This window comes from Pan troglodytes, chromosome 17 (genome assembly GCF_028858775.2).
Source record: "Pan troglodytes isolate AG18354 chromosome 17, NHGRI_mPanTro3-v2.0_pri, whole genome shotgun sequence".
NCBI classification, from domain to species: Eukaryota; Metazoa; Chordata; class Mammalia; order Primates; family Hominidae; genus Pan; species Pan troglodytes.
In genome coordinates, this window is record NC_072415.2 from 69,170,101 (window position 1) to 69,242,189 (window position 72,089).

At 41.5% G+C, this 72,089-nt stretch overlaps 1 protein-coding gene across 1 annotated transcript; it reads left to right on the plus strand.

Moving 5' to 3' along the window:
• The first annotated feature begins 36,799 nt into the window (after window positions 1-36,799).
• Window positions 36,800-56,173, plus strand: SEC11C (SEC11 homolog C, signal peptidase complex subunit). Its single transcript, XM_016933813.4, has 6 exons — window positions 36,800-37,395; window positions 46,899-47,008; window positions 49,927-50,076; window positions 53,025-53,144; window positions 54,945-55,002; window positions 55,973-56,173. Exons 1-6 carry the CDS (start codon window positions 37,309-37,311, stop codon window positions 56,024-56,026), a joined length of 579 nt encoding a protein of 192 aa, XP_016789302.1. The 5' UTR covers window positions 36,800-37,308; the 3' UTR covers window positions 56,027-56,173.
• The last annotated feature ends 15,916 nt before the right edge of the window (window positions 56,174-72,089 follow it).

Below are 72,089 nucleotides of genomic sequence, written 5' to 3' on the forward strand. Positions count from 1 at the left end.
TCATTATGGGTTTTGGTTGTATTCCCTCCCTGGTTACTAATGAGGTTAAAAAATGTTTTATATGTTTATTATGCATCCATGTTATTTATGTGAAATGCCTTTTGTTAAAGCCTTTTTTTTAGAGAATTATAGGATTTCTTTTATATTCTGGAAACTAGTTCTTGATTTACGTATTCTAAGTATCTTCTCTCAATTCATGGTGTTTTATCTCTCTCTTTTAATGGTATCTTTTGATTTTAAAAAGTTCTTAATATTAATGTAATTAAAATTTTCAATATTCTGTTTATTTATTTATTTATTTTCTTAGAAAGGGTCTCACTCTGTCACCCAGGCTGAGTGCAGTGGTACAATCACAGCTCACTGCAGTCTTGATCACCTATGCTCAGAAAATCCTTCTGCCTCAGCCTCCCCAGTAGCTGGCACTACAGGCACACACCACCACGCCCAGCTAATTTTTTAGTTTTTGAAGAGACAGGTGTCTTGCTCTTTTCCCCAGGCTAGTCTCGAACTCCTGGACTCAAGCGATCTTCCCACCTTGGCCTCCCAATGTGCTGACATTACAGGCATAAGCCTGTATTTTCTTATAAAGGCTTTTCTTAAAGTTTTCCCTTTACACATTTAAGTCTTTGATCTGTTAGGAATTAATTTGATATGTATGATATCAGTTAAGTACCCTTTTTCTTTTTCTTTCTTTCTTTCTTTCTTTTTTTTTTTTTTTTTTTTGAGATGGAGTCTCACTCTGTCACCCAGGCTGGAGTGCAGTGGTGTGATCTCGGCTCACTGCAACCTCTGCCTCCTGGGTTCAAGTGATTCTCATGCCTCAGCCTCCCCAGTAGCTAGGATTACAGACGTGCACCACCATGCCCAGCTAATTTTTGTATTTTTAGTAGAGACAAGGTTTCACCATGTTGGCCAGGCTGGTCTCGAACTCCTGACCTCAAGTGAGCCTCCTGCCTCAGCCTCCCAAAGTGCTGGGATTACAGGCGTGAGCCACCACGCCTGGCCTCCTTTTTTTTTTTTTTTTTTTCACTTTTCATATGAAAAATAAACTAGCACAGCTTTAATCATTTGTTAAGCAATCCATTGATTTCCGCTGAGAGTGGGTACCAGCTATGTTTGGTTCCCATATTTGTGTGAGTCTTTTTTGCACCTTTATTCTATTCTGTTTGTCTACTTGTTTTCCCCACTGGTACTACCACACTATCTTAATTTCTACTGCATTGTAGATTATTTCACCTGATTCTTCTTCAGAAGTGTCTTAGCTATTCTTGATCTTTTATTCTTCCATATAAATTTTAGAAGTCAAACCTGTTGGAATTTTGACTTGAATTCCATACAGCAAACAGACAAATTTAAAGAGAACAGATATCTTTTCAAGAGGGAGTGTTCTATCCATAACTTTGGCATATATTTCCATTTATTTAGGTCTTCTTTAAAGTGTTTAAAGAAAAGTTTCTAATTTATGGCATAAAGATAATAAATATTATGTATTAGATTTATTTTTAGATATACGTTATTGTAACAATTTTAAAATTATTTTCTATTTTTGTTGTTTTCTATTTTAACTTATTTTCTATTTTAAATTAAAACATAGCTTTAATTTTCCATGTACCTGTCTCAGAATTGTGTTTTTATTAGTTATCTATAACCCCATAATATTATAGCCAAAGAATGTGATCTGTATGATATTACTATGTTGAAAACTTTTGACACTTATTTTATAACCATGGATACAACCAGTTTTTCTAAAAGTTTCACATATGCTTGAAAATGTGCATGTTCTTCACTCATTAGGTATACTATTCCACATATCTCCATTAGATTAAGATTGTAGATTTTATTTTTCTAGTCATATTGATAGTGCTGGCTGCTTGATTGATGATTTTTTTGTTTCGTTTTGTTTTTTACGACAGGCTCTCGCTCTGTTGCCCAGGCTTGAATGCAGTAGCGTAGTCATGGCTCGCTGCAGCCTCGACCTCCCAGGCTCAAGTGATTCTCTCACGCTGACCTTCCAAAGTACTGGGATTACAGGTGGGAGCCACCACGCCAGGCCAATTGATCCGTTTTTTGAAAGAGTGTTAAAATCTCCCAGTACGATGATGAATTTTTTTATTTTTCCTTTTAGTTCTGTCATTTTGCATTGTTTGAATGTGAAACTTTTTTATTAGGTGCCCACATATTTAGATCTATTATTTCTTCATGGTGAATTGAGTCTTTCAGTTATATGTAGTGACTTTCTTTATCTCTAATGATGCCTTTTAGCTTAAAGTCTATTTTGTCTGAAGTTAATACGGTGACTCAAATCTTCCTTTGATTAGTACTTGTCTGAAATATCTTTTCTTTTACTTTCAACATTTTCATGACCTTATGTTTTGGTGTGACCATTAAAAATAGCTTATAGCTGAAATTTTAAAAGTCAAACCTGACAATATTTATCTTTCAGTTGGAGGCTTCATTTTGTTTACATTTATTTTAGTTACACATTTAGATTCATGTCTATCATCTTATTTTGTAGGTTCTATTGGCTCTGTTTTCTTGTTTCTTCTCTTTTCTTACCTTCTTACGGACTTTTTTCCAGCAGTATTTCATTTCTCATTCTCTCTATTATTTGAAAGTTAAATCTTTCATAAATATTTTTTAGTGGAAACTCTAGAAATTTTGGGGACTAATTTATCATAAGTCTAAAACTGATCAATTTTCTCTTTGAAGCAATTGTGAATGGGAGTTCACTCATGATTTGGCTCTCTGTTTGTCTGTTGTTGGTGTATAGGAATGCTTGTGATTTTTGTACATTGATTTTGTATCCTGAGACTTTGCTGAAGTTGCTTATCAGCTTAAGGAGATTTTGGGCTGAGACGATGGGGTTTTCTAGATAAACAATAATGTCGTCTGCAAACAGGGACAATTTGACTTCCTCTTTTCCTAATTGAATACCCTTTATTTCCTTCTCCTGCCTGATTGCCCTGGCCAGAACTTCCAACACTATGTTGAATAGGAGCGGTGAGAGAGGGCATCCCTGTCTTGTGCCAGTTTTCAAAGGGAATGCTTCCAGTTTTTGCCCATTCAGTATGATATTGGCTGTGGGTTTGTCATAGATAGCTCTTATTATTTTGAAATACGTCCCATCAATACCTAATTTATTGAGAGTTTTTAGCATGAAGGGTTGTTGAATTTTGTCAAAGGCTTTTTCTGCATCTATTGAGATAATCATGTGGTTTTTGTCTTTGGCTCTGTTTATATGCTGGATTACATTTATTGATTTGCGTATATTGAACCAGCCTTGCATCCCAGGGATGAAGCCCACTTGCTCATGGTGGATAAGCTTTTTGATGTGCTGCTGGATTCGGTTTGCCAGTATTTTATTGAGGATTTTTGCATCAATGTTCATCAAGGATATTGGTCTAAAATTCTCTTTTTTGGTTGTGTCTCTGCCCAGCTTTGGTATCAGAATGATGCTGGCCTCATAAAATGAGTTAGGGAGGATTCCCTCTTTTTCTATTGATTGGAATAGTTTCAGAAGGAATGGTACCAGTTCCTCCTTGTACCTCTGGTAGAATTCGGCTGTGAATCCATCTGGTCCTGGACTCTTTTTGGTTGGTAAACTATTGGATCAATTTTCACTCTCTTGAATAATATGAGGATCCTAGAACATTTTAACATCAATCACTTCTCATTTACAAACTATTATTGTAATGGATTTTAGATCTATTTTGATATTTTAAAACTATATATATTAAGTGTTATTTACATTGCTTTATATTAGTGTTTATCGAGATTTTACAATTTATCATTTAACCATTTTCTTTGCTCACCATTCATTCTTCAATCTAATTTCTTCTTTCCAGGATCAATAATTTTCCTCCCATCCAAAGAACATTTTTAAGAAGTTCCTGGAAGGAATTGTTGGTAATATTCTGTTTCTTATTTGTTCAAATATATCGTTTTTCTTTATTTTTCTTAAAAGATAGTTTTGTTACTTATATATTTCTAGATTCTTAGTTATTTTCTCTCAGTACATTGAAATAATTGTTTCACTATTTCTGGTTTCTGTTGCTAGTGTTGAGAATCTCTTGTCAACCTAATTGTCACCCGTTAGTATATAATTTGTCTCTTTTTTCTAATTGCTTATAAGATCTCCTTTGCCTTGGTGCTCTGGAGCCTTGTTAATATTTGTCTAGACAAGGATTTGATGTTATTCATTCTGCTTAGGATTCACTGGAAATTCTGAAACGGAGGCTCTTCAGGCTGCTATAACAAAATATAGCAGTCTCTTCAGGTGGCTATAACAAAATAACATAAACTGAGTGGCTTACAAACAACAGAAATTGATGTCTCACAGTTCTGGAGGCTGTGAAGTCCAAGATTGAGGTGCTGGCAGATTTGGTGTCTGGTAAGAACTGGGTTTCTGGAAGAAAGCTGTCTTCTCACTGTAACCTTACATGTCCAGCCAGAGGGGAGAGTGATCTCTCTGGGGGTCTCTTTTATAAGGGACTAATCCCCATTAATGAGAACTCTGCCCCTATAATCTGAACACTTCCCAAATGCCCTACCTCCTAACACCATCGCCTTGGGGGTTAGGATTTCAACATGTGAATTTGAGGGGACATAAACAGTCAGTCCATTGCAGTGTCTTAGGCTAATTCTAGAAAACACTGTGTCAAGTGATACTATCAATTGTTTCCACAAGGAGTAAACTCATGGAGACCCACAGCCACAAGTAGACAATTGAAAGACGACATTGGGACTGCATCAGACTTCCCAGGAAGCTCTTTAGTCCAGATGCATGTGAACTCCCGAAAGCAGACTGCTGATTCAAGATCTGGCAAATAAAGACTTGATGAAGTATGTCTGAATTAACCAATGAAAGAAATAAAATGTGGTTATTTGTTTTAAATATTGTTGGCATTGTTTTGATATTCTGTTTTCTGATGGGCATATAAAGAGCCACTTTTGTTTCTTGATGTATTCCTAGTTCTTGATTTACTAGACTCTATTCTCACTAACTGAAACACTTTAAAAATAATATCCACCAGGTGCGGTGGCTCACACCTGTAATCCCAGAACTTTGGGAGGCCTAGGAAGGTGGATCACTTGAGGTGAGGAGTTCAAGACAAGCCTGGCCAATAAGATGAAACCCCATCTCTACTAAAAATACAAAAATTAGCCAGTCGTAATGACACACACCTGTAGTCCCAGCTACTCGGGAGACTGGGCAGGAGAATCTCTTGAACCTGGGAAGCATAAGTTGCAGTGAGCCAAGATGGCACCACTGCATTCCAGCCTGGGTGACAGAGCGAGTCTTCATCTAAAAAATAAAAAAAGATATCTTTTTCCCTTTGACATATCAAAATTCAGAATCAACTATTTTCCTGAGTCTTTTTTACATTGCATGGCAATGTAATTATTTGCATAAGCTCAACAAAAAGCTGTCTCCTCATTTTTATTTTTAAACTAGAATATAATTAGACAAATTGATTGTATAACCAAGGGCAAACCTGCAATATGTTATTTGAAAATCAATCTCATTTTTTCTGATATGATAAGCATATCAGTAAATAGGCCTAACTTCGTAGGTAGAACAAATGTCTGCAAAATGCTCCCAGGAAACTGATCTGGTAAAAGGACAGTCCCTTCTTGGCAGGCCAGGAATTTAGGAAATGTGGGAACCACCAAGGAGAAAAGTATTAACTTATAGCTGCTACAAATGAAATCTGGTGGAGATGAATTTTGGTTTTGTAGCCTTGGAATAACTGAAAAAAATAAGAGTGATTTTTAAAATCTCTGGAATGATGGAGGCTATTGAGAAAGCAAACTTGGATTCCTTAAGAACTTGCTGGAAAGAAGCGAATTGTCTGGCTTTAGTAGATGCTCAGCTCTTGATGATCACACAATAGAGAGGCTTATGTGTCCTAAGACCACTTGCTGCTCTTTCTATGTATGTGGACCAGGCCAAATAACAAACACATAATGACTCCTGCTTTTTTTTTTTTTTTTTTTTTTCGCATGCATGTGATTTTAAATAATCTTTGGAGAATACCTAGAAACACAATGGGGAGTATTAAGAAAAGTTACCTGAAATTTGGAAGTAAGGCAAAAAGATGATCACCTGCCCTATGTTGTCATTTTAGGGTATCGTTTAACAAGCTGCTTCAAAGTCATCTGCCTCTCTAGATAAGGGAAAGAAACTTTTCTTCTTTTGCGATTTCTATTGATTAGAGCCCAGAAAGCTTATGACTCTAGAAAGTTAGATGTTAGTTTATAGAAAATAATTGCTGATGAGATGCAAACAATTTTTGTCTGGTAAAGGAGATAATTCCAAAAGCTATGGCTTTTTTTTTTTTTTGCCCTGTATGACATTAAGCCATTAAAACTATTCAGAAATCATAATCCAACATTTCATATATATTTATACACACAAACAGTACACACACACATTTAGTGTCTCTTCCCTTGAAATGGCAACTGGCTTTGTCATTCTCTGGTTCTCTTATTAATGAGTCAAACAAACACTGCCAAACATTGCTATGTATTTGTATGAGAAATAGTGGTTTTCTTTAACATTTTGAAAAGTATACTTGGCTATTCTTGTCCCCTGTGCATGTAGCCCATTAAAATCCAGGGTGTAGGCCAACAGAGGTCAACAAATACCAGCAATAGTATTGCTTGCACTCTGGGTTCAGGCTTTACTGAGGAATTCCTTTACTTTCCTGACAGTTCAACTGTGCATTAAATTTTTTTAAAAAGTTCAGTGTGCTGTACTGAAAGGAATCTCTCTGAATATCTAGTCTGCCATATTGATTAAAATGGAAGCCCTTCCAATTGACTTTTTAGGAGTTAGCTGTGCTTTATATTTTGTGAACCAGGGCATTCCTGGACAAGGAAAATGCCTCTGTGGGTTTCATATCACCCCTACTTCCAATTTATCTCAGGACCCTAAAGGGTGGGAGGATGGCTAGGGCAGGAAAGGGCAAGATGAGTTCATTCTGAGCCTGGGCCTAGTACAAAGGGAGGATTTGTGCAGCCGCAGGGCAACATAAAGGCTCTGGATGTCTAAGGCATTGGAGGGAGGGAGGATTGAAAGGAAGGAGGGCAGAGGTGTAGTGGGGTAAGGCGTTTCATATCCACATCCAAAGTCTTCCTTTGGAACTGCAGTGTGCCTGGCACCATTCCAGGGTGAAAAGGAAGATCATGCAGAATGGCATCTGCAACACATCTCTTGCCTCCGGAGTAATCAGGCTGGCAGTGAACTCGGCTGCTGTGCCTGAGTTGGAAGGCACCTCCCCTGGTTGCTTTCTCCACGAAAGCTGGGTTTGCACTGCATTCACTCACACTTTCTGAGTCTTGCTCCTAGGGCTTGGGGAGCTGACTGCAACAGGCAGACTGAGAAAAGGTTACACGGTTTAGGAGCAAGTTGCTATCCTTGGTTATACACACATGACGTGCCAAATCTTTAATTTCCCCCTTGGATGGTACCCTAAACTCTAGCAAGGAGAGGAAGAGAGATTAAGAATAAAGAAAAAATAATAAAACACTGTCAAGTTGTGAAATTCAGCGTGTTTGTGCATCTACTGTATGTGAAGCACTTTTTTAGGAGTATATGGTTCTTAAGAAAAAACTCCAGATTTTCTAAGACTGTCCTGATTTCGTATATTCTGCCCCAATTTCAGACTCATTCTCAGAATTTTGTCTTTGCTTTTAGATTGAAAACTATGTAACTATTCCCAGATGTTCTTAGTTTTTTTTTTTGCAGTCTGGGATCTGCTATTTAGTAGTTGAATAGGCACAGACAAGTTGCCACTCTCTCATTCTCTGCCTCCTCTTCTGTAAAACACAAAGACACCTACAGAGTGGATATCTGTTGTTTGGTTCTGCCTAGAACCTCTTCTGTCTTTTGAGAACAATATATTTATTTGGGGAACAGCCACTTTCACACCGTAGCCTCCCGATCATGGGGGTCTAGAGAGGGCTCCAGTTGTAGTTCCCATTATCCCTGGACACAGAGGTGACATATTTCCCAAACCAGTTATAATTCTCCAGAGTTTTCCTTCTGGAATTAAGTGATTCCTCTCCTCTCTGGAGGTAAAGTTGGGAAGGTAATGGCCCCCTGAACTTCTGGATGCTAGATTTTGGCCCCATGGAAAAAGCTAGTCTGAGAGAATAAACTACCATGTTTGGAAAATGAAGAGAGAGAGAGAGAGAGAAATCTTGAGTCCTGGGGCTCAACTACTCTGCCTTCCCTGAGATAGATTGTAGAAACAAGTAGAAATACCCCTTTGTGCCTAATCAGCTTTGAGTTAGGTTTCTGTCACTTGTAACCTAAATATTTCTGACAACTCCTGATGATCATAAGGATTATCCAAAGATTACTTAAATTTGTTAAGCTAAAACTACTATGCAAATGTACAACAAAATTATTATTGTGAAATGATCCTGCATTCAGGGACAAGGCAGATGTAGAGACACTTGACCTGGAATATATAGTTCTAGTGTCTGAAAACACTCCCACAGACACAGAAGTGGACCAGAAGTAAATGGAAGTGGACCGGAAGTAATCCAGAAATGGACCAAAGTAGCCCCAGTGAGCACGTTTGCTAGTGAGGTTGAGACGTGAAGTTATGAAAATCCTTGAACTTGTTCAGACCATGTTGTTCCTTGTGTGAAACTGTTGTTAGAGAACGGGTTCCTGCTGCAAATGCAAAGTGTGTGTGGCTGAGAAGCTCCTCTTGGCAAATTTGAACCCATTATTAATTGCTTCTAATCAAGATCTAATAAAGAAGAAAATTTGCTTCGAAGAAAAGGACTGCTGTTAACTGGAGAAGTCAACTAAATCTCACAGCATATGTGTGAGGGGAGGGAGTGGTTGCTTTACATATTATTGAAATTAGCTAAGAAGAGAAGGAAAGCCAGTTTGATTATTGACAACTGACTATGAACTGCAGATAAAAATGCACTGATGGCTCTCCCCTTTGGGTAGGGCATGGAGTGGGAGCAGCATGAGGTCTGGGAAGGTGTGGACATTAGGAGGTCTCTTATTGAGTCTCTTGGGCTGAGTCATTCATCAGCAAAAAGCCATCCCTGGGGCAGATCCCAGTTCGGTTTTGGGGGACTTTGGGTGGATGCTGGAAGCTCCCAGGGAAGCGCAGCTTTGTGGGGCACACTGTGTTTTCTTCCTGCTGTGGAAAATCAAGTGACCATCTACCAGGTGGTCTGTGACCCTCTCCAGGGTTCTCTGGGATCCTGTTCAATTTTAACAAACACACAACCATGATGTGCTGGCACTTCTGGCAAAAACGTGTTTTGGCAAATGCAAAATTGCTAATGAAATTAAGTAGCATTGTTCCATGACCAATTTACCAGCTTCTAAGAAAACTGGCACTTGAGCATAGTCTCAGCCATCAGCCTCAGATGCTTCTTACCTGGGCTGCAGAGAGCCCCTGTGGGGAGAAGGGTCAGGGAGGTTCCAAGGGAAGAATGCCGTGGCCCATCATTTCCTTCCGTGATTGAAGCCTACATGGCCTTTCCCTTCCCACTGTTTCTATCTGTCTCTACCTTGACAATTGTAAGGAGGTTTTGAATTGGCTAAGACTATATTTACCAGTATACTAAGTGACAGAAAGCTCATTTAGTCCAGCTTAAACCAAAGGGAGACTCATGGGAATACCAGGGGGGTCTCGCGGAACCCCGGACAGGAATGTGGTTATGGCAGAATCTTTGGAAGGTGGAATTCAGCAGGGTCAGGGCTCGCTCTCCATTTCTCACTTCCCCCCCTCCCTGTGCATCCCTTCAGGGTCCCTTCTCCCTCTTTCTACAAACGCATTGTCTCTACTTCTCTGGTTCATGGAGGAAACATGACAGTAGGTAGTGTAGCCTCAACTACCGAGGGAAAGACCCTCACATCCATAGATTCTGGGAAAAAGCTCACTGTGCAAGCTGAGTCAGGTCCCCCAACCCAGAATGCGCATTAAGGTCATGGGAATAGGTACTGTGTTCAGTCCAGCTGTGGTCCAGCATCTATGCCAGGACCTGTGGCTGGGGTTGGCCATATCCTATTGGAATATGAGGCTGCTTCTGCAGCCATGTGGGTAGTGAGTGGAGGGGTAAGTTCCTAGAAAAAAGGAGATTAGGGGTAACACAACCCTATAGCTGTCCACTACACCACCTGACTGGCCGTGTGGCCTGAGTCCCTACATCTCCATTCTACTTTACTTGCCGATGAATAGCTCTTCCTGAAGCCCATCCTCCGCATGCAACTCCTGCTCAGAACGTTCTCTGCCTCCCACGGCTTTGAGTTAGGTCTCAGAGACCTAGAGTCTCTGACTATGAGGTTCTTTAGAGCCCAACTCAACCTACACTTTATCAAATGCATGAATTTCTTCTATAGTTTCCCAGAAGTCTCTGCTTGTATATGTCCAGGGACCAGGAACTCACTACTACTACAGGAAAACCTGTTCCATTTTTCCAGCTGCTAATTGTTAGATCTGTTCTCTCTCTAAAGTGACATCTTTCACTCATTGATCCTGGTTCTTCCCTCTGGGGTCTAATGTCTGATGTCCCCTACAGCTAGTTTAAAGTAACTGCAATTCCACCCTTACTTCCCCTTCTGCATGTCTTCTTGTTTACAACCTGAATAACCTCCTTTTCATTTTCCCATATCTATTTCTTCTTCTGTGTGTGGTTGTTTTTTTGTTTGTTTCTTTTTTTTTTGATAGAGTGTTGCTCTGTTGCTCAGGCTGGAGTGCAGTGGCACAATCTCACTCACTGGATCCTCTGCCTCCTAGGTTCCAGCGATCCTTGTGTCTCGGTCTCCCAGGTAGCTGGGACTACAGGTGTGTACCATCATGCCAAGCTGATTTTTATGTTTTTAGTAGAGATGGGATTTTGCCATGTTGGCCAGGCTGGTCTTGAACTCCTGGCCTCAAGTTGGTCCACCCGCTTCAGCCTCCCAAAGTGCTGGGATTACATGTGTGAGCCACCATGCCCAGCTCCCGTATACATTTCTAATGTGCTATTACATTCCAATCCTCTCCATTTTAAAAGCTCCTCTCCTGATGTGCTGTAGTTTGTCAAGGATCCTCTTAAAGTGTTTTGTTCAGTACTGAAAACCATGTACCGGGAAGACCTCCTCAGCCCAGAGAAGAATGGATACATTGCTGCAGACATTCTGAAGCTGATATTTGTACTCAATGACTCTCACTTTGGGCAGTCTCATCGCACTCACGATTACTTTCAATTTCAGTCCATGGAAACTCCCTTAGTTCCTGTGATTTAGTCTAATGTTGAGCACAGATCAGTTTCTGTCCCACTTCTTCCCATCACAGCTGTCTTGTTCAGCCTTGCTGCAGAGTCCAGAAACCATCCTGACCAAAAGCAGGAAAAGCCCCCACCCCATTGGTCTGGTGCTGGTTGACCCAATGTCCCAGTCTGAGAATTGCCTTTCACCTAGTATTTGAGATCTGGTTCTCATGTCACACTCTATGGACATTTAGCAACTTGATCCTTGTGAGAATCAGCTGAAGATCCTGGCCCCCATATTAACCCATTTATGCCAGAGGTTGCAATGTTTTGAATTTTTGTATGAATGAAAAATCAGACCTTGGTGATGACCTTGAGCAGTAGGATATGAATAACTTTCACATGCTTAGCATTCCAATAATGGAACACTAGGCATAAGTGGGTTTTAATATCCTGAAGCTCTGCTAGGTGGGTGAGTTGTTCCCTTGCTGAGACATTTCATGCAGATAATGAGCCTGCTTACTGAGCTTCCCCCATCACCTCTTCCTGGCTCTCCTCTAGCTCTGCTGTCTGTCTGGTTACTCTTTTCATAGATGTTGGCCCCAGAAGCTGAGGCTTGATTACACACCCACTGTCTTCTCTTCTACCACACAGGACATTAAGCTATGCCTGTACTGTATCCCAAGACCTGCCATGGAGACTGAGAACACCTAAGATGTCCTGCTCCAGTGGATAGTGGTAAATTCAGATCCTAAATCTTCCCAAGTACCCTCATGTCTTTAAAAGTTTGTCAAAAGGAATTCTGTTATGAAATTAAGGAAAATTTTAAAAAGTGTTTTTAGTGCACAGGTTAGGGTGTGTGTGTTAGATTAGACACACATAGGCTCAAAATAAAGGGATGGAGGAAGATCTACCAAGCAAATGGAAAAAAAAAAGGCAGGGGTTGCAATCTTAGTCTCTGATAAAAGAGACTTTAAACCAACAAGCATCAAAAGAGACAAAGAAGGCCATTACATAATGGTAAAGGGATCAATTCAAGAAGAAGAGCTAACTATCCTAAATATATATGCACCCAATACAGGAGCACCCAGATTCATAAAGCAAGTCCTTAGAGACCTAGAAAGAGACTTAGACTCCCACACAATAATAATGGGAGACTTTAACATCCGACTGTCAACATTAGACAGATCGACGAGACAGAAAATTAACAACAATATCCAGGAATTGAACTCAGCTTTGCACCAAGTGGACCTGATAGACATCTACAGAACTCTCCACCCCGAATCAACAGAATATACATTCTTCTCAGCACCACATCGCACTTATTACAAAATTGACCACATAGTTGGAAGTAAAGCACTTCTCAGCAAATGTAAAAGAACAGAAATTATAACAAACTGTCTCTCGGACCACAGTGCAATCAAACTAGAACAGGATTAAGAAACTCACCCAAAACTGCTCAACTACATGGAAACTGAACAATCTGCTCCTGAATGACTACTGGGTACATAACGAAATGAAGGCAGAAATAAAGATGTTCTTTGAAACCAATGAGAACAAAGACACAACATACCAGAATTTCTGAGACACATTTAAAGCAGTGTGCAGAGGGAAATTTATAGCACTAAATGCCCACAAGAGAAAGCAGGAAAGATCTAAAATTGACACCCTAACATCACAATTAAAAGAACCAGAAAAGCAAGAGCAAACACATTCAAAAGCTAGCAGAAGGCAAGAAATAACTAAGATCAGAGCAGAACTGAAGGAGATAGAGACACAAAACACCCTTCAAAAAATCAATGAGTCCAGGAGCTGGTTTTTTAAAAAGATCAACAAAATTGATAGACCGCTAGCAAGACTAATAAAGAAGAGAAGAGAGAAGAATCAAATAGACGCAATAAAAATGATAAAGGGGATATCACCACTGATACCACAGAAATACAAACTACCATCAGAGAATACTATAAACACCTCTACGCAAATAAACTAGAAAGTCTAGAAGAAATGGATAAATTCCTGGACACATACATCCTCCCAAGACTAAACCAGGAAGAAGTTGAATCTCTGAATAGACCAATAACAGGAGCTGAAATTGAGGCGATAATTAATAGCCTACCAACCAAAAAAAGTCCAGGACCAGACGGATTCACAGCCGAATTCTACCAGAGGTACAAGGAGGAGCTGGTACCATTCCTTCTGAAACTATTCCAATCAATAGAAAAAGGAGGAATCTTCCCTAACTCATTTTATGAGGCCAGCATCATCCTGATACCAAAGCCAGGCAGAGACACAACAAAAAAAGAGAACTTTAGGCCAATATCCCTGATGAATGTTGATGCAAAAATCCTCAGTAAAATACTGGCAAATCAAATCCAGCAGCACATCAAAAAGCTTATCCACCATGATCAAGTGGGCTTCATCCCTGGGATGCAAGGCTGGTTCAACATACGCAAATCAATAAACATAATCCAGCATATAAACAGAACCAAAGACAAAAACCACATGATTATCTCAATAGATGCAGAAAAGGCCTTCGACAAAATCCAACAGCCCTTCATGCTAAAAACTCTCAATAAATTAGGTATTGATGGGACGTATCTCAAAATAATAAGAGCTGTTTATGACAAACCCACAGCCCATATCATACTGAATGGGCAAAAACTGGAAGCATTCCCTTTGAAAACTGGCACAAGACAGGGATGCCCTCTCTCACCACTCCTATTCAACATAGTGTTGGAAGTTCTGGCCAGGGCAATCAGGCAAGAGAAAGAAATAAAGCATATTCAATCAGGAAAAGAGGAAGTCAAATTGTCCCTGTTTGCAGATGACATGATTGTATATTTAGAAAACCCCATCGTCTCAGCCCAAAATCTCCTTAAGCTGATAATCAACTTCAGCAAAGTCTCAGGATACAAAATCAATGTGCAAAAATCACAAGCATTCTTATACACCATTAACAGACAAACAGAGAGCCAAATCATGAGTGAACTCCCATTCACAATTGCTTCAAAGAGAATAAAATACCTAGGAATCCAATTTACAAGGAATGTGAAGGACCTCTTCAAGGAGAACTACAAACCACTGCTCAATGAAATAAAAGAGGACACAAACAAATGGAAGAACATTCCATGCTCATGGATAGGAAGAAGAATCAATATTGTGAAAATGGCCATACTGCCCAAGGTAATTTATAGATTCAATGCCATCCCCATCAAGCTACCAATGACTTTCTTCACAGAATTGGAAAAAACTACTTTAAAGTTCAACCAAAAAAGAGCCCGCATTACCAAGTCAATCCTAAGCCAAAAGAACAAAGCTGGAGGCATCACACTACCTGACTTCAAACTATACTACAAGGCTACAGTAACCAAAACAGCATGATACTGGTACCAAAACAGAGATATAGACCAATGGAACAGAACAGAGCCCTCAGAAATAATACCACACACCTACAACCATCTGATCTTTGACAAACCTCACAAAAAAAAGAAATGGGGAAAGGATTCCCTATTTAATAAATGGTTCTGGGAAAACTGGCTAGCCATATGTAGAAAGCTGAAATTGGATCCCTTCCTTACACCTTATACAAAAATTAATTCAAGATGGATTAAAGACTTAAATATTAGACCTAAAACCATAAAAACCCTAGAAGAAAACCTAGGCGACACAATTCAGGACATAGGCATGGGCAAGGACTTCATGTCTAAAACACCAAAAGCAATGGCAACAAAAGCCAAAATTGACAAATTGGATCTAATTAAACTAAAGAGCTTCTGCACAGCAAAAGAAACTACCATCAGAGTGAACAGGCAACGTACAGAATGGGAAAAAATTTTTGCAATCTAATCATCTGACAAAGGGCTAATATCCAGAATCTACAAAGAACTCAAACAAATTTACAAGAAAAAAACAAACAACCCCATCAACAAGTGGGCGAAGGATATGAACAGACACTTCTCATAAGAAGACATGTATGCGGCCAACAGACACGTGAAAAAATGCTCATCATCACTGGCCATCAGAGAAATGAAAATCAAAACCACAATGAGATACCATCTCACACCAGTTAGAATGGCAATCATTAAAAAGTTGGGAAACAACAGGTGCTGGAGAGGATGTGGAGAAATAGGAACGCTTTTATACTGTTGGTGGGACTGTAAACTAGTTCAACCATTGTGGAAGACAGTGTGGCGATTCTTCAAGGATCTAGAACTAAAAATACCATTTGACCCAGCCATCCCATTACTGGGTATATACCCAAATGATTATAAATCATGCTGCTATAAAGACGCCTGCACATGTATGTTTATTGTGGCACTATTCACAATAGTAAAGACTTGGAATCAATCCAAATGTCCATCAATGATAGACTCGATTAAGAAAATGTGGCACATATACATCATGGAATACTATACAGCCATAAAAAAGGATGAGTTCATGTCCTTTGTAAGGTCATGGATGAAACTGAAACCATTATTCTCAGCAAACTATCGCAAGGACAAAAAACCAAACTCTGCATGTTCTCACTCATAGGTGGGAATTGAACAATGAGAACACCTGGACACAGGAAGGGGAACATCACACACTGGGGCATGTTGTGGGGTGGGTTGGTGGGGAGGGATAGCATTAGGAGATATACCTAATGTAAATGATGAGTTAATGGGTGCAGCACACCAACATGGCACATGTATACATATGTAACAAACCTGCACGTTGTGCACATGTACCCTAGAACTTAAAGTATAATAAAAATAAATAAATAAATAAAATAAAATAAAATGAAAGTACAAAAATTTTAAAAAAATGCACACAATTCTTCATTGTTCTTATAATGAGGAAGAGTCCGTTTTCCTATTCCTTGAGTATAGGTTACCCTGTGACTTTGTGACTTTCTTTCCTTCTTATTCCCATTTGTCTCTGTGCCCTGCCACCCCCACACCCTCAATCTTCTGAAGCAATGACAGTTTTCTTTTTTTTTCTTTTTTCTTTTTTTTTTTGAGACAGAATCTCGCTCTGTCGCCCAGGCTGGAGTGCAATAGCGCGATCTCGGCTCACTGCAACCTCTGCCTCCTGGGTTCAAGTAATTCTCCTGCCTTAGCCTCCCGAGAAGCTGGGATTACAGGCACACACCACCACATCTGGCTGATTTTTTGTATTTTAGTAGAGATGGGGTTTCACCATGTTGCCCAGGCTGGTCTCAAACTCCTGACCTCAGGTAATCCACCTGCCTTGGCCTCCCAAAGTGCTTGGATTACAGGTGTGAGCCACTGTGCCTGGCCAGCGATGGCTTTCCATATGCTGTTATGGCCAATAACAAAGAGTCAAGTTATTACAGGCACTTAAAAAAAAACAGCTTCATTGAGATATAATTCACATAACATACAATTCACCCATTTAAAAAGTACAATTTGATGCTCTTGCCAGACACTAAATCTGCTGGGATCTTGATCTTGGATTTCTCAGCCTCCAGAAATGTAAGAAATAAACTCCTGTCCTTTATAAGTTACCCAGTCTAAGGTATTTTGTTATAGCAGCATGTACAGACTAAGATATGAGCCTACAGTTTAGCTTTTTGCTTAGCAGGAATATTTTTCTGAAGAGCAGCTTTAGATTTGAACTTCCCCACATTCTGTTTCAAATAAAGTTGGTTCTTCTGGAGAATATTTTGGAGCTCTCTATTTTCACATACTGCCTCTTTCCACTTGTCAAAATCTCTGACCTGCTATCCAGGGAGCTGAGTAGGAGCAGTAGCCTCTGGTCTTCTTGGCTTCTCTCTCTCAGCATGGAACCACTGCCTTGGGAGTGAGCTGGGGCAAAGGTGACCAGCTCCAAGTATTCATGGGCTTCTGTACCTGAGGTAGAGGCTCCATCCCATGAATGGGAGCTTGACAGAGGAAGGAATAAGGTATATTAACCTCTTGGTTGCACTCATCAGAAATTTAGCCATTTAACTTGTAGTTGGAGAGGATGAGAAATGCTGATGGCCAGTCCCTCCTTGTGAGTTATGGCAATCTCTGATTGAATAAGAAGATGGAGCTCCAACTTCTTGGCCATACCCACCTTGGAATGGAACTTCCATTAAGCTGAGCTAGAGTAGGGTGAGGGAGGGGTTGGGGTGCGGTTCAAATGCCATGAACTCTTATTCTTCTTAGTGACTTCAATAGATTTTCTTGAGTAAATGTTTCTTCATTTGTTGTGTGCCCTTTTGACAATTTCCAGAAACTTTGAATGGTTTGTTTAAATAAATTCCACCAGTTTTTCTTTTTTCACTGGGGACTGCATCCATGGAGTTCCTCATGCTACCGTATGGGAAGGGGACCAAGTTATAAACTCTTAAACTCCCAGTAGAGACTATAGTCTTGAAAGCCTGGACTTTTAAGAACTGGAACCTATAAGAGAGAAATGGCTTTTATTTTCCTTTTTGGTCCGAAACCTTGGGTTTGAAAAGCAAGTGCTGAGGAATCTTGAGGACTGCTGGCTGTCTTTCAGTACATCTCTGTTTTCATTTCCTTTAGACTTACTACTGTGCAGTGAAAATTTGTGTGCGTGTGTGTGTTTAACACATTGTACCTTGAATGTAATTATTTATACATGTCTCAATTCCTTCCTTAATTTGTAAATTTTGGGGGGGGAAAGGCCATGATTTTGTTTGGTTTTGTAACCCTTAGAACTCTCTATAAGTGCTTATAGAATGAATTATATACCCAAATAAATGATGCAAATAAACATATCACTAAATGACATTCTGGTTGCTCCTATGTCCTACTATCATCTCAACTTTGGGCAACCCACCCTCACTGAAATTCACCATTCTATCTGAGTTTCCATATGTGACTAATGTCTTTTTACTGTTCTGATCATTTACCCATTTTTTGCGAACAGTCCTAAATGACATCTTTATACTCCAGGCTCTTTTCCTTCTCAGGGCTTTAGCAATTGCTGATCCCTGTGCCCAGGATGCTCTTCCCCCAGAGCATGGAATGGCCGGCTCCTTCTCATTACTTATAACAGTATAAATGTCTAAAATTATTTTTTGTCTGTTAGTTTACTGTCTTTTTCCATACTAAAGCATCATACTAGCAAGGACCTTGACTTGTACACAGCTGAATCCACAGGTTCTATAAAAATGTAAGTAGTAAGAATTTATAAATATATGCTTTTTAGTGAATTTAGTGAGTTTTCTCAAGGAGAAGCAAACTTTTAATTTACTTCTACTTCTTCTTCTTCTTTTTTTTTTTTTTTTGAGACAGAGTTTCACTCTTTTTGCCCAGGCTGGAGTGCAATGGCGTGATCTCAGCTCACTGCAACCTCTGCCTCCCAGATTCAAGCAATTCTTCTGCCTCAGTCTCCCGAGTAGCTGGGATTACAGGCACCCACCACCACACTCGGCTAATTTTTGTATTTTTAGTAGAGATGGGGATTCACCATGTTGGCCAGGCTGGTCTCAAACTCCTGACCTCAGGTGATCCACCCACCTCGGCCTCCAAAGTGCTGGGATTACAGGCGTGAGCCACCATGGCCAGCTGAAAACCTTTAATTTAAAACTTAGAATTTTTTTTTTTAAACAGAGTCTCACTGTGTCACCCAGCCTGGAGTACAGTGGCATGAATGTGGCTCACTGTAGCCTTGACTTCTGGTACTCAAGTGATACTCCCACCTCAGCCTCCCAAGTAGCTGGGGCCATAGGTGCACACCACCAGACTTGGCTAATTTAAAAATTTTTGTAGAGATGGGGGTCTCACTTTGTTGCCCAGGCTGGTCTTAAACTCCTGGCTTCAAGTAATCCTCCCACCTTAGCCTCCCAAACTGCTGAGATTATAGGCATGAATCACCGCACCCAGTCTAAAACTTAGAATTGATATTTAACAAAGTCAAGTCATCCAGTCATGGAATTATCATACTGTCATATGTGGTATTGATAGTTTTGCTCCATTTCTCCATGTGTCCATTCTTTTAATACCGCCGCGTGAATCCCAGGATGCTATTCTTGCCCCAGTATAGACAGCCAGACATGAGCTACCTACTTTGGTGAAAAAAAAAAAAAGAGGTCTCTATAATGTCTGAGACTACGGTGGTGAATTCTTGACTTCTAAGGCTAAAATCACCATTCAGATGTAAGGTCAGAAAGATTTAAATGGGGACAACATCTGGAATAATCCATTTTTCTTTGAAATCCCTTCAAAACTCTAGACTAAGGCATAGGGAGGAGAGTTAGAGGAGAATCCGAAGAGTTTACAAGGGCTGCATTTACATTGTCCCCCTTTCAGCTTAGTCTTGAAGGTGCAGCAATGTATAAAGATATCTGTCCTTTCTAGGGTTGATAATTCCACAGTGGAAGTGAGTCACCTGTACCTCTGAGTGTCAACAGCCTTTCCAGTGTCTCCTGAGCCACAGTGGTATAGGATAATAGAATAGAGATGGGCTCAGGAAGTTAGCCAAGAAAGGCCCCAAAGAGAGAGGACTTGAAGAAGCCTGGGGCTTCAGGTCTGACGGCTGCTGGTGCAAGTGGGTGTGAGGACCACAGCCATAGCAGGATCTCAGGCACTTCAATGCGGACAGTGAGGACAGGAGCCAATGACTCAGGGTGTCACTGTGGAAGAGGTCACACTTGAGGCCCAGCTAAGACAGGCTATCCTTCAAGGGATGCTAGAACTGGAGTGAGATAGATCAAGAGGGAGAAGCAAATACAAAGAGCTGCCCCTGAAGGCCACAGTACACCTCCCTGAAACTCACTTGTCATGTAGGGGGAAAAAGTGGGGATAGGAGAGAATCTTAAAATAATCTCAAATTATTGAGATTACTGACACCCAGTTTTAAAACTGAAAATGATGATACTCAGTTGTTACCGACCAAGTAAAGGGGGCTTTAATATAACTTTTCTTTTCTCTTTCCTTTTCTTTTTTTTTTTTTTTTTTTTGAGACAGAGTCTCGCTCTGTTGCCCAGGCTGGAGTGCAGTGGTGCGATCTCAGCTCACTGAAACCTCCGCCTCCCTGGTTCAAGTGATTCTGGTGCCTCAGCCTCCCAAGTAGCTGGGATTACAGGTGCCTGCCACCATGCCCAGCTAATTTTTGTATTTTTAGTAGAGACAGGGTTTCACTGTGTTGGCCAGGCTGGTCTCGAACTGCTGGCCTCAAGTGATCTGCCTGCCTCAGCCTCCCAAAGGGCTGGGATTACAGGTGTGAGCCACCGTGCCCTGCCAACTTTTCTAAATTATAGGAAAGTAAAGTTACGTTTTTGCTCCCCGGAGGCCATGATTGCAAAACTTATACTTGCCACAGAACATGAGAGGCCACAACTTGGTTTTTACAGATGAGAAAACTGAGGCCCAGGGAGTAAGATGGGTGGTTCAAGGTGGCACTACTATGTGTGGGTACGGCCAGGAGGACAGCCTGGATCTCCTGGTTCTGGTTCCAGGCTGCTTAGCATCACACGGTGCTGCCTTCCTGCATCTATCAAGCTTATGCAGAAAGTATTGAGGCTCACTGATATATCAAGTATAAGAAAATGTCTCCCTAGCATTTAAAAAAAAATAGAGCGTTCAATTAAACTTAGGAGCGAAAATTTAAAAGCTCTTGACTGTTTCATGACAGTTAAGTAGCATGGGACATAAAATCAAAATGAGCATCTTTTGCTAAGGAATGTTCTCTTCCTTTCTATCTTTTTCTCCTCTCCTTCCCTGTCTTTAATTATTCCTGACACTTTTCTTAGCATGAAATTCCTCATAGCTGGTTGTAGCATCTACAAGGAAAAGCGAGGCAATCAGAACAGTCAGCTGGGGTGGAAGAGAGTGGTAATTTGAGAAACGGCTTATTTTGACAAGAGCACTTAGGCAGCAGAGGGGGAGATGGACTGAGGAGGAGGGAAAAGGCAGCCCACATTTCCACCCTCTGATTATGACATCTCTAGGGAACAGAGCCGTTCTTCTGAGGCATACCCTTCCACAGATGCAAAAGATGGAGAAGGCAGGGACTGACTCAGAGAGCTGGTGTCTGGCCCCATTATCCAGCTGCTTCTGACTCAGATCTGAGATGAGACAACTCATTCCTACCCAGACAGCTTGCAGTGTTTTTGCTAGGGCTGACCAAATTCTCAGTCATTCATCATATGTCTTTCTGTTTGTGCTTCATTTAAGAATGAGTTCTACCTCTCTCCATCAAGAAAAAAATTGAACAGGATCCCTGAGGTTCTTCAGTACTCATGACTTGGAGCTGCTGTTGGTTTCCCCCACCATCAGTCTGTAGGCAATAACTTGAACTCACAAACTGGAAGCCTCACCTGAGGCTGGGTTTACTCATGCAGCCTGGTGGCTTCTAAGGGCAGGAAAAACTGAGGAGAGACTATGCGGTGCAGCAGATGACAGTTTGGATTTGGCAGACCTGTATTCAAGTTGGGCACTGTCATCTCTTAGCTCTGTGATGTCAGCCATGTTGCTTATCATCTCTGAGAACTACTACCCATTTTCTATAAAATGGTTTCTTTTATAAAAATGAAATTGATAGTAAATATAAAGATGTACTTAACTGATACAAAATAAACACATAGGAAATGTTATCTGGCATTGCTTCTGTAGCAATTACACCCTCCCCACTCATAAGGGCTACCTGGTATGCTAAGAGTGCATACCTTTAATGATGGCCTACCTAGTTCACCTGTTACACCACTACAGATGTCAAACACTGCACATTTACAGCTTTAACTGGATCCAAGGACAGTGTCTTATTCACCTCTGGATTCCTAGTGCCAGATGGAGCAAATAATTTAATAAATAAGAAAGAGAACCAACCGTTGCATGAAAGACTTCTTAAATTTCTATTTCTTATTATCTCACCTGAAGGAAACAAGGCTGTCTAGGAATTATAAAGAGATGGTTTGTGGTGTGTGTCAGCCTGTGTTTATGGAATTTCAAATGGAAAATTTACATGTTTATTTTTCCATGGAAAAGGGAGAAATAAAGCAATGCTATGCTTTGGTTTAAACTATGTAATCAAGAAAATGCTATAATGACCAGGACCTAAGCAGAGGGAGGATTCTTGATTTCTAACGCTAGTTAAACTAGATCTCCCCAGATATTGGCAGAGCCAATGGCAATCAGACTCTGCTTTTCATGCGTCTTTGGAAGAACAGGCTGATTAGAGCTAAGACCCTGTATTTGATATCACAGCACAACTGGAGATGGGAAAATGAAGAGCTAGAAACAGAGAACAGAGAGGGAGAGAGCTGATCCCCAGCAAAGGGTGGGGACTATTTAGGTGCTTGATGAACCTGTGAGGCTTCACTTGACTTTATTGACTTCCTTTGTAAGAACAAGTCAAGAAGACAAAACCGGGGGCCCAGCAGCATCAAGAACTGATCCAAGAGGCATCTTCAAGATCACATCTGTCACAGCCACATCCATGCTGAGGGACCGTATGGATGCTGAGAGTGTACCCTTCCCTGTGAACAGGGCTGTGAGGTTGGAAGGATGGGTGGTTGGGTGTCACTGCTTCTGCTTTTTTGCCCCATCACTTGGGCCTCTTTTCCTGTTTTTTTAAGGGCCTACTGTTAAGGAGGTGCCATATGAACAGTGTTGAGGATGATTTTTAGTAAGTGCTTGTCCCTTGCTCCATTTTCAGTAGTGAATTTAGGAGCTGTTCAGTAACATTTCAAGAGAGGTTCGAGGATTGCCTTGTCTTTTAGAGAAGATGCTGCTGTAGGTAGAAGTTTGACCCTGATGGATTCTAAATCCCTTTGAAGCCTTAGAAGTTATGATCCTAAAAAACAATTGGCCAACAGCTGGGTGATTTGGACCGCAAGTTCACCCATGGCCAAGACACATAGATCATTTTGTTGGAAATATAGGGCTGTTGGAAGAGTGGTTATATTAAGAGTTGCCTCAGTTATCCACTTTGCTTTGGGTCAACAAGACTTAAATATTGAACCATTATTTTGAATGTAATTCCTTAAAGCCTAGTCCAACAATGTAAGTTTCCCCCTGCCTTCCAGATTTAGTTATTTGTATGACATTGAAAAGTCATTTCTCTCTCTGAGCCTTAGCTCACCATCAGTTAGGTGAAAAAGTTTTACCCATGTGATTTCTATGGTACCTCCTAACTTTGACATAGCTTGACTGTCTAAAATCTTTTTTTTTTTTTTTTTTTTTTTTTTTTGAGATGGAGTCTTGCTCTGTGACCCAGGCTGGAGTGCAGTGGTGCGATCTTGGCTCTCTTGGATTCAAGTGATTCTCCTGCCTCAGCCTCCCAAGCCTCAGCCTCCCAAGTAGCTAGGATTACAGGTGCATGCCACCGCGCCTGGCTAATTTTTGTATTTTTAGTAGAAATGGAGTTTCACCATGTTGGCCAGGCTGGTCTCGAACTCCTGACCTCAAGTGATCTGCCCACCTTGGCCTCCCAAAGTGCTGGGATTACAGACATGGGCTGCTGCAACTGGCTAAAATCTTATTGTGTGGGATTAGAATTTAGTTTAGCCTTTCTGGAGGGAAATTTAAAATTTAAATGTTAATGCTGTTTGGCTAAGTGATCCAATTTCTAGGAATTTTATCTTACAAAACTACCAAGACACCCCCCACCCCACCCCCACGTCATAACATTGTTTCAAAAGCAACAAGTAGAAACAAATTAATAAGAAGGGAGAGGGGCTAGATCTGGAAGGACACACAGCATACTTCCAACACTGGGAAATAACTTGGATTGCATTGAGAGTGGAGTGGGGTGAAGGGAGATTTCATTTGTCTGTAATCTGGGTTTTCCATGGGAATATTTATGTGTTACTTGTGTGACTATATGAAAAAAACCCACCCAGCTTATTAAGTCAGATATTGTATTTGGTGGTTGGAGCAGCTTCTTCAATGATTAGTTATACCAGTCAGGGTGCAGTCAAGAGACAAAGATCACACCAGTAATTTGAACAAAGAAAATTTAACATGTTAATAACTAGCAACTAATAACAGTGGATTAACTACTTAGGGAGTACAGAGAACTCTAAAGAATACAGGACTAGCAGATACAGGGAGTAGCCACGACTTATAGGGCTGAAGCAGTATACCCAAGAACAGAACAAACTTGAAAGAGGATCTGCCTCCTGATGTCTGAGATTAGATTTCGAAGCTGTGGCTGTGGTCCCCTGGATGGTAGAGAAGTTCTCTGAGGTGTGACGGGCTAGGATGGCAAGCAGGAAACTGCCCACAGAAGTGCCAGTGAGATGCACTGGAAGACCATCCGGGGCACTGGTGAAACTCAAAGGGCAGCCAACCGCTGTGCAAACACTGTGACTTGCTGGAGGGTGAGCAGCACTGGGAATCACGCGTGCCACTGGTATCTAAATACCACAGGCATCTACATACCACAGGAACAGGGGAAAAGGCACACGAGAGCCTATCCTCCTCCGGTGTCCCCCTAGTGCTCTCTATTGGCAAAGCTTAACATTGTGTCAGCTGGCAATGGAGGAAGTTCACAGGGTTCAGCTCTGTATCACAAAGCAGGGCAAGGAAGGGTAGATTTGGAGAGAGGTCATAAATTGTTCAAAGGCACACGTCGCTCATTTAGCTAATCAGCTTCCATATGCATCCTCCTATACATGTTTGAACTTCTGGACAACAATTAAACAACTCTATATTTCCAATGAACAAGCAGCAGCTAACCTTTGAATAAGTGAAAAAGTTCTCACTTTCTCCAAAATGAGGACATATGCAGTCCCAGTCATTGTATCCTTGCTGGCTATATTATTTATTTTTTAAATTCAGTCACAGTTCCACGGAATATTCTGTTACCTAAAGACTAAATTATAAAGTTAACCTCCAAGAACTTGCATATAAATGGATAATAGGTAGGAGGGAGAAGAACAAAATGGTTATAACATGCAAATTAATATGTACATATAATAGGCAAATAAAAAAATATGCAGCTCTAATATAGCCCTCATTTCTATAATTGGCCACAAGGTCAAGGTGATGATTTTATTCTACCACTACCCATTCTGTAGTTCCCTTATCTTCAGCGTGCAACTTGGCTGATAAGTATTGTTTATATGGTGAAGTAACCAAAAACTTTGTTTCTCAAAGGTCTGAGTCCTCAATAGTTCTGTCTTTTAAAGAAATTTTTGGCTGCTGTAGCCATTTTTTATTGAACATGAAAGAACTAAAAGACATCCTAGAGTACCCACTGAGTTTCAGATAGAGCTCTCCTTGGCCCCATTTTGTAGTAGCAATCCGATTTTCTTTTGGTAATCAGAATCAATTATTCCAGCCATTTTTCTGCTTTCTGATTCAGTGTATAAGGAGCCCAAGGGGCTAGAGGGTAGTTTCATCTGCCAATTTGATGGAGCCATTGCTGCATCCCTAGCAGGAGCATTTTCCCTTGGGGAATAAGATTTCCAACTAACGGAGCTTAAGGTTGCCAAGATGGGAAGCAAATTTTTGAGAGTACCTTACTGGGTATAATAGTGAGAGGAACCAATCTCATCTCCACTTTTTAATTTCTGGACTCATGTGTTCTGGTTATGGAAACAGCACTACATAATTGTTATCAACTGAAAGCATATACTGCATTCTATAAGACAAAACTAAAATTTTTAGAATTATCTCCAAATTGGTATCATTATCAAAGCTTCAGGGAGCCCTCCGACTTTTCAATCAGGCCAGCTGCTTATGAGTGATGAGGTATGTAATAAAAGCAGTTTATTACATAGGCATGAACCAATGCTGAATATGTTCTTTGCTGTGAAATTAGTTCCTTGATCAGAAGCAATAGTGATGCTGCATGTAATGCCATGACGATGGGTAAGGAATGCTGTGAGTCCACAGATGGTGGTGCTAGCAGAAGCATTTGATGCAGAGAAGGCATATCCATATTTGGATATGTATCTATTTCAGTGAGAACAAATCTCTTCCCTCTCCATGACAGAAAATATCCAATGTAATCAACACCTGTGACCAGCTGGCTGGTTAGCCCAACCAAAAAAATTTGCCATTTTGGGGCTCAATGTCAGTCTCTGCTATCTGCAAAGTAGGCAATCAGCAGTGGCATTATTCAGGTCAGCTTTGGAGAAGGAAAGGCCATATTTTGGCCCACACATAACCTCTATCTTGATACCATGTCCAATTTAGTTACAGGAATATTGAGCAAGTACTTGGATGGCTGAGGAAAGAGGCTGATTGATATCCATGGAGAATATAATTTTGTTCACCTGGTTATTAATAGCCTCCTTTGTATGATATGCATTTGATAAGCATTCACTTGGGACACAAATATCTTCATAATTTGCACCCATTTTGAGAGATTTGTCACATACCTTTTCCAAAGACATCCTTGTCACCAGCTTTTCAATACAGTTCCTTCCACATCCCTGATGATCCAGTCAAATAAGTAGCAAACGTCCACAAATAACTGTAGACCCATGCTTTTAGCCCCCTCTCAACCCAATGTATTACTTGAAGTTTTGCCCACTGAGATGCTTTTCCTTCAGGTGTCCTTTGGAATCACCTCTATATGGGGCTGTTAGGTGGCACAACTGTCCACTTTCAGGTGGTACCAGCATATCATGCAGACCCTATTGTAAACCAGGCTTGAGGTTTTTCTTTATCAGTTAACTGCAGATGGGAAAATTCCCAGAAGGGGACTGAAGGTATGGACTGGAAAGGACGCAATGCAGTCATATTGAAGGAGTCTGAGCCACCTGCTTATTCAAATTATTCATTCCTTGTGGATCTGCCTAAGCTTGGTCTCTTATATACCATTTCCACTTGGTGGCAAATGCTGCTGCATACATCCATCCTAATGACTAGGTGGGTCATAAAATACTCAGTACATGATAAAAAGCTTGGGGTGCATGGTCACCTGAGGTCCCACATTTGGATTTTCAGTCCTTCCAAGGACCAATGGCAATACAGAAGCTGTTTCTTAAACAGAAGAGTTATCTATAGAGGAGAGCATAGGTTTCCTCCAAAATCCTAAAAATCTGCTCTGCAATTTTCCTTTGGTAGCTGCTAGAGTTTTCATATAGCTTTCTTATTTGTCATCCACACTTTGAGTTATTATTGTATGTGTTGGATAATGAGATCTAAGTGGTACAGCAGCTTTCACAGGAGCTGGATTTGCTGCAGAGTCTTCTCTTTTTATGGTCCTTTCTTAAAACAGAGGCTTCACTTTTTATTTTCCCCTCTTAAAACTGGCAGCCTTATGGGTCACTGGCAGCCTATGAGTCACAGATGGGTTAAAGTAACACACTCAAAGTGGTCTATGTTGTCTCCAAATTCCAAAAAGACCCACCAACTGTTGTGCATCTTTACTTGCAGTAGTTGTTTAGAGATGTAACAACTCATCTTTCACCGCGGAGGTAACACCTCAACATTATCCAGACCATTGAACCACCAGAAACGTCACTAAGATGGCAGATGTGAAATTTTTGTGTGTTTTTTTCTCTCATGCCTTCTAGTTTGCATATTTCTTACTAAGGCATCTAGTGCACTTTCTAGTTCCAATTCATCAGCTCCAATCAGTATAATTTTATCAATGTAGTAGAAGAATGTGATGTTTTTCAGAGTGTCAAGATGATAAAGATTTCTGTAACTATATTATAGCAGATGGCAGGAAAGTTGACATAGTCCCAAGATAAGACTATGTGGGTGTACTACTGGCCCTGCCAGGTATAAGCAAATTGGTTCTGCTGGTTCTTACAAATTGATATGAGGGGGAAAAGCATTATTTAAGTCAACAGCTGCATACCAAGTGCCAGGGGCTGTGTTGCTCAAATACAGATCTGGAATAGCAACACAATTAGAATCACCATTTGATTAAGTTTATAATAATCCATAGCCATTCTCTAACATTTACCCATATTCTGTACAGGCCAAACAGGTGAGTTAAGTGGGAATGTCATGGATATCACAAACTCTGTATCATTTTGTCCATTAATAGTGGCTGTGATTTCTGCAATTCCCTGCCCCTCCACCCCCAGGGATGCAGTATTGCTTCGGTTTACTATCTTGGTGAAGAGGGAACTTTCTATGGGCTTCTACTTAGTCCCTCCTACCATAATGGCCCTTACCTATGGGTCAGAGAAAGAACTTGGGGATTCTGAGAGTGACAAGTATATCAATTCCAGATATACATCCAAGAGGTGAGGAAAAAACAATTGCGGGAAGGGGAGCATAGACCAGTTGGTCCCACTGTGAGTCAGATTTGGGCTAAGGCTTAATCTGCCACCTGACTGCTACAAGCCTTCACTTTGACTTGTGAGCACAGTCACATTTGAGGTCTCTAGGAGTTAGTCAATACAGAGACAATGTCTGCTAATTCCCAAAATATCTGCGTAGTTCCTTTTCCCCAGTGTATAGTCACTGTTATAAATGACTACATGTTCCATTGGGAAAGCTTAGGAAAAAAGCTAAGGTATACACTACCTGACTGAGTATTAGTTACCTGAGCTGTGACAGACTGGGACTGGCAAAGCGGAAACTGCATACTTTGGTGCTGATGAGACTCCCTGGGAAGCCACCCCCTGAGGTATAAGTCACACTTGCTAGTAAGCCACTCTAAGTGGTACTGGGAAAACTTGCTGAAAAGCATGTACCCCTGGGTGTCCCACAGGCCACTGGAACTAGAAACAGAAGCCCCTTCCTCCTCTAGTGTCTTTCCAGCACCATCTACTGAGAAAGCTTAACAACATTTAAAGTTATTCCAGCTGACAATGCACAAATGTTTCCAGTATCACAAAGCAGAATGAAGAAGGATGGATTTGGAGCTGAAAGGCAAGAAATTGATTAGGCTATTTATTGTATCAGTTTTTTAAAAAATTGAGCACCTGTTACCTGCCAGGCATGGTATTTGCTGCCAGGCATGCAGAATTTAAGAGATCGAATTGATGGCAGTGGCTGCCATCACACTAGCTGTAGCAGAGAGGTGTGGCTGGGGCTGCACACCCCATGGAGCTGGTGGGAGCCCTACTTCTTCTGAATTGGGGAAGGAGCTCCCTGCCTGTTGCTGCAGCCACCCAAACTGTGGCTGGTGGTTTGGGTGGTTTGGTTCTGGTGGTTCTTATAAATTGATATGGGGGAGAAAAGCATTATTTAAGTCAACAGCTGTATACCAAGTGCCAGGGGCTGTGTTGCTCAAATACAGATCTGGAATAGCAACACACAGAGGTGCAGGACCTGGGCGTCTCTCCAGCCTGCACCCTGGGGGGCCTGGGAATCCCCTCCCCCACCCCTGCAGGCTCAGAGGTGTCTACTCCTGCTGCCTGGCCTCTCTCCACTCCCTGTGCTGGCTCTGCTCTCAGAGTGGGCGGTTGGGGTGGAGCCCTGGGGCCATGAATGGCAGGGTTCAGGCCAGGGCCTGAAGGCTGGGGGCTGGACTGCCAGTCTTGCAGACCAGAGTAGGGACTCATGGTGCCTCTTCCAGGCCTGGCCATAGCTCCTCATGGACCAATCAGCAAATACTTCCTCCCCTCTGAGGTTCATAAAAGCCCTGGGCTCAGCCAGAGCAGGAGAGAGGACAACCAGAGCAGGGCAGAGAATGGAGAGATGATGGGATGACCACCTCAGAGAGGAGCTATCCTCTTTGTTGAGATCTTCAGAGACATGCAGAGATGTCTGAAGAACCTGCCTTGGAGAGGAGCCATGCTCTCCAGGGTTGCTCCTCTCTGCTAAGAGTGGCAGACATCCAGGGTCTCCTCTCTGCTGAGAGCAGCAGATGTCAGGATAACCAGTGGGCAGAGACAAGCTACCCTCTTCAGGGCTTCTCTCTGCTGAGAGATGAACACATGACAGGACAACCTGCCTACAGAGAGGAGCTAGATACCCCACTGTTGGTCTCCTCTGAGCTGTTCTAAAACTAAATAAAGCTCCTCCTTGTCTTCTTCACCCTTCACTTGTCTGTGAACCTCATTCTTCCTGGATGCAGGACAAGAACTTGGGCAAAGACACCACCAGTCACAGAGGTTTCCGGGAAGAAAATTGACACCCCAAAGATCTTGCAACACAATCTCTACCCTAAGGAATCACATAGATCCATGAGAAGATAGGAAATATACAGAAAAACTATAAGAAAAGGAGTGTTTAATGTACAGCAGGGGAAATAGGAGAACGGATATCTGAGTGTACCAGGGAAATGCCTTCCTGCAAAGAAGTAGGGTTGGGCCTTTTTTCTTCCAGGGTGTGGAGAAGTCTTCTAGACAGAGAACTGGGACAAAGGGAGGGCATTATAAAAAGGGACTCCCGCAGGAAAAAAGGCAGGGAGGCATGATCACGTACGGTGTTCAGAGCACCATGAGTAATTCAACAATGATGCAGTACAAATTTCTAGAAGGGAAAGATTAACGATGAAGCTGGTATCATTCTATGTGTGTGTGTTTAGGACTCTCCCCTGTCATGCAAAGGAGTTGGATAAATTCCACAAAGTCACATGGCATGGGCTAAGACACAGGCTTTGTTGGGAAATGCGCAAACTCACAAAGCAGAGGTGCATGTAGTTCTCCAGTCTTCTCTTTTTCCCCATGGAGAAGTCTGCTAGGGTATGTGATAAACATGGCATAGGTTCTACTCCAGCGGATGGAGTCTTAGCCTATCTGGGTTTTTATGGATGAAGTAAGAGAAAACGTTTTTGTCAGCAGGAGAATGCACAGGCTGCTTAGCACCAGGCTGGATTTGAGAAAGCCAGCTGCCCTACACCCTGGGAAATCTGGAGCAGTGGGATGTTAAAAGTTTTTCTTCTAGAAAGAGGAAGGCTGTGGTCATGTAGGAAGCTAGACTTGGGTGTTACCCTCCTGCGGAACCAGAGGATCCCCTGGGTCTCAGCTAGCTGCCTGTTTGGGCAACTCATGGTGGACCCTCAGTCTCATTTCCATACGGTGTTGGCCTTTGCATATTAGACAAGCATGTAAAGGCCGAATAATAAGGGTTTTACTGCCATGTTAAGTAGTTTTGCTTTTAACTGGTTAGGCAATAGAGACCACTAAAAAATTTTCAGTGGCAATTTGCTCAACATGATTGGACTTGCAGATTAAAAAGAACAGTCCAGTAGCAGTGTGGAGGTTAGACTGGAGGGGTGTGAGACCAGAGGCAGAGAAATGAATAAGGCTAAAGAAAAAGAAGAGGAAGCTTGAGCCAGGGCATTGACAGAACACGGAAAGGAGAAGATATGAGGATATTTGGAAGTAGAATCGACAGGCTTTCTGGCTAACAATTGGATGTGGGATAAAAGTTACAGGAGATTGCAGGAGAAATCAAGGCTAACTCCCAGGTTTCTAGCTTAGAAATCTTGGTAGACAGAGGTGCCATTAATCAAGAAGAGGGATATAGGAATGAAGGAGAATAGCTGACGATTCAGAAAGGAAGACAATGATGAATTCCATCCTGGACATGTTGAGTTTGATGTCTTTGGGGCACCCATGAGGTGGTGTCCATATGCAGTTGGATTTACGGATTCAGGTCTTGGAAGGAAGACCTTGCCTGGAATATAGATTTGAGAATCTCCAGAATATAAGTGTAGGCTGAAGGTTATGATGGGGGAAGAAACAGTACATGAGTGTAAGCATAAGGCCCCCCCAAAACTGCCAGAATACTGACACTGAGTTATTATGGCAGCCCCAACCCAACGTCAAGAAGAGCAACTCAGTGCATCTTAGGAAAAGGCTTAGAATCCTCTAGAGTTTGTGGGGAAAAGGACTTCATTCGGGAAGGGACCACCAGTGACAGAACAATGAAGAGAATGCTCTAGTTCTCTAAATTACTTATCATGGATTAAGAAAAAAAATAGTAATGACAATTCTTCCTACTGCTTTTGAGAGTCTATTTTGAGTCAGGTAGGTGCTTTTCACATATTACCTCACTTGACTCTCACAACATCCCTGTTAGGTAGTTTCATTAGCTTCATTTTATTGATGAAGATATTGACATTCAGAGAGATTACCTCACTTGCCTGAAGTGACCAGTTACTAAATGGTAGAGCTGGGATTTGCATCGAGAACCCCATCAATAGTGCACCTTTCACTCTAAGCATGGGGTAAAAATTCACCCCTGAAATGCTTTGGGTCAATTTCATGGTGGAGAAAGCACCAGCCCAAGGACCTGGTGTCAAGTCTTGGCAGTGCCCAGGTCGGCTCTTTGTCATTGGGTGTACCCCTTACCCTCTCTGAGAGGGGCAGTTCTCAGAAAATGATTGCAAGGAGCATAGGGCAGGGGTTGACACCTAAAGTCACAATAAGGTCAGGTAAAGAGAGGGGATATGGCCAAACCAGGAGCTGAGAAAGAGGCCTGCAGGGCAGTACACTTATCCCAGAGCCATCTACCCACGTCAGGAAATTCAGATTGAAGTTACTATTAGGGCAGCCTCAGGGAGGAAAAGACTGCACCAAAGAGCAGCCTTCTATGTGCCAGGGGATGGGTGGGTATTAATGTCTCCCTCCTTGTCCCCCAGCCGTGTAGAGCTGGATGGAGTGGACATCTTGATAAAAGATTCCCCACCTAGCACTGCCCCATGAGCCTTACTTCATCACGGTGCTGGATGCAGGGCAGGGAGAGCGTACTTTCCTCGCTGTGGCCCTTGGGCTGGTGCTGGCTTCCATCTTAGTGGTGGTAGCCTGTCTCTGTTTCATGTAGTCCTCAGTGGCCTCCCTGTCCTTCACATCCTATTTTCTGATGACTGTCACTGGGTTCACTGCAAATGGGTTCATGGTTTTCCAAAGGTAAAACAAACATGAGAACAGCTCAGTAGTTAGAGGACCTGATGAGTGTTAAAATGTAAGTTTACAACACGTCTCTCCAGTCAGGAAAGCACCAGGTGTATGTGAGTTACACTAAGAACAAGCTACACCTGCCATTAGAATGTCTGTAATACATGCAGAGAGTTGGTAAAGACTTCAGCTATGAACCCGAATGGTGGTGATCACCGTGCTGATCATTGGTAGTAATTAATGATGATGATGATGATGTCTAACATTTAATGAGCACTATGTGTCACACACTGTTCTATGTGCCTTACATATAAAAATGACTCTTCATAACCTACTCCTGTGAGGTAGGTGTAACCACTATCGCTGTAAAAAGAGGCACAGAAAGGTAAGATAACTTACTCAGGGCTGCACAGCTAGTAAGTTTTAGAACCTGGATTGGTACCCAAGACTGTCTTTTGCTAGAGCTTAGGCTCTAAACCTCTCTGCTAAGCTATTATTCCAGTATACAAACTGCATGTTATGGGTTGAATTGTGTCCTCCAAGAAGACGTTTTCAAGTCCTAACACCTGGTACCTGTGACTGTGACCTTATTTGGATACAGGGTCTTTTATTGCAGATGTAATCAAGTTACAATGAGGTCACATTAGAGTAGGGTGGGTTCTAACAAATATGACCATTAACCTTAGAAGAGAAGAGGAAAGACACAGACACAAAGTGAAGACATGGGAAGATGGAGGCAGAGACTGGAGTTATGCTGTAGAAGCTGACGAATGCCTGGGGCTACCAGAATCTGGAAGAGGCAAGCAAAGATCCTTCCTTAGAGAATTTGGGGGAAGCAGGTCTCAGCAAAACCTCCAGAATGTCAGAAAACAAATTTCCATTGTTTTAAGCCACCTGACTTTGGCATTTTGTTATGGCAGCCCAAAGAAACAAATCCAGCGCGTATCATTCACAAAAGTGGGGAAGACATCTTCACAGGGCCCACGCTCCAATGGTTCTGTGCAGGCCAATGTGGTTTATACCTCCATTTACAGGGGCTGATTCTCTCCATGACATATGCTTGCATCTAACATTTATAAAATTTACAGTCTACAAAACATTTTTACTCATCCTACCTGTGATTGTCATAACCATCAGGGCAGATACTACCAACAGCTGAAAAACTTTTTAAAACTAGACTTTATTTTTATTATTTATTTATTTATATTTCAATAATTTTTGGGATACGGATGGTTTTTGGTTACATGAATGAGTTCTTTAGTGGTGAATTCTGAGATCTTAGTGTACTCATCACCTCAGCAGTATATGCTGTATCCAAAATGTTTAGGCATTATTTTTTTGGAGTAGTTTTAGGTTTACAGCAAAAATGAGTGGAAAGTATAGAGATATACCCATCTACTCCTGCCCCCACACATGCACAGCCTCCTCCACTATCAACTTCCCCTGCCAGAGTAGTACATTTGTTACAATTGGTGAATCTACACTGACACATCCTTATCACCCAAAGTCCACGGTTTACATCAGGGTTCACTTTGGGGTTGTACAGTCTATGTTTTGACAAATATATAATGATATGTACTCATCATTATAGTATCATACTCTCCCCCCTACCCCTGGCAACCACTGATCATTTTACTGTCTCCATAGTCTTGCCTCTAGAGTTCACGGGAAGGAGTACTTCACTGGGGAAGAGGCCACCAGTGACAGAACAAATGAAGTGAACACTCTAGTTCTCTTAATTACTTATGTCCTGGATTAAGAAAAAAATATTAATAGTAGCCATAATTCCTCCTACTGGTTCTGAGAGTCTATTTTGAGTCAAGTGGGAGGTTTTTTTTGCATATTATTAATACCTCACTTGACTCTCACAACATCCCTTGCCTTTTTCAGTATGCCATGTAGTTGGGATCATACAGTATGTAGCCATTTCAGATAAGCTTCTTTCACTTAGTAATATGCAGTTAAGCTTCCCTCTTGTCTTTTCATGGCTTGATATTACATTTCTTTTTTGCACTGAACAGCATTTTATTGTCTGGATATCCTGCAGTTTATTTATCCATTCACCCACTAAAGGACATCTTGGTTGCTTCCAAGTGTTGACAATTATGAATAAAGATGCTAAAAACATCCGTGTACGGGTTTTTGTGTGGACACCCGTTTTCAAGCTGGTGTTTGAGTAAATACCAAGGAGTGCAATTGCTGCATCATATGGTGATAGGATGCTTAGTTTTGGAAGAAATTGCCAAACTGTCTTCCAAAGTGGCTGTAACAAATACAGTTTTTATTTGGTGGATGAGCAAAGGGTTCATGGAGGTGAATAAATTAGTCTAAGACTGGACAATATGCAGGGACTTCTACCTAATGTCTTCCTGTGTTGCTTCTCACCCAATGCTCAACCTAAGCAGGAGCCTGGAGGCTGGGCCAAAGGTTCTGATGTGAAGATATCACACTGGGTTCTAGGTTTGTTGGTCACATTTTGGACCCTTACTCTATTCCCACAAACCTGTTCCACCCACAGCTTTCCTCATTGAAGTTGAGGGGAACTCTACCCTTCTAGTTCCATAGGTTAAAAACCCTGGAGTCAGCCTCAATCTCTTTTCTTCTTTCACGCCCTATATTTATTCTTTCAAAAAATCCTGAAGACTCTTTCTTCAAAATGTATCCAGATTCTGAACCTTTAGTGCTGCCACCTTAGTTCCAGCAATTATTAGTGACAGGGTTAACTATCACCATATCTTCCTATGTATTAAGCACTGTGTCTTGCACTTACAATTTTATACATCTGATATTTGGAAGAATTTTACACAGACTAGCTTCTGGATCTGTACATTTCAAACCTTGTTTTTTCTCTCCACCCACTTATTTCCAAGGTCAAGTGCTGCAGAACACTTTCATACCAGATGCCACTTCCAGTGAGACTTCCTGCCACGGTGCCAGGTGAGTTGGCCCAGTGGATGGCAGTATTCCCAGAAGCCATTTTTTACACGAGGATGGCAGGAAAGACCATGAACCCCATAAATAAATTCACTAAACTCAAACCAAATGTATTTCCAACTCGTTTCCTCCTTAGCTGGATCCCCAAAATTCTCCTTGTCCCTCCAACAGGAGGGGAAATGTAATGGAGGTGAAGTTGGAATGCAAAGAAACAGAACTCTTAACCAATAGCAATTGCAATATCTTGCTTTTGAAAGTTTTACACATTCTATGGTTAAGTTTCTCCCACACCTTGGAAAACACCTTTGCAATTGAAGGGTCCCAGAACTTACCTTTCATTAGCTTCATGGTAAGTCAGCTTCTGGTATATTTTAAATTGCAACCTGATCCTTTCCCCCAGACCTCCCCATTCAACTTATCTGCTTTTCCTGTTGTCATAGCACCTCCATCCTTTAGGTACTGTATAAATTATCTATTATGTCTGCCTTCGGTAGAATATAAGCTTCATGAGGGCAAGAATCTTTGCTTGTTTTGTTCACTGATGTTTCTCAAGTGCCTAGAACAAGGCCAGGTGCATGGTAGGTGCTCCATAAAGATTTGTGGATAAATAAATACAATAAAGAATGCATAATGCATCCACGAGTGAGTGAATGAACCAAAGGTAATCTAGGATCAGAACTGTGATGATCTAGGACTTCTAAATTTAAAACTTTGAGTTATATTCCACTCATTTCCACTTAACCTTGGCCATGTCAGTGAACCTTTCTGGGCCTTTGCTTTCTCATGTATGAAATTAGGTGGTTATGTATTCATTTAATTAATATCCATTGCAACCCAATTATGGTCAAGGCATTCAAAGATACTTCCTTGCATTCAAGTGGTACCACTCAAAATGCAGAATTCAGCGGCCTCAAAAGTCCCGCCTCTTCCAAGCCCCGCCCACCGCAGTGCATCTTTAGGCCCCGCCCCGATTCGGCTCAGCCCGCCCCCAGCGTAGAGGCACCACCTTTCCTCGCTGCAGTCATCCAATAGCCAACATACACGGCTAGGTGATTTGCCAGCGGGAGTTAGGTGTCCTCTTGGCGCCTGACCAGAGTCGGGAAATTCAGCTCCTCTTGAGTAGTCCCTTCCCCGAGTTGCCCCCCGAGGTATGCGGGGTCACTCGCTGCTCGATGTTCCCTCCGAAGGGTCGGACAAGGCTCCGGAGCCCTGTAGCTGCCCTCCCTAGGAGCCCCGGGTCTTCACTGGCCGAGGTGCCCACCCCGCAGCATTCTGGGAGTGGTAGTTTTCTTCCTTCAGGTTCACTCCTGGCTGGCCAGTGCCCAAGACTAGCGAGACTACGATTCCCAGACGCCCAAGCGAGTCGCCGGTCACGTGGCCGCAAGGACGCTGGGCCGGTGGGCGGGGGCCGGCAGGTGCTCCGCAACCGTCTGTGCCACCCAGAGCCGGCGGGCCGCTAGGTCCCCGGAGACCCTGCTATGGTACGCGCGGGCGCCGTGGGGGCTCATCTCCCCGCGTCCAGCTTGGATATCTTCGGGGACCTGAAGAAGATGAACAAGCGCCAGGTGACGGAGGAGGGTGGTGAGCGCGCCGTGGCCGGGAGCGGCTGTGCTAGCGGGGAGTCGGAGCTTCCCAGTCAGGGCTCCGGCAAGGGCAGCTCCCAGTGACTGCGGCCGGGCGGCCACCCGAAGCTCCCGCGCTGGGCTCTCAGGCCTTGGGTTCTACGCCTACGTGTGGGCATGGGTGTGCACTTCCTTGCCCTGACAAGAGCACAATTAGGGGAGGGTGCAGGAAAGGGGAGAATAGAAACCCCGTGCCATGGAATGTCAAATGTGGTTGAGAATGCCACAGCCACGCTTGTGGGAGAGATGACTCGGTGAGCGACAGCTCTCTGCGCGTATTTGAAGGGCCACCCGGTGAAGAGGGAACCGATTTCTCTGTGGGGCTTCAGAGGCCTGACTGCCCGCAGGTGGAAGAGGCAGAAAGGCAGACGAGAGGGAAGAACTTTCCTACAATGGGAGCTGTCCAGCGATGCCTCCCAAAGCAGTTTCTTCCCAGCCTGGGCAGTTGTTTTTCCCCTGACCGTGGGTCGGGACTAAATAATGCTCCTTGTGCCTAGAGAGCTCACAAGCTGTGCGCAATCATTGTGGACTCAACCAGTGTTCCCAGCGGGATTCCAGAAGCCTTCTCTAACTTCTGAGATGGCTGCACTCTGAATATAGGAGGCAGTGTAGGGTCTTTGGGCAGCTGGGGTGGTTGAATTCCCTCTCCTTTGTGAGAGGACCTCAGAGGAAAACGTTCCTCTTGCTCTCTTTTTAGCCACTTATTGGCCATCATCACTGTCTTTGGGTCCTTATCTCTTCACTATAAGGTTAAGAGTGAGTAGGGATTGGAAAGGAAGCCCTCTCAGTCAGGAAAAATACGACTATGTAGGCTTCTAGGTAGAGAATTTGGGGGACCTGTAGGACCTGAGTATCACGGTGGATACTAATGCCACTATTGCTACTAATAAATTGTGCTAAGAAAAATGGGACCTTCCAACCAGGGAGTTTTGATTGTCTTTGAAAATGGTATTAATCCTCATTATTTTGATGGCATCCAGTTTCATTTGCTCCATCATGTTGAGATGTGGGGTGGTGCCCATGGGAGGTCACAACTTACTCCTTTAGGCATATGTGTTTTTTTCCCTCTCACTCTCCTCCCCCTTCCCCAAGTAGAATTTCAGACTAGTGCAGTAGTGTGGGAAAGTTTGATAATTTCTATTTCATCAACCGTGTTTAGGATGTGGTAGTGTCTAGGTGTGCAAAGCTGATAACTCCTGTTTCTGGAAGATGAGTTGTAGTAGAGATTATCACCAGCTTAAAAAAGTAACTGCTAATGTCCTGAGCATTGATGCTGTTCACAAGAATATCCTCCAGGAAGTAGAGCTTTGTTTAAAAATCTAGACTTAATGGCTGGGTTTTTAAAGTGTCTCTAAAATTGGTACTGATTACTGATGGCTATAATTGCAGACTGTCAGAAAAGGCCCTCTGATGAGTGTATTGATCCCTAAACCAGTTTGCCCTTTGAAAGATCAGCATGTTTTTGCTCTCAGCGATAAGGCCTGCCAGTAGCTGGCTGTATTGCCTGTTTTGCTAGTCTTCTAATTAAAATTCAGCAAGCTCAAATCTACTGCTTCTTGGTACTTTTTAAAAAAGCTTTGTCTTTTTTTTTTTTTTTTCTCTTCTTCCCTCCAAAATAGCATCTTATGACCCTTTGTCAGGCCTGCATGCTCCACCAGTCTTGAAAGCAGGACCTTCTTTCTCTGCTGCCCCTGCTTACTAAAGCAGGACCCACATGCAAGACAAGGGCTCTTTGTTTCTGCAGTGAGGAAGAGAGGAAGAAATACAGCTACTGGCAGTGCTGCTGCTGTCAGCCAGAATATTTGATCTGAAATGTTTGCTTAAAACTCTTAGACATTGGCTGTTTCATCTTTGGTTGACAATGACTGAGTATGGACTTAGTTCTACACTCTGCTGTGAGCATTAAGTGCTGAGCATACAAAGTTGGTAGGCAAAGGTGAACAACAACAAAAGCACCTGTGAAACATGGTGGTGGTTTTTTTTTTTTCCAGACCGCAGTCAGCTTGTCAGTAGTTCAATCAAAATTACTTTTCTGGATTCCAGGATTTTATGCCTAGAATCTGATTCGTAGGTTTCTTAAAGTTAAGGTGTTAAAAGTGTGATCTGTGGTTTCTTAGTTTGATTTTTATATTTTTGTGTATTTGGACATTTCCTTAGCAGGTAGATGGCTTGCTCAAAGGAAGTTTTTTTGAGGAATTGATTTTGCTTTCCCTTAATGAACTTTTCAAGCATGGGAAATTATACTGGAAAATATATTCTTGGTACGAGGTCTTTACTGGCTAAGTGGCAAGATTTTATAATTTGCTTTTATCGGGGTGGAGCCAGATGACTTGAAAACTTGTTTGAAAACGGCAATCGTTGTTTAAAACCATGGTTTGGGGCTTTCCTCATCAGATCTGTAATTCATAATGAAACAGCGGTTATTTATCAAATCCTTTAAGTCAGGCAGAGCCGGTGGGGAGGTTTTTGAATGTAAATTCCAGTCAACAGCTTCTGCTTTAGAGTGACGTGACTTGTAAGGCTGATTTTACTTTAGAAGCAGTGTTTTGTTGTTGTTGTTGGAATCTCAATATTTATTGAATGAAGACATGAATGTTTTATCTCTTCTAATGGCTCACTTCTTTGCATTCTTAAGTATTTGCTTTGTGATCTTTGATTTTTTCCGTTATGCTCTTTGAGCTTATGGTGAAATGGTGTAAAGGCTTTGATTGTTTCATGGCAACTTTCTGGTAAATATTCTTCATTTGATGAGGGATAAAAGACTACATGATGGGTACAGTGTACACTGCTCCGGTGACAGCTGCACTAAAATCTTAGAAATCACCACTAAAGAACTTAATCCATGGAACCAGAAGAAGCAATGGTTTAACATATTATAGCCCAACACTTTGTCAACATCTGCTTAGCACTCCAGTTTCCTTTTTCACTCTCCTGGGAATATAGTGATAGTTTCATAATTTGCTATTGACACAGTAGCCAAGTCGCTTTTAAAAATGGTGTGTAGGCTGAGTGCAGTGGCTCACGCTTGTAATCCTAGCACTTTGGGAGGCCGAGGCGGGCAGATCATTTGAGGTCAGGAGTTCAAAACCAGCCTGGCCAACATGGTGAAGCCCCGTCTCTACTAAAAATATAAAAATTAGCCGGGTGTGGTGGTGCACACCTGTTATCCCAGCTACTCGGCAGGCTGAGGCAGGAGAATCACTTGAGCCAAGGAGGCGGAGGTTGTAGTGAGCAGAGATCGCGCCATTGCACTCCAGTCTGGGCAACAGAGTGAGACTCTATCTCAAAAAAAAAAAAAAAAAAGTGTGTAACTTTAATGTTGAATTATATTTATTTTCCTATTTTGATTTATTGCACCAAAATACATTAACAATTATCTTAATTCACTTATGTCCTCACTTTCAGTTGTATCCTTCATTATTGCCTCAAATTACCTATTTTTACAGTTTTAACATTAGCAAGAGACAGTTTTGAGCTCTGCTTTTCCTACATCAGTCAGAGTTTGTTTTCAGAATAGAGAATAGTTTAAAGAAGAAAAGTCAATGACTCATAATTTCACTATCCTAAAATAGCCTCTCTTAGCGTCTTGGGGCATCTCTTTGTATTTGTTTTATCGTTTGGTGAGATCCTACTGCAGCTTACATTTTTCACTCAACATACTGTGTTTGGTCATGTCATTAAAGTTCCTTTTTATTTTCCTCCCCCAACCCAACCCACTTTCTCCTCCACTCCCATTAAGTTCTTTATGCATTGTTTTAAATAGTGGAGTAATCTGCCATTTTCTTTTTCTTTTTTCTTTTTTTTTTTTTTGAGATGGAGTCTTGCTCTGTCACCCAGGCTGGAGTGCAGTGGTGCAATCTCGGCTCATTGCAACCTCCGCCTCCCGGGTTCAAGCGATTCTTGTGCCTCAGCCTCCCGAGTAGCTGGGATTACAGGCGCATGCACCACCATGCCTGGCTAATTTTTGCATCTTTAGTAGAGATGGGGTTTCACCATGTTGGCCAGGCTGGTCTTGAACTCCTGAGCTCAGGTTATCCGCCCACCTCGGCCTCTCAAAGTGCTGGGATTACAGGCATGAGCCACACTGCACCTGGCCCCACTTTCTACTCAGTTATTTCCATATTGTTGCTCATTTATTTCCTTTTCCACATTATTAGAATTAAGACTGTAATAAATGTCTTCGGGCCATAATTCTCAACCTGCCTTTAGTTTATACTGAATTCCTAGAAGTAGGATTACGGGCCAAGAGTAACCTCTTAATACTAATGCCAAATAGCTTTCAGAATGGTTTATCAATTTGTATCCCCATCACAGTGTATTCTTGCCAGCACTAAGTATTAGTATTAACAACAACAACAAAAAAACCAGACACTTTAAATTTCTTAGGCAAAGGCTAGGTGTGGTGGCTTACGCCTATAGTCCCAGCACTTTGGGAGGATTGCGTGAGGCTAGTATGTTCAAGACCAGCTTGAGCAACATAAAAAGACCCCATTTCTACCAAAGAAAAAAATTTAGAACTACCCAGGCATGCCAGCACATGGCTGTAGTCCAGCCACTTGGGAGGCTGAGGTGGGAGGATCCATTGAGCCCAGGAGTTTGAGGCTGTGGTGAGCTATGGTTGCACCACTGCACTCTAGCCTAGGCCACAGACTGAAACCTTGTATCTTAAAAAAAAAAAAAAAAAAAAAAAAAAGTTGCTAGAAACAAAAAAAAAGGAAGGGGTTGCAAGGAGGGTAGAGGCAGGATTATTGGTTTGAACATTTTTTATGTTTATTTACTACTTGTATTTTCCTTTGGAAAATTATAGTTTTAAGCTTTTACCTTTTTCTGTTGGAATTTTAGTGTTTTTCTTATTGCTGATTTGTTTGCACTCACCATTAAAGATGTTTATTTTATCACTATTTATTCAACAAATTGAATACTTAACTTTTTGCCAAACCCATGTTGAATCTTGAGGATACAGCTATGAGCAAGGCTGAAATGATCCCTACTTTTGTGGAATGTAAGGTCTAATGCAAAAGACACACTAGGTAATTATATGCTTAATTATGATGCTGATGAACGATATAAAGAAATACAGGATGCAGTGAGAATATATAATAGGAAGACCTAGGCTGGCCAGAGTGGAGGTTGGCAAACCCCATTGCACCACCTGTTTTTGTAAAGTTTTATTGGCACACGGCCATGCTCTTTCTTTTACATATTGTCTATGGCTGCTTTCCCGCTACATTGGCAGGGCTGAGTAGTTTCAATGAGACTATGTGACCCGTAAACATAAAATATTTACTGTCTAGCCCTTTACACAAAAATTTGCTGATTTCTGGTCTAGCCGGTCAGGGCAGGGTTCTGTTGGACACTGACATTTAAAGGTGGATGTAAAGGTGAGTGTTTGGTAAACTAAGGGGTTCAGGGAGGGAGCCTTCTGGGTAAAGGCCCTGAGGTGGAAAGAAGCAAGTGAGGTGGAAGCATGGACAGGTAACACCAGTGCAGCTGGGGTGAGGCGAGCTTCACAGGCTGAAGCGGGGCTGCAGGGTTATATCAGACAGGGCCTTAGAGGCCATATTGTAGTTTAGTCTTCATCCTCAGAGTAGTGGGATGCAATCAAAGGGCTTTAGGCAGGGCATAGACAACCAGGTGACCAGATGTGCATTTGAAAACCAGTACAGTCAAGCACCATATAATGATGTTTCCATCAATGGTGGACTGCATACATGATGGTGGTCCCAAAAAATTATACCATGTTTTTACTGTGCCTTTTCTATGTTTAGTTACATAAATACTTACCAGTGTGTTACAGTCGCCTGCAGTATTCAATACAGTAGCATGCTGCACAGGTTTCTAGCCTAGGAGCAATAGGCTACATCGTATAGCTTAGGGGTATAGTAAGCGACACCATCTGGGTTTGCATAAGTACACTCTATGATGTTCAAACAACAATAAAATCACCTAACAACGCATTTTTCAGAATGTGTCTGTCATGAAGTGGCGCATGACCGCCCTGAGTGTAGCACAGAGAATGGATCAGAAGAGGTGTGCATGGGCATTAGGAGACCTGTCATGAGGCTTCACAGCAGCCTGATGGGCCCCGTTGGTGATATGATGAGAGTGGCAGCAGTGGGAATAGAGAGACCTGGACAAACTCCAGATGTGTTTGGAAAGCCAGAATGTATAGAATGAATGGGTAGGGGGTGGCTCCAAACAGCAGGGTGATAATAATGTCATTTACTGAGAGAAGGATCCCTAATACTGAAAGCTTTTGGAGAAGGTAAGTTTAATTTTGACATGTTGAGGATGGGGTATCTTTAAAGACATCTAAGTGGAAACGTCAGGTAGGCAGTTGGAAGTCTCTGAATTGGGAGTAGTTAGCCTGATGGGACCAATGCCAGCATTCAGGTAGAGGAGGAGGTTCAGGTAGAGGAGGAGCAACTGGCAGGAAGACAAGAAAGTGGTGAGAAGTGGATGGCATGCCATCCTGGAAGGCAGGGGCTGAGGGTTTGAAGAAATGATCATGTGTGTTGAGAGCTGCTGGAAGGTCAGGTAAGGTGAGGGCCGACAGTTATCCTTTGGACTTAGTGAGCATGTGACTGACTATGTAGGTTGAGGACTGAATATAGATGGTGAAGAAGGGGAGCAACTTGGGGTAGACACTGTTTTGAGAAGAGCTGTGAAGGAGAAGAGAGTGTGAAAGCTGGAGGAGGATGTGAGGTGGAGGAAGGGTTTGCGATGGGAGAGTCTTTAGCTGATGGGAGGAGGAGGTATAGAGCCGTGATTCAACTTCCACTGCACCTCGGAATCACCCCACCCCTCCCAGTGATCCAGCTAGTCTGGGATGGACTTTCCAGGGCTTCCCCGATGATTCTGAGGTGCAGCCAAGGTTGAGAACCAATGGTATAGAGCAGTGGTTCTCAGCTGTGATTCCCACTCCAGCAGCTTTCGTGTCACCTGGGAATGTGTCTGAAGTGCAGTCCTCAGGCATCGCCAGCTGATCCTAGTGCACGCTGATGCTTGCGCTGCTGCTGTAAAGAACTGTCCATACACTGAGAAGTCAGAACCACGTAGAACCACCTGGCAAGTCTCCATTTGGACTTCCCGAGTGTCTTTCACTCCGACTTTTCTAGGCCTTGTGTATTTTAAACTGTATTTAAACTGTGTTTAAAACTGTATTTTAAGTTGTACTCAATGCTCAAAAAGAGTTCATACCACCACATTCCATCTCAGTTAATATTAAATTTGGATAGTTGAGGAAAATGATGTTGCCCAGAGCCACGTGATCCAGGTCCTCACTCCAAACTCAATTCAAAAGTATGTTCTGGAAAGCTGGTAGGGAGCTAAGGTGGGATCTAACCCGTCTAATATCACTGCCTCCAAAACACTAAAACTATATTAATAGCAAGGAGAGTTTAGAAGTTATCAGTTACTCCAGGATACGCCCGGGAAAGGAAACAAGATCAGCCAAATACTAGAAGCTGGAAAACAGATGGAAGAATGGGAACTGGCACAGCCAGAGAAAGCCAGGATGTGAGCGGCACTGGGGGAGGCTGTGGCTCTTCAGGTTTGTGAGGCAGAGAGAGTCCTCAGAGACCCAGGAATTGGTGTCCCCAGAACTGAAGGTGAAGGGGAGGTAGGGCTGAAATAAGTTTGATTGGGTAGAAAAGCAGAGAAGCAGTGAGAACCCTCGCTCTCCTTGTCTTCCACCCAGAGGCCTCACCCTCCTCAGCAGAGGTCTGGGAGTTCATTCCCTGGAGAGGGGAACAGAAATCTCTGGAGGAAAAGCTGCCAGGCCTGGTGGGGGTTATGGCTCCCACCCTATAAGTGACTGTGCACACTGCATGCTGAGGGTATAAAAACAGAAGTGAGGGGTGAAGGACCTCAGGTGTACACAGAACACGGTCCTCAGGTGTACACAGAAGTGAGCACAGATGCCAGGAGAATAGGCACCTGTGGCCCGGTGGAAGGGGGTCATTGAACCAGAGACCCACGTGGGGATAGAGCCATTTTGGTTCTAGGGTGTGTTGCTGAGAGTGAGTGGTCCCAGTGGAGGGAAGATCTTTGGAGATGTGGATGGGGGCCCAGGAAGTGAGACAGCACAGTGTTAATGGACCACCCACCTGGCTCTGCAGATCACCCCAACAACTGCAGGGTTGTGAAGAGGAAGATTGAGGCAGGTCCCAAAGTAAGGAGGCTCCCTGGAGGGCGGTGCTGGCAATGCCGTGAGGGGCTTTGATTTTGAGTGGTGCTAGCCACAGCAGCGTTAGTCCCTGTTGCGCCTGGAAGGAAGGCGGATGTTTGGGCTGACAGGTCAGCTCCAGCCTGACAGGGTGTTGGCACATGGGCAGGTGTTGTTTTCTCCTTTAGTCACCAGGAGTTGGCAGGTGCAGCAGGCAGCTGTCAGCAAGGAAGAGCCTGTGCTTCAGCCCATGCCATGCTGCAGGGAGCGAGGCAAGCCCGGTGGGTCTAAACGCAGTGGTCTGAGGTAGATCGGGTGGGCTTTCACCTCCTTCTCAGAGCTGATGTAACTAGTGCTTATGCATCAACTCGTGTGACCCTCCCACCTGTGCTTTTTTTTTTTTTGAGACGGAGTCTTGCTCTGTCGCCCAGGCTGGAGTGCAGTCGTGCAGTCGCGGCTCACTGCAAGCTCTGCCTCCCGGGTTCACGCCATTCTCCTGCCTCAGCCTCCCAAGTAGCTGGGACTACAGGCGCCCACCACCACGCCCGGCTAATTTTCTTTTGTATTTTTTAATAGAGACGGGGTTTCACCGGTAGCCAGAATGGTCTTGATCTCCTAACCTTGTGATCCACCCGCCTCGGCCTCCCGAAGTGCTGGGATTACAGGCGTGAGCCACTGTGCCCAGCCCCACCTGTGCTCTTAACCAAATATTTGTTATTTACCTTTTAAAACATTTATGAAAAATTTAAACCTCCAGGTGTTTAGAGTTTCTGTTCACTGGTTTTAAAATGTCATTTTTAGAGCAGGATGGCCTCATTGCCAAGCACTATAGGACTCCAAAGCTTCCATTTGAGGTAGTTCTAGGTGAATCCACAGTGTGTGGATCTGGGTTAGACCTGTGCTCACCATGCTGCGCTGTGTCTGGGACTGGTCTGCATCGGGAGGCTCTGGTGGCAGGCCTTGAGTAGTGGAACTCTCTAGGGTATAAGGTGCTGGGAAATCCCAAAGAGGTGATTAGGGCCTCCTTGAGGCTTTTAACAAGACAAACCTCACAGATTGCTCTTTTTTTCCTCCCTTCTCTCTCACTTAAGGAGAGATGATATTTGCAAGTCTCTTTCCAGGGACAGAAGTTGAAATACTGCAGAATTTTGTACCTTGTGTTAGTTTCCTGTCCTAAAATCGTGTCTTTGAAAAAGTTTGATAACTGCATCTCCAGCTTCACAGGTTGGTGGATCTTCTGCTATTGGTTTTCATCGTGGTTTCCTCTTTTTCATTCCAGCTCTATTACCAGGTTTTAAACTTCGCCATGATCGTGTCTTCTGCACTCATGATATGGAAAGGCTTGATCGTGCTCACGGGCAGTGAGAGCCCCATCGTGGTGGTGCTGAGGTAGGTCCCCCAGGCTGGCCTCCAGCCTCCAGCCTCCATCACAAGGCTGCCTTGGGCCTGAGGAGCGGGGCAGCCTTAAGTGAAAACCTGCGTGACAGCTAAAATTCAAGATTTTAATTGGATAAATTATTAGTCTTTATTGATATCTATTTTGAAAATGTTTCATTTTTTTTCTGGCTTTTGAAAAATCTCATCTTTCTTAGTAGACATTTTCGAGCTTTAACCATGTTGATGCTCGTGTACCTAATCCATTTCAAATGACAATTTAATAATATGTGGTATTCCTGCATTATTTCTATACAAATTGATTTTTAAACATAACTAAAAATGTTACTTCATTTTCTTTGTACCAGACTGGCAGAGAGAGCCTGTATCCCCAGTGCGTAGCATTGTGTCTAGTATTTTTTTCAAGCTTCTTCAGTAATACTGGTGTATTGATGGCTACTATCTTCTTGAGACTATGATGCTTATAAAAGTACAGCATGTTTATTTTAGAAAAGTTAACATTAGAGTTAACTTCACACAGCCATAAAGCCATCCAAGGGGAAAAACTTAACATCAATTTGAAATCAAATGGCCGTGTTTGGGAACTGATAGGTGCTTCAAGACACTGTCTGTCCAGTGTGTGTTAGGTCATCAAATCTGTTGTTTTCAAGGTGGCATGGTAGGCTGTGGCAGTAACTTGGGCAGAGTCACAGCCTACCAGTGCAGGAGTTGAGGCTAGAACACAGGGCTCTTAGCTCCCAAACCAGTGCCCTTTCCCTCCACCAGGCCTTGCCACCACCTCGTGGGGCCATAGCCATGATCCATGCCTCACCAGGCCGCCCTCATGTGGTTGGCCAAGGGGCACACTTCTAGAGATCGCGTTTTCATGAATTTAGAAGCCTGAGGACAGCCTAGCTCACAGCAGAGCTGTGGGACCTCCGACCCACTCGTGTTCACACTGTGCTTTGGGGACGCCCCTGGGGTTGGGGTGGGTAGATTAGGAGTGGGGAGAAGGGAAGCACACTCATGGATTCAGGAAGCCTTAGCCTTGCTTCACATGCAACAGCACCACCTTCATGTCTTTTATGTGGTTATACTTCCTGGTAAGATTTCATGTGAAGGAAGGATTTTAAGGCTTTTTTTTTTTTTTTAAAGAAGAAGGAATTTAAAACCTCAAATTTAGATGGACCCTCTCCCTTAACAGATAAGAAACCTGAGGCCCAATGAGGCCAAGCCTCAAGCATCTCCCAGTAACTTTTGGCAGAGCCAACATTAGATCTGAGATTTCCTGGCCCTCCTCAAATCTCACAGACACACTTGCACACAGAAGGTAGTGTGAAATTGCTGCACTTAGGGACTTTTTTTTTTTTAAAGCATCCTTTGTAATGTTAAAGCAATTTGGTTTGCCAACATAAACCAATGACATCCCTAAGGGATGTGTGGTTTTTGGGGGAATCTGGCCCATGAGGAAAGCAAGTAGACATTGATATTAGTGAAACATTGAAAAGAACTCCTCTCCTGATAGGACATGATAATGACCCTTGATGTCCAACTTCAGGACACCTGTGGCCTCTGCAGTCTGTGCAGGGATCTTTTCCTAGCTGCAGTTCCCTTAAGCGTTACTTTTCTATCAACATCTTCCCACTGTATCTTCAGGAATTTTGTTGAAGGAGTAAAGATGAAGCCACAGATGAAGAAATTATCTTAAGCATTTTAGCTTTTTTTTTTTTTTAACGCTGAAACAATTATGTTTTATTTCAGAGAAGACAAAATAGAATTTCATATTGTGGGGAGGAAAAACTCAATTGTTTTGACTGTGATATTTTCTCTTAAGTCAGTTGTATTTCTAGCCCTTTTCCCCCATCATTCAGATTGGCTGATTTTGAATGCTTCATCCATGTCCATACTTAGTGGCACTGGTTTCACTTAAATGTAAACCTATCAGAAGGTACTTAGCGACAGGCTGCATTTCTCCTTGCCACCTTCTGCACCTGCTGAGATGTTCAAGGTGGGCCAGGCTGGAGGGGAAGGAGGGCCAGCTTCCCGAACTCCTGTTGGGAGCCATGGTTTTCTTTGTTTCCACTAGAGCACCACGGAGCTTCAGTGGTTCATTCTCCTCAGGTTCTTCCTGCTCAGCAGCCATTACTCATCCTTGGTCGCACAGCCCCCGTCAAGCTGTATTTCTAGGTCTTATTTTCTCACGTATTAAAACAAAGCATGAGCAAATATATATAATGAATTTTTAAAATTTCAGCTTCCTGCATATCGCAATTTACTTTGAATCCACCAAAGATTTTGGCACAGGTTTAAATCGGTATCATGTGGAATTATTTATTGACTTCCACAATAACCCAGTCAATGTTTGTTAGAATTGGGCTTTTGTAGAATATGGTGGAAAAGATGCTGGTGCAGGAGGCGAAAGACTTGGGTTCCAGTTTTGTCCCAGCCCTCAGTTTGGCCTCAGGGCGGGTCCTGCTCCCCAAGTGCATTCATGTGTTCCTCATTTCTTAAGTAAGTATTGCAGTATCCTAAGTGCTTGGAGTCTGCTCTAAAGTGAAGGGATTGCCCTAGATGATTAACTAGCTGTCAGCCTGCAGTTCTGGAGGAAAACACTACTATATTTGTAGATGCAGGACTTTTTTTAAAGCTAAAAATTGGTAGCTTTTACTTCAGAGTTGACAATTATCCTAGTTTCTTTTCTACCTGATACAAACTGCAGAGGGTCCTGTCAGTGCTCATGACATGTTAATCTCAGTAGAAGTCATTTCCTTTCGCACATGTTACCACCTTGAGCAGTTAAGAAGGAAGCCACATTGGCTCGTTTTATAGCTCCTGAGACCTACTTGACTATTGAGTTTCACCTCTGACATGTCTATTCTGATCGCCTTTTGGACACAGGGTAATGCTGATACTGACTTTGTGCTTCTTTCCAGTGGCAGTATGGAACCGGCCTTTCACAGAGGAGACCTCCTGTTCCTCACAAATTTCCGGGAAGACCCAATCAGAGCTGGTGAAATAGTTGTTTTTAAAGTTGAAGGACGAGACATTCCAATAGTTCACAGAGTAATCAAAGTTCATGAAAAGTAAAGAGGCTTTATTTCTTTTTGGTTTTGTTTTGTAAATTTTTGGTAGATTCATGGCTAATTAGAAACTAGTAAAAGCACTGGATTATGTTCTGAGTTCTGCCATTGACTCACTGGGTGACTTTGGACCAAATGCTTAACTCTTCCTGTAGGATGGGAGTTGTAGTAGTTAAACCCATAGTAACTCACGAAATGATTATGAGAATTAAATGAACTAATGTTTACTAAAGCAATTCAGGAACTTAAATTGCTGCACAAATATAAGGTATGATGTATTATGACATGTTAGTTATTTGAAGGAGCTCAAAGAAAATCAAGTCACATTGCAACAGAGGATGGTTTTGATATGAAAATTATTTTCTGAAATGCAAAAAAAGCTAGCTGTTTTTCTATGTTACTTTGGCCAAACTCATCTCATGATTTGGTCATTGCATATTCTGCATTACTTTTCCACCGCCCCATCCCCTACTCCCCAAACAGCCTTGCTGTTAATACCAGCTGTGACTTACTTATGAAGACCCTTTTCTGGAACCGGAAACATTTACTTCTTGCTCAAATATATAAAGTTACCATGAGAGAGTACTTCACATGATTAGTAAAAATGTTACATTTCATATACTTGGTTATTCATTTACCTTTATGCAGCTTAGTGTGGATTTTTATCTGTGTAAGTGATAGAATTAAATTTAGGTATGCATAGGTATGTTTTTAAATAATGGAGCATTTCTCACTGTGTATGTGTGTGTGTGTGTTTGAGTTTGAGAGAGAGCGATAACTGCTTGTACATATCTGGTATTAGATTCCCATTCCACTCACTGCTTCTTTTTTTGAGATGGAGTCTCACTCTGTCACCTGGGCTGGAGTGCCATGGTGCGATCTCTGCTCACTGCAACTTCCGCCTCCCGGGTTGAAGTGATTCTTCTGCCCCAGCCTCTCGAGTAGCTGGGACTACAAGCATGCACCATCATGCCTGGCTAATTTTTTTTTTTTTTTTTGAGGCTCTGTCTCCTAGGCTGGAGTGCAATGGCATGATCTCAGCTCACTGCAGCCTCCACCTCCTGGGTTCAAGCAATTCTCCTCCCTCAGCCTCTCAAGTAGCTGGAATTACAGGCATGTGCCACCACACCTGGCTAATTTTTGTATTTCTAGTAGAGATGGGGTTTCACCATGTTGGCCAGGCTGATCTCGAACTCCTGACCTCAGGTGATCCATCCGCCTTGGCCTCCCAAAGTGCTAGGATTACAGGTGTGAGCAACTGTGCCCGGCCCATTTACTGCTTCTTCACAGGTGTACCCCACAGATATTGATACTTATTCACTTCACATTACTCTAAACATGAGAACAATCCAGTTTCAACCTGTGGTGATACACTGGCCCTGTACTAACGGTTACGTGATGCCTACCTGTTAGATTCCTGAGGAAGAAGCATCCTCAGTCATGATGTGACAGTACTCGCACTGACTTACAATTAATTTCTAAAGATGACCAATTGTTCCAAGTTGAGGAAGTGTTGATTATTTGCTCTAATTTGCATGAATTATGAGAGACTGTCAGGATTTTTATCCTGATTTCCTTTATAACCGTGGCTGCAAATCAGCTTGCTCTTTTTGATATGGTTTCAAATCTTTGGGGGCTTTTGGCATTTTATCTCATTATAATAGCGCATTCTTTTTTCATCTGTCTTACTGAAAGAAGACCCTCTTTACAGCTCCATAATACTACAATATTATGTTTCTAGAGTCAAGGCTATCTGAGTACCAGTTTAGAATGCTTAAAATGAGTCCCACATGTCTCTTTAACACACTGGTGTTATGCCATTTGTGATTCTTGTTTCCTTGCAAATTTGACTTTATACTACCGTGGTCAGTGGTGAAGGAAATAATGCAGTAACAAATTCTGCATTTGGCAAGGAAAAGGAAATCTGAGGACAGCCTAGAGCACACTTGGATTTAAATTACTTTGTGCTCAAATCTGTGTGATCTAGGATCAAGTTTATGTCTAGAGTGAAGAGGAATAGCATTCATGTTAACAAATTGGTCTATGAGGCTGGGCGCGGTGGCTTATGCCTGTAATCCCAGCACTTTGGGAGGCCAAGGCGGGTGGATCACTTGAGGTCAGGAGTTCTAGACCAGCCTGGCCAACATGGTAAAACCCCATCTCTACTAAAAATACAAAAATTACCTCAGTGTGGTGGCTGACACCTGTAATCCCAGCTACTCAGAGACTGAGGCAGGATAATCGCTTGAACCTGGGAGGCAGAGGTTGCAGTGAGCTGAGATCGCACCAAGGCACTCCAGCTTGGGTGACAGAGCAAGACTCCATCTCAAACAAACAAACAAACAAATAAACAAAAAACCAAATTGTTCCATGAGGCCTAAGAATGAAAACAGTTCAAGTCCAACACAGGTTGTTAAACCAGCTTCATGTCCTGACTTCTGACCTATTCTGACTTGAGGTGAATGAAGTGAGTCTGGAAAAGCTCCTTGTCAGCAGCGTTTTTGTGTGTTATGAATCTGGACTTGAAAGAATTGCACAGTGGTGATTCACATGATTTTGCCCACTGATGAATGACACTAATACACTTGTTTACAGGTTAAAAAATGTCAGGTCCTAGTTTATTCGTCATTCCCAGAAGCCATGTGGTAAGAAGCAATTCTTCATTGTGTGCTGTGCTGGAAGCAAATTGTTGCCCTTGTGCTTGGTCATGCTTTTTGTTGTCAAGGATACTTGAGTGTTTTGGAATTTAAGTCTACAAAACTGTCATTAGATTTGTGCTTCAGTTGAATGGTTGTCTTAAGCAGTCATCTTAGACTAAAGGAAGGTCAGGTTATCTTTGACTGTTTTCCTAAATGCTCCTGTCTGACAGTAAAGTCTTGAGTAAACTAATATTTTTGTTAATGATGCTGTGCTGAAAATAATTTTTGAGAAGATATTATTTTGCTTTCCAGAGATAATGGAGACATCAAATTTCTGACTAAAGGAGATAATAATGAAGTTGATGATAGAGGCTTATACAAAGAAGGCCAGAACTGGCTGGAAAAGAAGGACGTGGTGGGAAGAGCAAGAGGGTGAGGATTCACCTTTAACTTATATAGAAGGTTATGAAAAACACTTAGAAATGAAGAAATTAAATCAATAGGCTAATGAGTCGTTAATTACAAATATGACATATCAGGAGAGTTTTAAGCAGTTCTAGTTTATCCTGTGAAGACTAAATACAACTTAGAAATTCCTAAAGACCTAAAATCTAAAACTGAACCCAATTATATTATCTATATGATGGGTTCAAATCTGTTTCAAAACAAATCCAGCCAGGCGCAGTGGCTAACACCTGTAATCCCAGCACCTTTGGGAGGCTGAGGCAGGAGGATCACTTGAGCCCAGGAGTTCCAGACCAGCCTGAGTAACATAGGGATACCCCATCTCTATTAATAAAAATTTAAAAAAATTTGTTCTAAAAAAAGAAGAAATATAAATCCTCACTGAGAGATTAGTTATTTGTGGATTTTAAATAACCATTACAAGAAAGTCTCCCAGAGATAACCACTGTTTAACATTTCAGGGAATGCTGTAGGTACTCTCTGGGCTGGTACAGATGTGTGTTATGCATATATATAATTTTACTTAGAATTTGATTATTTTTCACCCAACAGGAAGTTGGAAATAGCTTTTCGTGTCAAATCTACATCTGTATCTTTTTAAGTGGCTACAAGCTGTTTTATTGCGAATAATTATTTATTTAACCAATCCCCTTTTGGTGGACACTTAGATTATTTCCTATTTTTCGCAACTAAAAACATTCCTGTGATACATCTTTTAGTATTCATCTTTGTATAGTTGTCCAGCAATGAGTTCTGCTTCTGATTGACATAACAGAGAATGTATCCTCATTAAAAACCAAAAAAGGGAATTCTTCCCCTCTCTTGGCAACCCTTTTTATGTTTAACAGCCATTAGAAATGTTTTTTTATCTTACCTAAATCTCACTAGCTTTTTAAGGCTGGAGAGACTGGCTCCCATTTTGTCAGATTTAGCGTTATTAGTCAGATTGTGGCTTACAGCTTCTTCCTACTCCTTTAACCATTTTTCTTTGTTGCATTTTCACTTGAATATCTCCGGGGGGACCAGGAGGGCTTCCAGTTAGTCCATCCTGTCTTTCCAGACACTCTGGTGAAAGGCTTTGGATAAGAGAGAGGATGGAACTACTGATTTATAAAAGACTGGAGGGTACCTATGGGTGTGTTACCTTGTTTCCCATGAGCAGAGATGATTGAGACCTGGGTCCATCTGATTACATATTGCTGTTAATTTTGTGAGCATAATCGTTGGCTGGTTTATGCACTGAACCTCCTTGCTCTGGGATCATAATCATATTTGAGTATAAGTTATGGTATTCACATTTGTATTTGCTACCCAATACATTTATTTGTTATATCTGACAAGCACTGGGAAATGAAAATAATTATTTGCATTACAAACTCAGTATTCATGTACTTTGAAAGCTTTATCTAACAGCAGTTTTTATATGGGCTATCTGAATCTTATCTTCTAAATAAAAACTAGATTTGTGAAAGTTGCCTATTCTTTTTGTACAAGCGGCTTAACTATTTTAATTGTAGCAAGTGAAGACAACCAGCATCACTATCTCAACCCAAGTGCCTACTTAGAAAACTTGTCCTGGCTGCCAGTGCTGATGCTCCTTACTAATAAAGCTGTTTGAGACAGGGCTGAATACATCCTTACAGCCCCGGTCAGTGGCATTCCCTCGTACAATTCATTTCTTAAGACTGATTTATAGTGTTTTCAGATGTTGCCATCATCATGTTATAAGCAACTTTTATATCTCTTGCTTTTTATCCCACAATTTAGGTTTTTACCATATGTTGGCATGGTCACCATAATAATGAATGACTATCCAAAATTCAAGGTAGGAATTTATGTGTGTCTATATTTATTTACTTCGTTAAATATTGGAGCTTTTACTTGTGCAACTGTAAACAGGCAGTCTTCTTAAAACATGTTGCCATTAATAGGCCTGCAGAATATCTGTAGTTAACTACAAATTAATGTAGTCATTTAAAGCAGCAACACTTAAATTATTTAAAATAGCTACTTTCCCCTTGTATGTTCAGTGTTCTAATATGGCATTTATCTAATTGTTGCTTTTTATTATGGAAATTTTCATACACACACAAAAGTAGTACCATAAACCAGTAATGCTTACCTCTCAACTTCAACAAAAATGGTATCTCTCTCTCTCTCTCTCTCTAAATATATATATACACATATATGTATATATATACACACACATATATGTATACATATGTGTGTATATATATATTTTTTGGATGGAATCTGGCTCTATTGCCCAGGCTGGAGTGCAGTGGCACAATTTCGGCTCACCACAACCTCCGCCTCCCAGGTTCAAGTGATTCTCCTGCCTCAGCCTCCCTAGTGGCTGGGATTACAGGTGCCCGCCACCACGCCCAGCTCATTTCTGTATTTTTAGTAGAGACGGGGTTTTGCCACGTTGGACAGCCTGGTCTCGAACTCCTGACCTCAGGTGATCTGCCCGCCTTGGCTTCCCAAAGTGCTGGGATTACAGGCGTGTATCCATATTTTTTAAAAAAATCACTTGACAAACAATGGGAAACCTGCGTAGGAGTAAGCACTGCATTTGCTGTGTTTGTTCATTGTCTGGTCTTTAGTCCATCAGTATATTTTTGGGTTTTTGACCATAATGTAGCATTGAACAGCTCATTTAGAGAACAAGCCATGGGGGGAAGAGGTTTGATTCTGTCCTCAGTGCAGTATTTAACGGACTTCATCTGAATACATTTACAGACCAAATTTCTTTGTAGACCTCACAGTGATTTTCCATTGTGTTTTCTTTCCAGTATGCTCTTTTGGCTGTAATGGGTGCATATGTGTTACTAAAACGTGAATCCTAAAATGAGAAGCAGTTCCTGGGACCAGATTGAAATGAATTCTGTTGAAAAAGAGAAAAACTAATATATTTGAGATGTTCCATTTTCTGTATAAAAGGGAACAGTGTGGAGATGTTTTTGTCTTGTCCAAATAAAAGATTCACCAGTAAAGATGGTTTTCTTTTGTGGACTCTGATTTGAATCTGCTCAATCTCTCTGCCAATTGTGGGAGACTCTACACTGAGTCTGAGGGTCTGCACCACTTCAAGAACCAGGCAGGCTATTTAGGGCCTGGCTGCTAGTGGGGCAAGGCATGGTCCACATGTATAGTTGTAATGTCTGAGTTTCAAAAGTAAAATTCTTAATATAATGACATTTCTGAGGGGAAACAAAGGGGCCCTTAAAACAACACAGTTTCTTATTAAAGTGTAATCTGAGAAACTAAGAAAGTCAAAACCTTTTAGAAGGAAGGGATGTAATCTGCTTTGTTTTGTGGTATGATATATCTTGAGATAGTTTGTTAAATTATTTGAAAAGTGTTTAATTATTAAAAATGGTGCATACTCCTTTGAAAAGTTGCAAAAACTCCAGAAGGGTAAAAGTTGAAAATTGCAAAAACTACAAAAGGTCTCTTGCCTCAGTCTTCCCTTTCTACTTCCCAGGGATACCCACCATTAAATTAGATATTTGCACTATATATAGTCCTGCAGAGAAAGTAGACCCTCTTTCAAGTATTTATCAAGCACTTTTACCCAGCCACTGTCTGATGTGCTGGAGGTACAAAGTCCCAGCCCTGACGGAGCTCACACTGGAATAGGAGGAACAGATAACACACGAGCCTGTGATTTCAGGTACTGGTCATTGCTATGAAGAAAGATAAAGCATGTTAAGCAGATAGAGGGTGACAGAGGACACTGCTTTTCAGATGGAAGTCAGAGGAGACCTCTCGAAGGAGGTGACATTAAGCAGAGTTCAAAGAAATGAGAGGGAGTGGAGCACGTAAATCCCGGGAAGCGCATTATAGCCAAGTGCAGAGGCCCTGAAAAGGGAGCGCTGTTGGCGGGCTAGAGGGTTCTCACACTTTAAGGAGTACACAGCCACCTGTCTTGTTCACTGCTGATGTGGACTCAGGAGGTTTGGGGTGAGCATGACTACGCACTTCTAACGTGCTCCCAGAGGATGCTCATGCTGCTGGTGCCCACTTTGCATAGTGAAATGTTAGAGGAATCAAAAGGAGGCCAGTGATGTTTTAAAATGCACTCTTCAGTTTTACAAAAATGTTCTCTTTTCACCAAATACAATGATGTTGACATCCTTTCAATCAGGACTTACAAATCTACCTCATTCTTTTACGTTTGTTCAATTCTGATCTAAGAATTTAGGGGCCCTAAAAGTCACTTAACCACCTATGTGGCCTCCAGTGAGTTACTTGACTTCCCTCAGCCTCAGATGGAGGATAAGAACTGCACTTACCAAATGGGGCTGTCATGAGCAATAAGCCGCATGGTCCTTGACATGTCCACAGTATCCGCTCGATAGACGTTCCCTATTGTTGCTCATGTTTTCCCTTTCAGTGTAAACCTGTGTCACACCTGTATGGTTAATTTTCCTGAGTGAGCGCCTGGCTTGGTAAGGACCAGCAGGAGTGATCCGTTGGGAACAGCTTGCCCTTTAATCCTTTCTCTCTACTAAAATAGGCTATTGCAACAATAATGGACCTCATCCTGTTGAAATCAGCAAAGTGAAAGAAAAAAAGATTTACGGAATACTCTCTAAAAACATTATTCTCTTGTGCCCTTTAATACATTATTTTCTTAAGAAAAAATGGATTTTTTTTCCCTTACCTAAAACTGGTAGTTTAAAATGTTGGGTCAAAATCATATTATTTTATCATCTTCTTGGGCTTCTGTAGTTAAATTTTTAAAAAACTCTTATCATGGCTAAGCTTTTTGGTAATTCTTTGAACATGCCTAACATTCTGAAATGAGCTTTGCAAAGACACCTAAGAACCCTGACGGGGCTCAGCCAGTGCCATTGAATTGTGGATTTTAGCGACAAAGATGTCTTTTGACCTCCCTGATGCTGTTGGTCCTTATAAAATGGGAGTGATGGCAATTAATGTTGGATTGACGTTCTTTTATCTGGGGGTCTCAGTTGTAGCCTCAGTGTCTGGAACGTATCAACACGAACCAAGGATGTGTCTGAGCAGACAAAATCAGCACTAGAACATCCAAGCTGCTTGCAGTTTATTCATCAGGTAGAACCTCTTATTGGGAGCTTCTCAGTGTTCATGTGACACATTTCTCATGTGGTTACACAACTGCTTTTCCACTTTGCAGCAGCTTAGAAGCATCAGAGTAGAGGGTTTCTGGTAGACAATGGCCAGACAGGTAATACCCACTGAGAAGGAAGAATACAAACTATAAAAAACAGATGCAAGGATTTCAGGATGCTGCCTGGTGTATCCACAAAGGCGACACTGTGTTATAAGAAGACACTTAGGAAGAAGTTAAATGGCGTTTGCCATACTGCATTTGAGATCAATTTAGGTTTTCATCCAGACTGGCAAGTTTCTACTACGGGGTAGGGTGAGCTTCAGTTTTTTCAAGAGGTGAGTGGTGGAACCTCTGGTTGATTTCCTAAGCCACAGGCCTGAGTCCTGCTCTTCTACCCCTTTACCCCTTGACAATTAATATGTTAACATTATGCAAATGCTAGAAAAATAGAGCTCCTGCAGACATGCACAAACACTCCAACAACCAGACTGTGGACACTAAACCACCCCTCTATTGAGATTTTGGACCTGCCACTGTCCCTGCAAGTCTGGGCAAATGAAGCATTGTTGGCAAGAGGAAGACGCCTAACCTTTCTAAGTTAGCAAGGTAAGAGAATCTCTAATTTAGAGGAAGCAAACTTGGGCATCTGTTCTTTAAAAAAACCTCCCTAGGTTACTAATGTGTGGTCAGTATTGAGAACCACTGAGAAACAGACGTCTGCACACATTAGTTGAGAATAAATGTGATTAGGATGCTTGACTGTTCACATCTTCCTTCTCGGCTTCATGAAGTTATTTTCAGATTGCATAAGGAAAAAACAGAAACACACTGCATCTATGTGTCATCCTCTCGCCACCATTTCCCCCACTAAGATGATGCTAACCTCTGAATGGTCACTTGATTTCTAGGTGGGCCCTCATCTTACAAAGTAGCCTTTGGCCCAGGGCACTGGGCGATCAACTTAGTCTCATTCTGAGATTCTGGGCTGAGATCCATCCTTTACCACTTGTGTTCATCAGGTTTTCTTCATTTCTTTTCTTTTTCTTTTTTTTGAATCAGATTCTTGCTCTGTTGCCCAGGCTGGAGTGCAGTGGCGCGATCTTGGCTCACTGCAAGCTCCGCCGCCCGGGTTCATGCCCATTCTCCTGCCTCAGCCTCCCGAGTAGCTGGGACTACAGGCACTTGCCACCATGCCCGGCTAATTTTTTATATTTTTAGTAGAGATGCGTTTTCACCGTGTTAGCCAGGATGGTCTCAATCTCCTGATCTCGTGATCCGCCCGCCTTGACCTCCCAAAGTGCTGGGATTACAGGCGTGAGCCACTGCACCCGGCCAGGTTCTCTTCATTTCAAATGAGGAGTATGGGGTGGGGTAGGATAGAAGGAGGAGTTGGGAGTCACACAATGATTTAAGCCCTGCCTCAACTTACCAAACAGGGAATCTTTAACAAATTCAGACTCAGTTTCCCTATCTCCAGAATTAGCATCAGGGCAGGTCAAGAGTTTATTGGATGCCTGGATTTAATCAAACAGAGCTTTACTATTTCTTCTTCAAGGTCACTTGAGTTTGAGTACTTAGAATTAATTAAAGCCTCCCAATCCTCTTGAACACTCTTCTCTGTTGTCTGTGGTCATAAAATTCTACTCATATTTTCTCTGAATTTTAAATCTGCCCACCTAGATTGTTGCAGACATATCCTATGGCAGGGACATTTTTTCCCAGGGACCTTGCTTTTAGCTGCATGAAGCTTCAGGATGGTGCAGGGGGACAGAAACCTCTTTTACACTGAGTCTTGTTTCTGCGCCAGTTCTGTGCCGGGGGGTAACGAACGCTACCTACACACGTGCTGTGGCCAGGCCTTCTTCTGTAGGATTCCCTCTGGCCTCCCTCTGTTCTTCATTCCGTCACCCAAACACTGTCTGTCATCTGCCTCTTCTCAGGTTTAATGATTTCCCTACTAGTGTTTAGCTTCTGCCATACTGCAGGATATTTTCTTTAATAGGCCTTATTTTTTAGAGCAGTTTTAGGTTCATAGCAAAATTGAATGGAAAGTATAGAGGTTTCCCATATACCTCCTACCCCTACATAGGCACAGCCTCTACTACTACTTACCACCCCACTAGAGTGATTCATTTGTTACAATCAATGAACCTACACTGATGCATCATTATCACCCAAAGTCCACAGTTAACATTGAGATCCACTCGTTGTGCTATACATTCTATGGATTGGGACAAATGTGTAATGACATCTATCCTCCATCATAGCACCATACAGAATAGAGTCATGGCCATAAAAAATTCCCTATGCTTCACCTATTCAGCCCTCCCTACCTTCAACCACCGATTATTTTTACTGTCTCCAGAGTTTTCCCTTTTCCAGTACGTCATATAGTTGGAATCATGGTATGTAGACTTTTCAGTTAGGCTTTTTTTTTTTTCCCACTTAGTAATGTACATTTAAGTTTTCTCTATGTATTTTTTCTTTTTTTGTTTGAGGCAGAGTCTTGCTCTGTCACCCAGGCTGGAGTGCAGTGGCACAACCTCAGTGGTGCGGGTTTTTGTATGGACATCAGTTTTCAGACTCACTTGGGTAAATACCAAGAAACAGTCCACGATTGGTGGATCATATGGTGACTGTGTCTAGTTTCGTAAGAAACGGCCACACTGTCTTCCCAAGCAGGTGTACCATTTTGCATTCCCACCAGCGATGAATCAGCTTTTGTTGCTCTACATCCTCTCCATAATTTGGTGTTCTCAGTGTTTTGGATTTTGGCCATTCTAATAGGTATGTCATGATAGCTCATTGTTTTAATTTGCATTTCCCTAATGACATATGATGTTGAACATCTTTTCATATTTATTTGCCATCTGTATACCTTCTTTGGTGAGGTGTCTGTTCAGGTCTTTTGCCCTTTTTTTTGAGACAAAGTCTCACTCAGGCTGGAGTGCAGTGGTACCAAGTAGCTGGGATTACAGGTGCCTTCCATCACGCCCGGCTAATTTTTGTATTTTTAGTAGAGACAGGGTTTCACCATGTTGGCCAGGCTGGCCTCAAACCCCTGACCTCAAGTGATCCGCCTGCCTCGGCCTCCCCTGGGATAATAGGCATAAGCCACCAAGCCTGGCCCCATTTTTAAATAGCGTTATTTTCTTACTGTTGAGTTTTAAGAGTTCCTTGTATATTTGGAATAATAGTCCTTTTTCAGATGTGTCTTTTGCATGTATATTCTCCCAGTCTGTTGCTAGTCTCATTCTCTTAACATCGTCTTTTGCAGAGCAGAGGTTTTTTAATTTTAATGGAGTCTTGCTTACCAATTATCTCTTTAGTGGATCATACCCTTAGGGTTATATCTAAAAAGTCATCACCATGTCCAAGGTTACCTAGATTTTCTCCTGTGTTATCTTCTAGGAGTTTATAGTTTTGTGTTTTACACTTAGGACTGTGATGTATTTTGAGTTAATTTTTATAGGTGGAAGATCAGTGTCTAGATTGTTTTTGCATGTGGACGTCTAGTTCTTCCAACACCATTTGTTAAACAGACTATCTTTTCTCCACTGTATTGCTTTTGCTCCTTTGTCAAAGATCAGTTGGTTATATTTATGTGGGTTTCTGAGCTGTCTATTCTGTTCTATTGATCAATTTGTCCATTCTTTTACCAATACTACCTCGTCTTGATTACTGTAGCTTTATAGTAAGTCCCCAAGTCGGGTAGTGTCAGTCTTCCAGCTTGCATTTTTTCCTTAAATATTGTATTGGCTATTCTAGGTCTTTTGCCTCTCTCTATAAACTTCAGAATTCGTTTGTCTATACCCACACCGTAGCATTTTTATTAAGTGTTTACGTCTGGAGAAAACATGCAACCTTCCATTGCCATATTCCTTTGTAAGTCTCATTTCTCAAACTCATCTATGAGGTTGAATTCCTCTCTTTTTAAAAATCTCAATTTAATTTTTATCTGCTTTCCCTGATTCGTGCAATGGTATAGAAACGCCTGAATTTCTTCCTCTCCCTGAGAATTATTGGGAGCTTCCTCTGTTATTTTTCTGTTTCACTGGACATGCCTGATATCCTTTCCAGCATCTGGTTAATTTCTTGTGTCTGGGTATACATTCCCCCTCCCTCTTGGTTATCAGTTTCAAGCTCTCTTGATTCGATCAGTGGATTTAAAGGCAGATGGATTGATTTTGACTTCTCACTAAAGAAGGAACAGAGCCTAACAGAATCAGCCTGCTATTTAGAGCTCCTCCTACCTGGTGGCACAAGGAACAGTCAACTGGAACTTGATAGTGGATTAAAGACCCAAGGGCAGTCCTGTGATTCATTCTCAAATTTCACAAATCATCCTTAAGATGGTACATTTTAGTCCCTCATACCTCATGGTGTCACTTCATACATGGTTCATAGGCCAGATGCCTTTTCAATTAACATGGGAAACAAACATGAAAAAGGACACTGAAATACCATTTTTCCTACTTTTATCCCCAAAATGTTATGTTTTCTACTCTGATTTTTAGTGGCTAAGTGAATAAATAAAGTGCTGTGAAATATTTTTTAAACTCAACAATGGCCCTTACAAAAGCTTCCTGACACATGTGTAGAAAGTCATAGTTTACAAAGGGCTGGCTTCTTATTTGCTCCTTGGCCATCAGGAAAAAGGCAGGCTGCTGCACTCAAAGGCGTTGAAAGCAATCTCGACTATAAGACACTAAGTGGAAAAACACTTCCCATGGAAAATGCCCTCTTCTGTGTTTTTAAATTTTCTTTTCTTTTCCTGTTTGAGTTGGAGTCTCCTGTCACCCAGCCTGGAGTGCAGTGGTGCAATCTTGGCTCACTGCAACCTCTGCCTCCTGGGTTCAAGCAGTTCCTGCCTCAGCCTCCCGAGTAGCTGAGACTACAGGCACCCACCACCACACCCGGCTAATTTTTGTATTTTTAGTAGAGAAGGGGTTTTGCCATGTTGGCCAGGATGGTCTTGAACTTCTGACCTCAGGTGATCCACCCACCTCGGCCTCCCAAAGTGTTGGGATTACAGGCGTGAGCCACCGCGCCCTACTTTAAATTTTCTTTTCTTTTTATGAGACCAAGTTTTACTCTGTTGCCCAGGCAGAGTGTAGTGGCATGATCTTGGCTCACTGCAACCTCCACCTCCTGGGTTCAAGCCATTCTTGTGTCTCAGCCTCCTGAGTGGCTGGGACTACAGGCATGCACCACCACACCCGGCTAATTTTTGTATTTTTAATAGAGATGGGGTTTCACCATGTTGGCCAGGCTGGTCTTGAACTCCTGACCTCAGGTGATCCTGCCTGCCTTGGCCTCCCAAAGTGCTGAGATTACAGGTGTGAGCCACTGCACCTGGCCTAAATTTGATTTTCAAAGAACCTCTTCAGTCTGTTGCTTCCAAGATGACCTCTCTGACCACATGCTTCTCATGAGAAGAGAAGAAGCTTCTCTTACACATTTCTAGACTTCCTCCCAGACTGAATAAGATCCTCAAGGTGGAAATTTTAGATGAGAGGATCCTTATAAAGCCCAAAGAAGTGATGGAACTTCTAGGGAGTTGTAAATGCCTGATGTTTAATATGTAATGCCTTCTCACTTTCCAAATGCATTTTGATACAGGAATCTGTTAGGTTCAGTTAGCAGAACCACCCAGAACACTCCTCAAGGTATTAGACTAGAGAATGACCTGGGGTTATCTACAATAATTTCCTGTTTCTCAGAAGCAAAGAAGACAGAAGTTTGGGGAGCACCAACATTGAAAGGGTAAGTGGAGAAGTCCACAAAGGAGCATGACGAGAAGTGGCTGAACTGCAGGAGGAATCCAGGACAGAGGGGTGGTATGGACTCCTCCATCAGAGGGGTGATATGGACTCGTCAACATCCTCCGTATCACCCAGGGTGGGAGAGATCTAGGTATGTGGCCATGAGATCATGGAAAAAAGAAAAAGCATCTCACTGGTGACCAGGGGGAGAGTTGGTTTAATGGAGGGGCAGGAGTCAGATTTGGGTGGGGTGAAGAGTGAATGATGTCAGAGGCTGATCAACATTAACATTTTGTTGAGCATTATATGCAAGGTGCTAAAGCCACCAGCCTTGGTTTTGATCCTCCATATACTCATGGCAGCAATTTTCTGTTTTATTTTGATAGCCCAGACACCTGATGCATTTTTCTTACTAAACAATCATAGTCACAAACTGTCAGTGTACTTGGAGTATTGACATTAATCCGAAGCTTGCATTGTTGTATGATGGCATTCAGGGTCTGGGGAGCCGTCCAAAGGGCTGGATCTTCCCACTTTGTTGTTCTCAAAGAGTTCTGCTTTGGTGACAGCTATCATAACTCCCCCAGGAACATATATCCAGTCACTGGCTGAAGTGTTCTCTTTTGTGTTACATTTCACAGGTGTGTTTTTGCTACTGAGTTACCCCAGAGAGCACATAGCAAGGGCTCTCAAACTTTAATGAGCATAAATAACACTAAAAAAATGCAGATTCACCTTTGATGTACATAGACGCAAAAATCCTTGACAAAATACTAACAAACAATTCGATAATACATTAACAATCCTAGGCTCCATTCCCAAAGATTCTGACAAGGCAGAAGGTCCGGAGCTGCTCAAGAAAAAAAAAAAAAATCATTGCCGTGAAAGAAGTGGCCTTCACACACGTTTGTTTTGTTGTTGTTGTTGTTGTAAGTTAGGGACCAGCAGAGGCTAAATGTGATTGTCTCTAAAGTCAGGGTCATTTTATAATTATGAAGATATCAATTCAGCAAGAGGATGTGACAATTGTAAATATATATGCACCCAACACTGGAGCATCCAGATATATGAAACAAATATCACTGGAGCCAAAAAGAGAGACAGACCCCAATACAATAATAGTTAGGGACTTCACACTCCACTTTCAGCATTGGAAAGATCATCTATGTAGAAAATCAACAAAGAAAGATCGAACTTGATCTACACTACAGACCAATTGAACCTAATAGACATGTACAGAACATTTTTATCCAACAGCTGCAGAATACACATTTTTCTCCTCAGCACATGGAACTTTCTCGAGGCTAGACCATATGTTAGGTCCCAAAACAAGTCTCAAATAATTTTAAAAAATTAAAATTATATCAAGCATCTTTTCTGACCACAATGGAATAAAAGTAGAAATCCATAACTAGAGGAACTTTGAAAACCACACAAATACATGGAAATTAAACATGCTCCTGAATGGCTACTGGTCATGAAAAAGGAAATTTTAAAATTTCCTGAAACAAATGAAAATGGAAACACACCATACCCAAACCTGTGATACAGCAAAAGCAATATAAAGAGGAACATTTATAGCAATAAACACCTACATCAAAAGTACAGAAAGACTTCAAATAAATAACCTAACTAGAAAAGCAAGAGCAAACCAAAGGCAAAATTACTAGAAAAATTTGTGATCAGAGCTGAAATTTAAAAATTGAGACTAAAGAAAATTACAAAAGATCAATGAAAGAAAGTTTTTTTTTTTTTAAAAAAATAGGTAAACAAGGTTGCTGTTTGAACTCTTGTGAAGGTGGCTTGCACTGCCGTGCGGTTCCCGGCCAAGCAGGACAGGTTTATTTGTATCTATCCTGCTTTTTTAAATAATAAGAAGACCATCGCAGAGGGAAGGCGAATCCCCACAAGTAAGGCTGTTGAAAATCCTACAGCTACAGAGATTCAAGATGTATGTTCAGAAGTTGGACTTAACGTATTTCTTGAGAAAAATTAAATGTACTCTAGAGAATGGAATCGTGATGTCCAATACAGAGGCAGCTCAAACAGGTCCAGCTCAAACAGGACCAGCTCAAATGTTTGAGCTCCAGCTCAAACGGGTCCAGCTCACACAGGAAGATGGCAGCCTCTGCCTTGTACAGTTCCCATCATGTAAGTCAGTAATGTTGTATGCAGCAGAAATAATACCTAAACTAAAACGAAGGACACAAAAAAGAGGAGGAGGTGACCAAAGTCTTCAACAAGGAGAGGGAAGTAAAAAAGGGAAAGGGAAGAAAAAGAAGTAACCTAGTGTCAGCATCAAGTTTGTGGTACTACTGTCAGAGACATGAATGGAGGCTTCGAATTTGTATTGGAGGAAAACAGAAGCTTTTTGTTTGCGTCATTTAACTGAGCTGTGAACCCTTGTGCCTCTCGTCTTTATTATCGAAGTTGACAGTGAAACGAATTTACATCAGAAGTTTGCATCTCTCTTTCATGCAGTATAAAAGAAGTTTTTAGTTTTTCAATGCAGTTATTTGGAAGAACAAATATTTTTAAATGGACAATGGACGGTACAATAAGTTACTTGAAATAAGTTACTTGTTTCAGATAAATTTCAATTAGATTTGAAATAAACATTTTTTCTACCTTTTAAGTTAATGAAATAAAATTTGAAACTGAGAAAAACAATAGGTAAACAAAATTGGCAAACCTTTAGCCATATTAAGAAAAAAAGAGAGAAGGCCCAAATAGACAAAAGGAGATATTACAACTGTTACCACAGGAATTGAAAGGATCATCACAGACTATTATGAGCAATTATATGCCAATAAATTGGAAAAAGTAGAAGAAATGGATAAAAGCTCTCAGCAAACTGCATATAGAAAGAATATACCTCAACACAACACGGACCATATTTGACAAACCCACAGCTAATATAATACTGAACAGGGAAAACTGAAAACATTCCTTAAGATCTAGAACAAGGAAAGGATGTCCAGTTTCACCACTTCTATTCAACATAGTACTAGAAGTCTTAGCCAGAGCAATTAAATAAGAGAGAAATAAAGGACATCCATATTAGAAAAGCAGATATCAAGTTATCCTTGTTTCAGATGACATGATATTATATTTAGAAAAACCTAAAGATTCCACCAAAAAAACTATTAGAACTGTAAATTCAATAAAATTGCAGGATACAAAATTAACTTACAAAAATCAGTAGCATTTCTATATGCCAACAGTGAACTGTCTGTAGAAGAAACCAAGAAAGCAATTCCATTTACCATAGCTACACATAAAATAAAAGAGCCAGACCCATAGTTTGTACCTGTAATCCTAGCCACTCAGGAGGCTAAGGCAAAAGGATCGCTTGAGCCCAGGAGTTCAAGGTTGCAGCTACATGTGATCACCCCACTGCACTCCAGCCTGGGTGACAGAGTGAGATCCCCATCTCTAAAAAAAAAAATAATAATAATGATAATAAAATAAAATATCTAGTAATAAACTTAATCAAAGAAGTGAAAGATCACTACAATGAAAACCATAAAACATCGATGAAAGAAATTGAAGCGGATACCAAAAAATGGAAAGATTCCATGTTCATGGATTGGAAGAAACAATATTGAAAATGTCCATAGTACCCAAGCAATTTATGGACTCAACGCAGTCCCTATCAAAATACCAATGACATTCTTCACATAAAGGAAAAAAAATCCTAACATTTATATGGAACTGTAGAAGACCCCAAGTAGTGAAAGGAATCCTGACTTAAAAAAAGAACAAAGCAGCTGGGCACGGTGGCTATCACCTGTAATCCCAGCAATTTGGGAGGCCGAGACGGGCGGATCACAAGGTCAGGAGATCGAGATCATCCTGGCTAACATGATGAAACCCCATCTCTACTAAAAATACAAAAAATTAGCCAGGCATGGTGGCGGGCACCTGTAGTCCCAGCTACTCGAGGGGCTGAGGCAGGAGAATGGCATGAACCCAGGAGGCCTATCTTGCAGTAAGCCGAGATCTCTCCGCTGCACTACAGCCTGGGCGACAGAGCGAGACTCCCTCTCAAAAAAAAAAAAAAAAAAAAAAAAGAACAAAGCTGGGGTATCATGTTACCTACATAATACAAAGCTGTACTAACTAAAACAGCAGAGTGCTGGCATAAAGACAGACATATAGACCTGTGGAACAGAATAGAGAACCCAGAAATAAATCCACATATTTACAGCCAATTAATTTTTGACAAAGGTGCTAGGAACGTACATTGGGGAAAGGACAGGCTCTTCAATCAATGGTGCTGGGCAAACTGGATGTCCATATGCAGAAGAATAAAACTTGACCCCTATTTCTCAATATATACAAAAATAAAATCTAAACAGATTAAAAGTTAAATCTAAGACCTGAAACTACGAAACTCCTAGGAGAAAACATTGGAGTAATTCTCCAGGACGTTGGTCTGGGCAAAGATTTCATGAGTAAAACCTCATAAGCACAGGCAACGAAAGCAGAAATGGGCAAATGAGGTCACATAAAGCTAAAAAGCTTCCACACAGCAAAGGAAACAATGAACAAAGTAAAGAGACAAGCTACAGAATGGGAGAAAATATTTGCAAGTTATTCAGTTGAAAAGGGAACAATAACCAGAATATATAACGAACTCAACTCAATCACAAAAAATAATATTATATATAAATGGGCAAAAGATATGGACAGACATTTCTCAAAAGACAACTTACAAATGGCCAATAGGTATATTTAAAAAATGGTCAACATTACTAATCATCAGGGAAATGAAAATCAAAACCGCAATGAAGTGTCATCTCACTTCAGTTAAAACGGCTTTTAGCCAAAAGACAAAAAATGTCAGATGCTGGTGAAGATGTGAAGAAAAAGGAATGCTCCTATACTGTTGGTGAGAATGTAAATTATCACAGCCACTGTGAAAAACAGTATGGAGGTCCCTCAAAAAACTAAAAGTAGAACTATTAAATGATTCAGCAATTCCACTGCTGAGTATGTAGCCAAAATAAAATAACTCGGTATGTCAAAGAGATATCTATGCCCCGTGTTTATTGCAGCACTATTCACAATAGCCAAGATATGGAATCAACTTAAGTGTCTACAATAGATAAATTGAAAAAATGATACATATACAAAATGGAATATTACTCAGCCATAAAAAGAATTAAATCCTGTCATTTGCAACAACGTGGATAGACTGGGAGGACATGAGGTTGAATGAAATAAGCCAGGTACAGAAAACAAATATTACATATTCTCACTCATGTGTGGGAGCTAAAAAAATCGATCTTGTGGAGGTAAAAAGTAGAATGATGGTCACAAGAGGCTGGGAAAGGTAGTGGGGAGTGGGGAGATAAAGAGGGCTTTGTTAATGGGTACAAAAATACAGTCATATAGAAAGAATAAGAGCTATTGTTTGATACTACAATAGGGTGAATATAGTTAAAAATAACATTGTATATTTCAAAATAACTAGAGGATTGGAATTGGAATGCTTCTAACAAAAAGAAAAGGTAAATATTTGAGGTGATGGATATCCCAATTACCCTGTTCATTACACATCATATGCTTATATCAAAATATCACATGTGCTCACTAAATATGTATGACTTATGTATCCATAAAATTTTTTAAAAAATAAAAATAAATGGTCAGATTTAGGATACACTTTGAAGGGTTTTTGGCCCGAGAAACTTCAAGGATAATGTCATTTATCCAGATGGTGAAGATTGTGAGTGGAAATTAGATATTTGGTTTGGGACACAGTAAGTCTGTGATGCTATTAAACACTCAAGTTGAGATGTTGAGCAGGCAGTTGTATGTACGTATGTTCAGGGATGAGTTTGAGGCTGGAGATATAAACTTAGCAGTTGTTAGGTTAATGATACTATTTAAAAGCCACAAAACTGGATGAGATTATCAAAGGAATGAATGTAGATATTTCTTTATGCCTGAAAAACTTCAACTATTTTTATAGTGCAGGCCTGCTTACAGTGAATTCTTTCAGCTTCTATTTGCTGAAAAAGTCTTCATTTGCTTTGATTTTGAAGAATAGTTTTGCTGGATAAAGAAACCTAGGTTGATAGTTATGGGTTTTTTTTTCAGTTTTTAAAAAATGAACTTCCATTATATTATGGCTTACATAATTTCGAACATAAAGTCTGCTGTTATCCTTATCTTTGTTCCACTGAACATAATGCATCTTTTTTCCCCTGGCTACTTAAAAATTTTTCTGTTTATTACTAGTATTCATCAGTTTGCATGTGATGATCTCTGACATGGGTTTATTTACTTCATTGGAGTTCACTGGGTTTCTTGAACCTGTGGGTTTTAGTCAAGTTTGGACCATTTTGGGCCATTATGTTTTCCATTTTTTCCTGTCTAGTTCTCTGTCCTCTCTGGGACTCCAATCACACATATGTCAAACATCCCACAGGTAATAGATGCTTTAATTTTTTGTCTTTTTTTCCTGTGCTTCATTTTGAGTAATTTATACACTATGTTTTCAAGACTACTCATCTTTTCTTCTGTAGTGTGTAATCTACTGGTAATCTCATCCAATGTGTTTTTTACTTCCGTTTTTTTTTTTACCTCTAGATATATTTTTAAACGTGTATTTTATTTCCATCATCATTATGGCAATGTTTTCCTTTACCTTCTTGAGTATAAGAAACAGATTCATAAAAGCTCTTTTAATGTCCTTGACATCCATTATGTCTTTTTGGGGCCTGTGATATTGAATTTTTTCTTCTTATTTTCGATTATAATTTTCTGATGCTTTGGATACCTGGGAATTTTTTATTTGGTACCAGACATTTCGAATTTGTTTCTGGGCACTAGACTTTGTTGTATTCTTTTGAATATTTTTTTTTCTTTTGAGACTTGCTCTTAAGCTCTGTTAAGGTGGTTTTAGTCTATCTTTTGGCCCAGGGCTAATGTAACCCCACTGCTAAGATGATACCCTTCTGAGGATTCTAAATGATGACCCACGTTTACAAGGTCATTCCACTCTGGCTGGAGGGAGTACAAGCTATTCCAGTCCTGCCTGCACTTCATTAATTGTTTTGTGTGCTCCTTTTAGGTGGTTCTTTCCCTGCTCTTTTTCTCATGTATATGCAGGTTAGTTCTCAGTCAAAAATTTAAGAGGACCCCTCTGCAGATTTCCAGAGCTCTCTCTGTGCAGCTGTCTTCTCTCTAGTACTCTGTCCCACACATTCTAGCCATCTTGACCTCTCTGAACTGTGAGCCCTATCTTCTCTAGTCTTCAAGATTATTGGGCTCTTTCTGGGTTTCTCCTCCATATGCTGTGGTCTGGAAACTGTCTCTAGGCAATAAGCTTGTGCAATAATAGGGCTCATCTTGTTCCTTTTCTGAGATTACAGGCTTGCACTGCCTGTTGTCTAGTGTGTAAAGATATTGTTTCATTATTTTATCCAGTTTTCTAGTTGCTTAAAGTGAGAGGATAAATCTTGCTCCTATTCACTTTGCTTTGTTCAGAAGTAGAAATTATTTTTTAAAATCCTAGTTTTATCACCACCTAATATTTTTTAACTTGTTGTATTTTATGTGATATATCTATCCAGTCTAAGTTGCAAATAACAGAAACTAATTCTCATCCAACCAGAAAAACAATTTTCTGGAAGGGTTTTTAGTAACCCACCAAATTGCTATGGAAGCAAGAGATCCAGTCTCAGAAAATGGAGGAAGAGAGGGAGGTTAAATTTTCAAAACCTTATTAAAAAAAAAAAAAAAGGTGAGGCTACTAACAGTCCTATGAATATACTGTGTCTACCACTTTAGATCACATGATTCTGGTACTTTTATCAGTAACCATGAGCTCTGGACAGTGGGTGCAGTCAGAGGCATGGCATCCACAGTGTCTCTGGAGATGAGATGTGCGTGCCTTGGCCATCTTCTTTCTCTGCTTCTTCAGAGACAAAAAGTCCAGATGGGTTACATTTGATTGACTGAGACTTGGTGACATGCTTATGCCCTGATGAAAGGAAGGCTGAGAAATAAAATATCTCAGATTTTCAGTTTTTA

Excerpts from the sequence above, each read along its gene's own strand:
- SEC11C (XM_016933813.4), top strand. The coding sequence starts at position 37,309 with ATGGTACGCGCGGGCGCCGTGGGGGCTCATCTCCCCGCGTCCAGCTTG. Across the intron at positions 37,396-46,898 it reads AGAAGATGAACAAGCGCCAG|CTCTATTACCAGGTTTTAAA; the intron begins GTGACGGAGGAG and ends TTTTCATTCCAG. Across the intron at positions 55,003-55,972 it reads ATGACTATCCAAAATTCAAG|TATGCTCTTTTGGCTGTAAT; the intron begins GTAGGAATTTAT and ends TTTTCTTTCCAG.